Source organism: Mirounga leonina, unplaced genomic scaffold, assembly GCF_011800145.1.
Source record: "Mirounga leonina isolate KUSES-001 unplaced genomic scaffold, KU_Mleo_1.0 Mir_93, whole genome shotgun sequence".
NCBI lineage: Eukaryota > Metazoa > Chordata > Mammalia > Carnivora > Phocidae > Mirounga > Mirounga leonina.
In genome coordinates, this window is record NW_023270854.1 from 32,806,337 (window position 1) to 32,878,425 (window position 72,089).

Here is a 72,089-nt window from a genome sequence, read left to right on the forward strand (position 1 = left end):
TCTGAAATCCATCTTTAGCACGTTAAGTCTGTGGCTTTGGGCAACTTATTTAGATGTCTGATCCTTAATTTTTTCATCGTAAAACTGTAATCTTTATTATCCAGAGTTGTTGAGCAGATTTTTTAACATGACATAAGCAAAGGACCTAGCAAGGTCAAATTACACTGCTTTCCATTAATCCCTTGAGAAAAAAGCATGCTATACTTGCTTACCCCAAACGAGATCATTTGTCTGTTATTTTGATCATGTCATCATCCTCATCATCATATTTCCTTTACTGAGTGTGAGTTTTTGCCATACGATGACATGTGCATGTGTCTGTATTTATATATATGTATATATACATATATATATGTGTGTATTTATATATAGTTAATCTCCTGTAGGCTATGGGTGTATGTCAAGTTAATAAATGTAGCATATAAATACATAAATTTAGAAGTGATTCATTAACTTTAAATGAATAATATTTACTTTAACTCTCTGAATGAATATTGTTCTCATTTTACAGCTGAGGAAACCAAATCTGAGTGAAATTAGGAAAATTGAGTACAGTCAAGTGACTAGACAATACCTAAGCTGAATTCTAACCAGCCTGTTTTCACTCCGGTGTTTACCTGCTGCCTTCTAATTAAAGGCACCACTTGCAGCAGAAAGTCTACAAGGAGGAGAGACCAAGGATTATGAGCCAGTCAGATCATTTGACTTATATTAGCTGCTAATTTCACTTGGAAGTAAGAACTGGGTTCTCATTCTGCAGCCAATGGGCCGGACAAACTTGGACATGTAATTTCTCAGTTTTCCAATCTCTAAAATGTGGGAGTATAAGAGATCATCTTAAAAACCTTTCCAATTATATAAAACATTGATAATTAGTTAATATATACTTGAAAATATACTAGAAATTGAAGGTACAATTTAGGATCATGAATTGCACTCAAAATTTTACATGCAGGAATATTTTGTTTCTCTTCTTATTTATGCAAATAAGAACATATTCCAAAACATTATATTATCTCAAGATGCTTTCCATATAATAAAAGCGCTTGATATATGTGTACAGACCCTTGTAGTAAGCAACTGTTCTCCATCGAAATGTTGTGTGTGAATATTCTTGATCACTCAGTGAGGAAAATGGGCAAGTTCAATATCCCCTTTGAAAATGAGAATGTTTATTCTTTGAGGGTTTGAATGAGCTCATGTTTGTGAATGTGTATGTCTTCAGTACAGTAGTGGGTTGAATAGTGTCCCAGCAAAATTTATATCCACTTGCAAGTTCATGACGTGACCTTATTCAGAAATAGTCTTTACAGACGTATAATTAGTTTAGTTAAGAAGAGGTTATACTGGGTAAGGGTGGGCTCTTAAATGTACTAACTACTGCCTTATGGGAAGAGGGAAAAAGACACAGACACGGCTGGGTAGTGGTAGAGATGGCAGTAAGAAGTGGGCGTGGGGGGTGGAGGGCGGTGGCTTTATAGCATTCTGGTGGCAAGTCCTGGGGGTGAGTAAGCTGCAATGAGAGAAGGCTGGATTTAAAGAGAGGCATGCTTAAAGTCGAGATTTTGGAGGGGTGAACTTATTGGTGAGGGTTTTGACAATGGGATTAGGTGACTGAGGTGAGGTGGAAGAAAAGGTCATTTGAAGTACAGAGGAAAAACAAAAGGAGAAGCCCAACACTTTACGGGTGTTTCTAAGACAGTCCTTGAATGTGCCTGGGTGTGTCATCTCCCACTCATCCTGGAAGGATAGATGCTGTGTCCCAGCCACCTTCATATTACTAGAGCTTGTCAGAATCCTGGTACTGAAGAACTCAGGAAGAGCTTGCTGCAGGACTGAATTATTGGAATTATTAGATTACCTATTATCTATGTCTAATTAAACTGACTTCCAAAGGAGTTTCTACTCCAAGAAATTAGTGCTATGCCAGTGTGTTAACATTCATGACATAACCGGAAGAAGACAAGAACAATATACCACACACACACACACACACACTTAACCAGTGATTCTGTGTTTTGGAAAAGCACAGTATAATGACACATAAACGACCCAAAGTGAATGCAAGCAGGGGGAGATGTAGTGTGTCGGTGTGTGACCCAACGCATAGGGATTCTGCTGTAGGCCAGAGCTCTCGTGGCAGAAAGAGAGGCTGAAAGCCACTTTCTCCATGAGTACTATGTTTATGTATTATTCACAGTAGCAAATAATTGCAAAATGTCAACATTTCATTTTCCTCTTAAGGGCTTCTTTTGATTAGTGACCTAATTAACCATTAAGAAGAAAAGGTTTTTTAAGTGTAAATATGAAAAGAGGGAGTGTTTCCTAGCAGCAATTTGTGATCTTAAAATGTCACAGGCAAGCACATCACGGAGGTGCTACCAGCCAGCACTTTTCAAGATATGACTGTGTCAGGAGCGTGTGGCGTGGATGTGTTTGGTTTTTTCTTTTTTTTTTGTCTTTATTCTGAAACAAGCAATGCAAATATAGACATGGTTGCCCGAGAGATTTCCTTCCCTTTTTGAAAACCCTTCAACGTATTCTCTGACAGCCTCAGAAAGGTGGTTTTTAATCTATTTAATTTGAGGCTGTATTCTCCACAGATAGTGACACATTTTGTCTTTCACTTCATGAGTATATATGAAAAAAAACTGCCACACACACACACAGCACACTCACACTTACCTATATATACAAGAAATGCACAGTACATATGCACACATACAACAAACACAATATAACACACACAAGGATGCACACTATCCGTGACACGTATGACCATACACATAACACACACACACAATGCACAGATTTGTATGCTCTCACATGCATAACATGCATACTTCCACATATTCATACAAACATAGGACCCACATGCATATAATCACATGGCATATTTATATGTGAATGTTAAAAAGGCATCTCCTTAAGACCTTATTTCACATGTCAAGGTGTGACATCTCCTGGGAGATCTCAGCTGGAAACATTTCTGAAACAGCCCTTTCTCACAGCTGATGGTAACCTGACCTTTCCTTCCAGCTACCCACAGGGACCAAGGATGAGCAAGATTCATAAAATGGGAAAACACAAACAAACAACATCTATAACCGTGTAACTTTCTTTTAAAAAGGTCCAAGTCAGTTTTAAGTGTAGTCTACCTGATTTTTACCCCAAAATAAAATCCTGAAGTTATGTTATTAGAAACAAAAATATAAGAACTTCTTTTTGGAGGGTGATGATCAAAATCAGAGTCTAGAAAATATGCCATATTATCCAAATTAATATAGATTAAATTATTTTATAAATTTGTATTACAGCAGAAAATGCATGACATTTTAACCATACTGAAGCCCCATCAATCTATTCTCCCAGTGTTTTATGCACACACACACACACACTCACACACAGTCTTTGTAAATAAACCTTTCAAGGCAAGTGAGGTTTTTTTTTTCCTTTTTCTTTTCCCTTCTGAACCACCAAGCATAAATAGCACGTGCTAATAATTTTTGGTGAATAAATGAATCTATCTTTAAGAATAAGAATTCAGGGCGCCTGGGTGGCTCAGTTGGTTGAGCGACTGCCTTCGGCTCAGGTCATGATCCTGGAGTCCCAGGATCGAGTCCCGCATCGGGCTCCCTGCTCGGCAGGGAGTCTGCTTCTCCCTCTGACCCTCTTCCCTCTCGTGCTCTCTGTCTCTCATTCTCTCTCTCTCAAATAAATAAATAAAACCTTAAAAAAAAAAAAAGAATAAGAATTCAGAGTGAATTAAAGCATTGAATAGTATGTATAATGTATGATTCATTTAGCAACTGCTGAGATCCTCCTACACGCCAGGCACTGCACAAGACCTTATTAGGTAGCAAACATGAGAAAATCCTTGCTTTCCAGGAGCCCCCAGACTAAAGTGAGAGCCGCAAGTTTCAGTAATTTGAGGTCAGTGCTATGATGAGAGAAGGCACAGGGAAGTACTAGAAAACAAAGGAAAACAAGGGGAACCCCACCAAACTCTTCTGCCTCAGGCCCCTCCTCACTCCCTGAACCCGTTATTTCTAGAAACAGGCACTCGAAGGCCTATGAACAGAGACAAAGACAATCACACGGATGGCAAGTAACTGGAAATACGTACTGTGATGTCACAACGCCGGTAGCGCATTGTAAACACGTGGCTGCTAATTTCCACAGGAAATGCAAACTGCTTATGAAGGCTTTTCAAATCTCAGTTTGGACATTATCACAATCTTCCGGTTGAATTCTGAAAAGCCAGCTTGACTATGTTAGGATGAAAAAAGCTCCCCTATTTCTATTTCCTATTTGTGGCCCTACCTTAGACCTCCAGCTTTTAAGGGTTCCAGATGCTGAAAGCCTTTTGCACGTCTATATGGATAGGTGTCTGCATAGGCCTCTGCATATGTACACGTATGTTTGTATGTATGTGTAGGTGAGTATATATATACACATATGTATGTGTGTGGGCATATCCTCCAGCTCTTTGTTCATGATCAATTAGCTCCCGCATGCACCGCTGGTTGTCTGAGAAGTCACTGAATTCCAGAAGTCACTGAATTTGCTCTGGTTCAAACACTGGCACTTGCAAAGGTCAAATAAAGTAGCCTCTGCCATGCCTTCTCTGTGGGAAAGATGATCTCTAGAAACATCAGGAGAAGGTATCTATATGAAGTTGAGGACACCCGCATCCAAAGAGAGTGAGGCCATGCATTCTAGGTCTGAGCAGGCAACCAGTCCCCATTATTGTGAAAAAAACCATTCTGTCCCATACTTTTAGCAATTGATCAATTTTATCTGGTCTGTGCCATTTCTTTACATTTGGCTTAAACCTAGATATGACCCCTTAGCCCATGGACTCTCTAACCCTGCAGATGAGGGTAGTATTGTCAAATACTCTACTAATGAGGGGGAGACCACATGCTTGACCACATGCTTGACATGTTTCTCATGATAGCTCCTTCCTCGAGGGCTGGAAAAATATTGTTAGAAAATTTAGGCATGTGTTTGAGTGACAATAGTGACAAGAGGAAAGCCTCAGCAGGTGGTCCAGCAAGACAATTTATGCAAGCATCTCCTTGCGGGCAGCATCAGTTGAACTACCTGACATGTTCAGTTCTGACTGTGGCCTGGAAGGTGTTTTTTCCCCTCTGAATTTTAGGTAAGAGACAATGGGCCAGTGAAGATGCACAAAAGTTACTCTTCCCCCTACTCTTTGTATGTAGTCTTTGAGAATGGAGAATGGACACTTATCCAGTCTAATCATCTCATTTCATATCTGTATTCTCTCAGAAAGGTTTGGTAATCCATGATTCTAACATGACATTACTAGTAGTACTATTGGTAGGAGGAGTACAGGAGAAGTAGAACACATGACGTTAAGGATTCAGGGAAAACATCAGTGAGGGAAAAAAAAGGACAACAAAGCCAAGAAAAAAATGTCAGATGTACATATTAGAAATTCTCTGGATTCCGTCTGTTAAAGAAAAAGGAAGCTTATCTTTAATCATTTCTAAAAGGGAAAAATCAAAAGAAACAAGGTTTTTGACCCAATAGCCTCCTATCTCCCCCATCCATGGGGCTCTATTAGAAGTCTGTGACAGCCCCTGTGTGGAGAAGATAATGTCACTATCCAGCAAGGACCAGCAAAGGGCTGAATTTTCACACATGCTTCAGACTCCTGTAACCAGACAATGGCTAAGCAGGCTGTGCAGAAGGAAGATTGGCAAATCACGAAAGCAGAGACTGGTTTTCTCCTTTATTGCCTAAAAGCAGATGAAATTATCCTTACGTAACTAGCAGCCAGTAATCCTGTACCAATTGCCTGAGCCTCAGTCAGTCTTTCCTCATGGCTATGGTTATCTTTTCATCTGATTTCAAATCTAAATCTCTTTTGGTTACTGAGCAAAGCCAGGTGACTCCTCAAAGCCCCTGCCTGTAGCAAGTGAGGAAATATGCCCTCACTAAAGGCCCTTTTCATTCTATCGGCAGTGGCTAAAGTATTTCTTATTCTTTTCTTAAGATTTATCCATTTATTTTAGAGAGAGAGAGAGAGAGAGCAGGGAGGGGCCAGAGGGACAGGGAGAGAGAGAGAATCTCCAGCAGACTCCCTGCTGAGCACGGAGCCAGACTCGGGGCTCAATCTCATGACCCCGAGACCATGACCTGAGCCGAAATCAAGAGTCAGGCGCTCAGCTGACTGAGCCACCCAGGGGCCCCAGTATCTCTTGTTTTTATATTCTATTAGTTACTGCAGAAGGTATGGCAGTTCCTAGGTTAGTCTCTGCAAAATTCATCTCCTCAAAGATCTTGAAGTACAAATCATTATACTTGACAATTTAGCTCACCAATTGTTAATTTAAAATTGATGGAAGTGAGATATTTAAAACTGTGGTTCCTGTGGACACAGATTCCCATAGCAAACTTATTCTTGGAGTAAAATGTCTATCTTTCTGGAATGATTCTGCTTGTATTCTATTTGAAGACAGAGGGGAAAATGTTGATTCTTAATCAAGTCTTCTCCTTTCCTAGAAGTTTATCCTAGAGGTCAAAGGAGCTCAAAGACTGAAACACGGAATTTCATTTTGTAAGGGGTGCAACTCTGTGCTGGTTTGGGCAACGCAGCCAGTGCCTTTTCTGCTTTAGCTACAGAATTTACTCCTCATCTGTCTACTGCTCTTCAGCTCTACTGATGCTCATTTTATTTATTTTTTTAAGGTTTGTATTTATTTGACGAGAGAGAGAGAGAGAGCACAAGTAGGCAGAGTGCCAGGCAGAGGGAGAGGGAGAAGCAGGCCTCCCGCCGAGCAGGGAGCCCGATGCGGGGCTCGATCCCAGGACCCTGGGATCATGACCTGAGCTGAAGGCAGCCGCTCAACTGACTGAGCCACCCAGGTGCCCCTTCTGATGCTCATTTTAGGTGCCATCACCTTTTGCTGGACATCATCAAGACACTTCCTGCTCTTACTCTTGCCAACTTCAATCCTTTCTCCACAGCAGCAGTTACTTTGAATTATGTCATGTTCATGCCTGGGCCTCACCAGTGATTTCTTATTTCCAGCTCTGTGTCCCATGTACTAGTGGCCTCCTAGGCCTCATGATGAACAACTCCCTGCCTTTTCTCTTATATTCTACTCTCCCTGGCTTTGTTAGCATTTTTTTTTTTTTTCCAACAGAACACTTTAGTTCTATTTTTGGGCCTTGCACTTAACTATTCCCTCTGCCTGAACTTAACCTTTCTGGCTCCTCAGTACCTCGGTATTCGTTCAAACGCTCTCTCTTCAGGGAAGCCATCTCTGATGCACCATTTAGGTGTCATGACCTGTGACATAAATCTATGTACTGTCTTTATAGCACTCAGTGCTGCTTGGAATTATGAGCACACAGACAATGATGGTTACCCAGTGTTATTGTCTCTGTGAATACTTAGTGAAATCTGGTGTGAACTTCTATCATGGAATTATAACTTTATTAGTATAACAATTAATCTTTGATATGCTGTCTACATCTAAAGTTGTTCCAATCACATAATCCCATGGTTGAACATTGAGTTACTTGGAAAGATTTTAAGATACAATGTTTTCTAGTAAAAAATTCTAGTATGCTGTCAAACCATATGGCCTGCACTAGGCAAAGAATAACATGATTGTGAGCATAGAATGGACCAGGTTCCTAGCAATATGCCATAAAAACTTGCCACTCCACTGATATGTGACCTTTATAGCTTGTAGCTTTTAAAATCACATTCCTACCCAGTGCTGCATGTCACTCTCATTAAAATAACAACCCTATACACTGCTGGGTGGCGTTAGTATCTTTTACAAGAAAAGCACATGATTTCATTTCATGCAAATAACTCAACTGTTTTCTTTCTATAAGTCACCATATGAGCTGGAAGAAAACCAGCACAACTTAATTCAGAGGAACATAAGCCAACACCTTCATAAGGAAGATAAAAGTGAGGGAGATAGAAGCAAGCGAATCTTACCTGTAGAGTAGCATGTAAAAAATGCACAATTGGGTACCAGAAGCCATGTGTGATAGATGGATGGAAATCCCAATCTGTGTATGGCTGAAAATTCAAACATCCTCAGACTGGATAGGTTTATTCTGCTGCTTTATTAAACTCAGACTCACAGCCCTGGGTCATTTGTATTTGCATTAATGACTTTAAATTAATGCAATAGCTTCATTACTGCATATAGACATTATTGGATTATCCAATTCACAAATAAGTGTTCTGTTTTTAATAATGATAATAAAACCATTTGAATTTGAAGATGTTGGAGTCAAGCTAACAAGTTCAAAAACTATTAGGAAGTCTTATGAATGGGATAAAAGGAAACATTTTATTTATAAATAGTTGACAGAGAACTCCATTGTGTAATCTCCCGTTCATAAAAATGCAAAGACAGGAAGGTAGTTGCGTATTTCAATCTTCTAACTTCTTTGGAAATAAGTACTAGATAGCATGATCAAAAACCTAACTCTGTTGATTTGGGTTCAAATTCAGATGCTATCTTCTTTTCCAAGTGGAGAAAACATGGACAATGTCCTCCAATACAAATAGAAGATTTCTAATGGAGAGATTCCCTAATATTCCTGTAGCAAGCATATGTTGTGGAAGTCAGCCACACAATTTAGCACTTGATTAAAATTGTGCAAAGAAGTATCCTTTGTCAGAGCATAGTTTGATAGATGAAATTAAAATATGAATAGAAGTGTATGTCGTAAGAAAGACCTTAGGATCCATATAGTGCAATTTCCCAACTAACATGGAGTCCTTGTACGGCACAGATAAATATGGTCATTTAGTTCAGCTATCATATTTCTAGTTAGGGCATCACCATCTTCTCCCACTTTATGTAGCTCTGAGTAATAAGAGCTCTTTGCATTGAGAACAGAAGTCCAATAGAGCCCTGCAGCACACTCCTTTACTCTCTCTGAGAGTATTCACCATATATCTTCCTCTTCCACATACAACCCTCAAAATATTTTGAGACACCTGTTTTCTATTAACACCTCACCCATTCCTCAGAAGACAGAGTTTCTAGTTGCTTAATTATAAAACCAGTTTCTAGTTCAATGTCTTGCCTGGATTCATTTTTGATGGATTTGGTTTGATGGAAATGTGATATCTGGAATTAAGTGCAGTTCTTTAACCATGGTCTATTACTCTTTTGATTTCAAGGTGCCATAATTCTATTAATGTAACTCAAATTTTGTTAGTCTTTATATAGCCACATACCTCATCATTGGCTCATATTATCTTGCAGTCAAAATGTCTCTTATTTTTCTAACTATCTCATCTAAATCTTGCAAATCGCATCACCAGAATGTGGTGATTTTACTTGATGTAAAGTCCAAAGGAACCAAAATGTGTTTTGTTTATCCATGCTGCCTGGTAGAGCTTCCCCTCATTTTCCAGACTTTACATTCATTGGTCATTTGGTTCCCTGATTGTATTTATGTGATTTACTCTCTTTTATGTACTTAAAATGTTTCCTCTATCTCTCTCAGTCTTACCAAACTTTCAAGGCTCATTTCATGTGTTTCTGTAATGTCATATTTCCTAATCAGTCCATCCCACAGCTTCCTTATTCTTTCCTCTGAATTATCATAGCAAAAACAGTCAATTCCCTTTGAAATTAATCACACGGAATTCTGCACTACAATGGAGCTTTTCACAAATACGTACCTTGGCAAGCCAACTAGAACATACAATGTTCGAAGGAAGGGATCTTCTATTTGATTTTTCCTTAGCATGCTTTAATGATGAATCAAGTAAACAAAAGCCACTCGATGAATGCTTGATAAATAGTAAGTAAAATGAAAAAGATTTGTCTATCACTGGGCCTAGGAAAAAAACTAGACTTGGGTCTTCACCTTGAAGGGCCTTGTCATAGATGTGGGAAGCTTCTCCTTTCAGGTTGATTTGATCTTTGCCTTGAGTGCTGGACTGCAGAAGCATTACACAGGAAGAGAGTGGTTCTAATCATTATTTCTGGATTATCTACTCTGCTGATTTTCAAAAATACAATAGTACTTGTTAGGCACTGTTTAGACCTTTTCCCTTGTTATCTATATGCCATTTTAACAGGTTTTGATGTAGGAAGACGTTTGCATAATATATTTCTGGCTGGATTCTAGGTATTATCCTCTTTTTCAAGAAGGTTCTGAATCTCCACACAATGTGGAATGATCTGTTCAAAGAAGCACAAAGAAATAATTAAATCTTAGTATGTGTTTTGTAGACCCAGGTTTTAATTTCTAAACCGTGAGAGAATCAGAGGTGACACCAACATAGTGTTTGTACTCCTTACTAAGTATTGGTTGAGTGGCTTAGTCTTGATGGCTGTAAGTGTGGGTTTACAAACTACTCCCTATGCTATTCATGGCCAATTCATTAAATTCTTCTTGACATTACCATAGATAATACTGGTAACTCTTAGAACTGTTTGGAGGGACTCAGATATTGTATTGATCAGACTTGCATGTGTAATTCCAATTAGGAGGGTGGCGGTCTGTTTCTGGGCACACATTTCTAGTAACTTTTCTCTAAACTACATCATCATCTGTTCTTTTAAAGTAGGTAAGGGCCTGTATTAAAATAAGCTACACTTCCAAAAATCCTAAGAGGGAGCTATATACTGGTTCTGGATTGGCTGTGACTTTACTTAGATTACACCTGTTGGGTGGTAGAAAGAATAGAAAACATTCTCTGGTCTCTTTTATTTATATATTAGTTTGGGGTGATAATGTTTTATTTTGATTTATTTTGAGCTCCAGCACTCCAACTAATTAAGACCAAAATAGCCAAACATTGTTATTGGCTCTGCATTTGAGAACAGTTTCTTGAAAACCTGGCTTGGATCCAAGGCAGGTCTCCCTCTCCCTGGGGTGGGGTTTTAGCGCCACAGTTTTCTACTGCAACTCTGATGCAAACCGATAAATCTCAGCAAGTTCATAAGGTTTCACATTCTATTAGAGAAAGACAAAGGAACAACAGAATTAGAGACAAATGATGTGACCAAGTGTCAAGAGAAAGTTTCATTAAAAACTGAAGACAAACCTGTGAAACATTCACCTGAAAAATGTTTGCATCTTCATAGAAAAGGGTCCATTCTGGATTCAGTGACTGATTGTGGGGGGTCACAGTGACACAGTGAAATGGCATCCTTTGTTCACCAAAGCTGCTACCCAAACAACCTGAATTTTAAATCTCTTTCTTTTTGAAATAATTTTTCTTCTCTCTTTCTCTGAACAGTCATGGAGAGGCTTAATTAATGAATTAGTATTTGCAGAAATCTTTGATATTCCAAGATGAAAGGTTTTGCATAAGGGTAAAGCATCGGCACCAGCAGTAAAATGTCCTCTTGATGACAGAATGCATGAAGTGTTAAACTGGAATACATTTGACAACTGCAATTAAAGAGGTTTGATCCTGTTTTCCTCCTCTGTTTTTATCATGTGCATTATTCCAGGGGATATGAGGCTAATAGGAAAGGTAAATTCTCATTGGCCAGAAATTGTTGATATATATACACACATACACATTCCCCAGTGGTTAAGGCAGGTGGAAAGTTTATGGGCAGCCTCTTTCTGGGGCAATAAAAGCTTCTTTTATTTCAAATTCTCTTTCTACACCAGTTGCTATTATTCTGAAAAGCTCCTGGCATTTGGAAGGCAATAAGCAGGGCATAAAATCCATTCTTTCCTGAACAGGTCCCATTCCTAGGACTGCTTTTAAACTAACTAGTTTACAGCAAAGAAACAGACAGCTGGGTCTCTTGCAAAGGCTCTCAGGAAAAGCAGGGACCAGAGACCTGCTAAGTACCTGAGTGCAGTACACGGTCTGTAGGTAAGTTACCGACTGGATCTATAACTATTTTCTTACACAACTGAAATTCCTTGGATCTAAGATATAATTAAGTTGACAGAAATGATGTCCGTTGTGGATAGAGGAAATGACTTTTAAGCTTGCATTTTCTGCAGAATACCTCTTTCTTGGTTTAGACTCACTGAAAGTCTTTTGAGAAAATCCCCTCTCAAATTGGGGTAGGGATGCGTAGGAATGTAGAGTTGGGGTAGATATCTACTGCCTTCCCAGGACAATAAGTTTGGTGACATACCTGACAAAATGAAGGTCTACATTGCATCCTTGTAGTTTAAAAATCAAACCAAAGGATACCTCACTGTATGTCCGAATTGCCCATGTTGGGCACCAGCACTGGCTCAGCCGGCAGCCAGTTTTCTCCCTTCTCCCTTAGGGGGAATGGTCATCCTTCTCTAAGGGAGGCTGGCCTAGTCAAGATGACCTCGTTGATTTGAGCCTGACAGGAAATGAAATTCTAGGCACAGGAGCTACGTGTGGGCATCAGTTGCTGGGATTCTGGAGAGGATTTTATGAATGTTAATAATAAGCCCCTGATAGATCTAGTCTTGTTGTAGCAAGACCAGTTTCCAGAACCACAGTGAAAAATATCTGAGAATAAAGGCAACTCCTAGGTCAGAAATAACTTGGAAACGGGGCCTGAATTTGGACCAATTGCCTTAAGTTGTATCTTAAATTGGGTCCTGTTCATGCCTTCCGAATGATAACAGTGCAAAACTACCTATTGAACACAGTGGCAGAATTCTAAGCACCTGACAAATAAAAGGTGTAAAGCTTCTCAATTAGTAAATACTTCAATAGAAAAAAATATAAAACATTTGTGAAGTGAGTCGCTCCACGAGGAGGATTTTCACCCTCGCTCTCTTCTATAGGCTTTTGTGCAATAATAGCATAACAATTAACAAATAACATTTGTGGGGCGCCTGGGTGGCTCAGTTGGTTAAGCGACTGCCTTCGGCTCAGGTCATGATCCTGGAGTCCCTGGATAGAGTCCCGCATCGGGCTCCCTGCTCAGCAGGGAGTCTGCTTCTCCCTCTGACCCTCCCCCCTCTCATGCTCTCTCTCTATCTCATTCTCTCTCAAATGAATAAATAAAATCTTTAAAAAAAAACAAATAGCATTTGTGCAATAATAACATTTACCTGTCACTACTTGGTGTGCAAGTATGATTGGGCAGCTTCCAGCTCCATTTTTCTGGGCTAAGGAACAGAGAACCACGTTCCAGAGAGCTAGAGGGGAAGCTGCTAAAGAAGCTCAGAAGAGGGGATTAAATGCAAGTAGTATTTGTATTTTCAAGAGGGTTTTACTTCACCTTTCAAAAGGGCGTTAATAAAGGAATTTTCAGGAGATAAAATTGATAGAGCCACTTGGGGAGCAGGACATGTGGCTAAGAACATGGCTGAAGTATCATGGACCAAGGGAGAAGAAGGCTCTCTCACCGGGAGTTGATGACTGGCCTAAAACCGTGGTTTCCTGATGCTTTTTGCTGCCATCTGTAATCTGAAAATGTAATGTGGGTTGATTTTCTTTCTGTTAACTTAAATTGCTTCCTGCGATGTTGCTTTGGATAACTGCAAGTATGGCTATGCTACAGATAATTTCTGCATAAATGAATTGGCTGTTTACTAGCTTTAAAATACATATCCAAATCCCTCACAAGCTTTTCTCAAACCCACAAAACAAATGGGGTCTCTATGGGCAAAGGCATAGAGAGACAGGCAATTCCATTACGAGCACTGAGTAGACACTATCTATGGCTGTGTGGCCCACAGCTGACATTGTTCAACTCAAGAAACTTTAATTTGGGGCTGTACTTCAAGGTAATGAATTATCTAGGAAGGTTTGCAGTTAACCCTCTACTGTTGTTAAATGGAAATAGGTAAGAGCTGGATGTCCTACTATGATAACCTGTTGATGGGGGAAGAGAATCCTGGAATTCCTCCAAGTCCTACATTTTGGGCTTCCACTTTCCCCCTTCACCATTTCTAGAAATGGAACTGTCCATAGGTGAAAGTAAAAGTGTAGTTTGTTTGAAGGTCCTTGGGTGCATGGTTGGGTTTGAGGGGAGGGAAGACGCGGTTTGGGAAATAGCACTTGCCTCCCCCAGTCACAGCCGCACTAATGTCATTTGGCCAGACAAGAATAAACCAAGGAATGTTTGCTACCTGTGAGACACGTGTAAAGCAAAATTGTGCAAAATTTATTATGCTTGGCAATTTCACAGATTTTGGAGAGTGTTTATGTATTTTAGATGAAACCTCTGGTCAAGCGCATTATCCACTTACTAGTTTATTAACACATCAAAATCCTGAAGCTGGCAAATCTGTCTTTCCAGTCCACTGGCCAAGGGGTGCCCTTTTTTTTTTTTTTTTTTAGCTCTCAGCTCTTTTCCCTCCCTATTTCAGACATTTGTGTGACATTTTACTCTCTCCAGCCATGTCCCTCCCTTTGCCATCATTTTTCTAATTCCTTATTCACTTTCAGTTTTCTGAAGCTGATAGAAGATCAAGCAGCGCCTCTGTCCTGGAGAGTTCACGTTGTAAGGGAGGGGATGTTTAGGTTTAGGAATCAGGAGAGTAACTTAGGAGAGGTATTTTCAATATTCCTGAAACCACATTCAAGAGTGGTAAATAAACTTTGCATAAAATGTGCTTTTTTAGTTCAGGGCATGTTTATCTGCTTTGGGTTCATAGCTTTTATGTCCTGTCTCATTATCAATGCATTCTGACAATGTTCAGCCAAGAAAGTAAATTTGCCTCACAGTATGACGATGGGAAAATATGAGCCCTCAAGATAATTGTTTCAAGAATTAGCAACCTCCTGCCAAACTCCTCAAGACTTCTATCAAATGTTTTAATTTGAAATTTTATGATGATCTGCATATTTTGGGTCCAGACTATAGACAGAACCTGGAGACTCTATGTGGCTACAGTCTATATTCACAGTGAAGTCACCTACTTGTCTCCTCTTAGGCATGCATGGCTAACTCAACCATCAGCTTTTGTTTTCCCCAAGTACAATAATTACCAACTCACTGAATCCTCTGCTTCTTAACAAATTTCAGATTCTTATTATAAGCCTATAATCTCATAGCGAAATCTGTGCTTCAAACATTAGTAATTATCAGAGGTTTTAGTTAATGTCTTTATAATAGTTAAATAAACAAACGTTCGCATAACTACAATGGACATCGCAAAACTAATTTGTCATTGTAAATTTTGCAGTCTGCAATATAACATAGGTTGTTTCATATTTGGAAACCAGAGTTTCCATATTTCTGAATCAATCTCTCTCTCTCATTTATAAAAGTGATACACAACAAAATTTAAATAATTACCATAAACTTACTCTTATTTTTTATTTTCTGGAAATCGCTCTTCATTAAAACTTGGCTTTAAGTAGCGTAATAAACTTAAATGAAGAAGCCTTCTGACAAGACCAAATGAAGTCAATTAAATTTTAACTTCTATAACAGACCTCAACATTTGAGCTTGGAATTTCTTGACATGAAGCCAAGGTTCCTTCTGGTTTTAACAGAATTGGTCTCCTTATAACTATTTTAATAAAGATATTTTTAAAAAATCTTACAACAGGCCATCAGCCAAAATGATATCCCTCATTATCAGCAATCACTATGTATTTTAGGATGAGATCTATGACTCATGTATGTGCGTGAACAGGCGTACCTTTTATCTTACTATTCCTATTTTATTTAGTATCTTATGGGAACTAGAAATAATGGTTATATTCCTTACAATATTTATAATTGTCATCTCTCTAGAACTAATCATTTTCAAAGCAGCTGATAATGAATATGCCCCTATTGCACTCTGGAGGAATATAAGGCGCACCAAAGTGTCTGTTTTATAGTTATTTAAACCTGGATACAGGACAGGTTATTTACTCAAGATCACTGCAAAATGTTAGGGACTTCACACACTATCAGATGCAGAGGAGGCCAGGGTAAACAGGGGTTCATGCAGCACAGTCCATCATGCTAGGGTAGTATTTTGCATTTATCTCCAACATATTAGAGATATATTCACCAAGTAGAAACCCTGAGGCAGAAGCTGGGGAAACAAAAATATGTATTTTATTCCTCAATAAAGATTGTTGATACTGGCATATAAAAATAAACAAAAAACAACCAAATGAACAAATACAGGGGAATGTGATCAAAACCTGCAGTGGCTGCTCCCTGAAAAATCACAGAATGCTTCATTAAGAATGTAATTCTTGTGTTTAGTGCTCCACCACGGCATGGGGCTGATAATTGGGGAGTGAGGGAAAGTGAATCTGGGCAGAGCCCAGAGCATGCCTGGAGGCACAGAGGAGCAAAGGAGAAAGGGATCCACAGGACTGTGGAAGGGTAGAGCAGTTAGAGATGAGTGTAAGGTTTATTTTAGTGGAACAGGGATAACATGACCAATTGCAAAGAGAGGATCTCATGGGTAGGTACTGGGAAATGATGAGACTGGATGCAAGAGATAGTATGGTCCTGTGTTAGAAGAGTGTGTGGGGGTGGACAGGAAGAGGTGGTTTTGACAGGATTAACAGGGACTTAAAGATTGAGAGGAGAGTTTAGGTGACCTAATTCAATGTCCACACCAAGAAACTTTTGATAATGCATGGAGGGTGTGCCCCCTGTGATTATGCCAGTATGATAGTCATCAACCAGGACTGGCCTGGGCCACCAAGGACGTATGCTCACCCTGAGGATAGGGTCACACTTGTCCATCCTTGCTGGAGGCAGAATCTAGACACTAGAAGAAAGCATCCTTGGCAGCACTGTTCAGGAAAACAAGAAATACAACAACTTAGGACACTAATACTCACAGAAACGTTTGCATTTTAAAAGACTCTATTGGAAGAACTGTAATGCTTCAACTCCAAATAATCACTTTCTCATGTTTGCCTGGGCTCCACCCCAGATTCATTAAATTAGAACTCTTAGGGGTAGAGCTTGCGCATTAATATTTTTAAAAATATCCACAGATGTTTCTGCTGTAGAACCAGCATTAGAAACCATTGAATTAGAATACAGCCTTCTTGGGAGAATGGTTCACGTCCTAAATTTCTTTGTATCTGTTCAAGTTCTTAACACATCACTTTATACTTAGTAGATTCTCAACATGTATTCAGTCACTTTTGGGTAAGCAAGGGACTCAGTCCCTTTGGAGGAATAAGTGAGACTCATTTGTAATTGGCATATTAATTGTGTGTATGCAAATGCATGGTGCTAGGATATTTGAAAGAAAATTCTTTTAAGTGGTTAAACAGACCTTTATATAATCTTGTTTACACGATTAATTTATTTAGCAAACTCTTTTTCATAGATAGCACGAGGGCAAACTTCAGTCCCACCACCTTCTGAATTATCACAGTGTCCATATTTGTGGGGGTCCAAGTTAATGAGTTTTTACAGAGTAGATTGTTGAGCTGTCAAGCCAGCAACACTGACAGTATAGTAGTAAGGCAGGGCTTTTTAATCTCAGAGAATAAATGAAGTTTTCCTAGATGGTAGCTGATCTACAAGATATTTGTATTTCATACTGCTAATAAATGTTCATTAAAACATGTTTCATTATTAATTATACAGACTAGCATTCAGAGCTCCAGTAAATTGTATCCCTATTATAATAAACGTATTTAATTACAGAAGTTCAGTAGTAAAGCTTATTTTTGTAAAGCCATTTTATTAGGTGTGTCATATGGTTTAAAAACCACAGAAGCAGACCTCACAACACACAAAGATTGTTTAAACATGTCAGAGTGGAGATTACTATATTATTAGGTGATAACTGATCTCAAATTTACAATTACCACTTTTATTTTACTATATCTGACATTAGTCTTAGAGCATGATGAACTGGCCACTGGTATTGAGTACATGATGGGCATCATCCATTTTGGATCTCTTGTGCCAATACATCCTCTGTGGTTATCTGTGGTTTTATCTTGGCCACACATTATTAAGGAGTGGTAAGTCATCCCTGCCCAGAATGGGAATTACACTGGGGTGTCTGGGTGCTTCTACAATGTTCTGAGAAATGGACTCTTGAAGTGGAAACTATTGTACATCTGATAAACTTGAGGTTTACTTAGACATTACAATTTCATGCTGGGGGAATGTCACCCGTGTTGAGCTAGAAGAAAATGAACCCCCACAAGGTTAAATGAGTGGCCCTCAATTACACAGCAAAATTAGGCAAGCAGATGAGGACAAAAGAAGCAGAGAGAAGCAGCAGTATGTACTGTGGTCAGGACATAGGAGAGCCAAGGAATTAAATTTTGCCTCTGCAACTTATAATCCTGTGCCAGTGGTCAAACTATTCCACCTCTGGATCCAGTTTTCTTCTACGTTAAGTAGACACGTCCTATCTGCCTCGCTGGCATGGTGTCAGCAAAAGATTCACCACAGAGTCTGGCACCCAGGAAACCTCAAAATGTGTTAATTCCCTCGTTTGCCCCTAGAAACTGCATTTTTCACCTTGTGATCCCTTCTGCTTTCCACTGGCTCTCAGCTGTTGCTTCTTGTTCTCACTGAGGTTGCATTCTGGGTTTATTAATTGTTCCTGCATGATATTCTTAAGAGCGAGTCCTGCTGACAGTGTTTTGTGATATTGGGAAGAGCTGCCTGGAGAGAGGAGAATCCCCCACCTCTGAGGAGGTTCTCAGCATGACCTGAATCCACATCAGAGAATATTTAGAATAGAGGCTCATAAATAAACAAAAACTGAACTTAGATGATTTCTAACTTCCCTTCATAATTGAGATTCTATGGTAACATTTCCTTGGCATCTAGAGTTAAGAGGGAACATTTGAGAAAATTTGGTCTGACCAACTAACTTACACAGAAGGATGCCTCCTTTGGTTCATAGTTCTTGGGCCTATCCTCATGCCGGATACACAGGCCCTACAATTGAACAAAATCTCCTCATTGTAGAACTGAGGGGCCTTAGAGACCTGCAGAAGTGGAATGACTCTCCCAGGTTCCTACAAACTTACTGGCAGGACATGGAATCAATCATTGCTGCATGCTTATTTTTGGGGGCAAGCAAGAGGTTGGATTATCTATTGGTCCTAGAGGAGCATATTTAATATTTCATTGCTATTTTTTAAGCCTGGTCTTATCCTGGGAAGCGACACCTTTCTTCCTTTTTTTTTTTTTTAGGTCGAGTTTTTCACACTTGGTTTCAGTTTGTGGAGAAATTAAAATGTGGTTTCTCTCTCTCTGAGCATGATATAAGCAAGGAACATAAAAACAGAGTGTCTTCTTTTAATAAAGCTACCTCAGCCTTGCCAGAATGCTATCTTGAGCTTCTATACTATAAATGAAGGTGTATTTTCCCATAAACTTTGATTCCCCCCCCACCCCCGCTTTTTTTTTCTGGTTTGGCTGCAGGGAGGAGGCATTTCCATTCCTAAGCTGTGGCTGTGAGTGGCTTGCTTCAGACACAGTAGAGATAATTAGCAGGGATAAGTATCCAACAAGAGGATTAGGCATTCATATGAGTAAGAATAACATCTGCAGTGACATGATAAAAATGGTACAGACCATTAAATCGCGTACATCAGGGCATAAACTGATCACCAGCTGAGGTCAGAAAGAAATCTCCCCTCCTGGTATCATATTGTACAATTAAGCAAATTTGGGGGTTTTATGCTGTATTTTAGATCATTCGTTATCATCTAGCCTCAAGAACAAGGCTAGATGGTCCTTGATCGTGTTCTTTTCAGCATTTCCGGTGACCTGAAACACTCAAGGTTTACACTAAAATCCATGCTGTCCTTACTACCACAGACATCCCCAACATGTGCCCCCAAGGGCTTCATGCTTCTGTCACTCCAGTGAATAGCGATGTGGTGCTTCCCTCTCTCTTGTGCTTGTCCTCTTTATGGTCAATAACATTCATTAAGGAGATGGATGGTCGAAATTTGATGTGTAAGCTTGTGATTAGAGTTGGTGTAAGTTTCAAAACTGAACTCAAATTTGCCTTTAATCCTTCCTTCGTTCATAAGGTCTGCAATACAATTAATAAAATATGAGTATATTAATCATTTAATGATGACCCACTCCATCGCACACATTGTTCTGAGCGCTAAGAATTTAGCAGTGGATAAAAGAAATAAATTGTTTGCCTCGAAGAGAAGACAGACAATTACAGGACAAAAGAAAGACAGACACTTAGAAAACATGAACAACACTAGAGTCAACTAGACCTAACAGATTCCCACAGAATACCTCGCCCAACAACAGCAGAATGTATTCTTCTCAAGTGCACACATAACATCTAGAAGACAAGCCCAGAGAGCAAACCTCAATATATTTAAAAGGATAGAATTAATACAAAGTTGGTCCTCTGACCACAGTGGAATAAAGCTAGAAATTAATAACAGAAAGAAATTTGGGAAGCTCGCAAATATGTAGGAATTAAACAACACATTCCTAAATGACTGATAGCCAAAGGAAAAACCAAATACACTTGAAAATATTTTTAAATGAATGAAAATGAAGACACAAAATACCAAAACTTATGGGATACAGCTAAAGCAGCTCACACAAGAAAATTTGTAGCTGCCTATGTTAAAAAAGAAGGAAGACCTCAAATAAATAACCTATCTTTCTACCTTAAGACTCTGGAAAAATTAGAGTAAAATAAACCTAGAGTAAGCAAATGGAAGAAAATAGTAATAAGAGTGGGTATTAATGAAATAGGGAATACAAATCAACAGAAGAAAGTCAACTAAACCAAAAGCTGGTTCTTTGAAAAGATTCACAAAATTGGCAAACCTTTAACTGATTGATCAAACAAAAATGATACTCAAGTTATTAGAATCAGAAATGAAAAGGGACACATTACTACTAGCCTTACGGAAATAAAAAGTGTTATAAAGGAACGTAAACAATTATATGCCAATAAATTAGGCAACATAGTTGAAATGGACAAATTCCTGCAAAGACACAAACTACTGAAACTGACTCAAGGAGAAATAAACAATTTGGACAGACCAATAACAAGTAAAGAGATGAATTAGACTACCCACAAAGGAAAGCTCTGGCCCCAGGTGACTTCACAGATGAATTCTTCCTAACATTTAAGAAGAATTAATTAATAATAGTTCCACAAAAATTTCCAAAAAAATAGGAAAAGCATTTCCCAATCACCTTCTATGAAGACAGCTTAAACCTGATACAAAACAAAGACATAACAAACAAAAAATAACAGTACAATATCTTAGAATGTGGACTGCAAAATCTTTAACAAAATACTAGCAAACTGATACCAGCAACACTTCAAAACAATTATACACCATGTCCAACTGGGATTTATCCCAGGAATGCAAGGTCGGTTTAACATCAGAAAACCCATTAATGTAATACATCATATCAATAAAATAATTTTAAAAACCATGATTTTCTTCCGGAAGTGGGAGTATCATTGACAAAATTCAATGACCTTTTATGATAAAAATATGCCACAAACTAAGAAAAAAAGGGAACATCCTCGAACTGATAAAGGGACCTTAAAAAAAAAATCCAGCTAACATCATACTCAATGAGAGAGAGAGAAAGAGATGGAGAGAGGCAGGGAGGGGTAAAGGGAGAAGGAGAGAGATAATTTTTTTTTTAAAGATTTTATTTATTTATTTGACAGAGAGAATGAGATAGAGAGAGAGAGCATGAGAGGGAGGAGGGTCAAAGGGAGAAGCAGACTCCCTGCCGAGCAGGGAGCCCGATGCGGGACTCGATCCCGGGACTCCAGGATCATGACCTGAGCCGAAGGCAGTTGCTTAACCAACTGAGCCACCCAGGCGCCCGGAGAGAGAGAATTTTAAGCAGGCTCCATGCCCTGCATGGACCCCCACATGGGGCTCAATCTCACAACCTTGAGATCATGACCTGAGCCCAAATCAAGAGTCAGATGCTTAACCGACTGAGCCACCCAGGCACCCCTGAATGCTTTCTTCTTAAGATTGGAAACATAACAAGGATATTTGCTCTTGCCACTTCTATTCAACATCATGTTAGAGGTTCTCACTATGGCAATTGCATGAGAAATGTAAGTAAAAATCATCCAGATTATCAAGGAAAAAGTATTGAAGACCTAAATGCAAGAGCCAAACTATAAAATTCTCAGAAGATAACATACCAAAATAGGCAATTCTATCTAGAAAAAGTAGATTAGTGGTTGCTTGGGCTGGAGAGGGGAGAATGGGGGAATGGGAGGGAGATAGCTAAAGGTACAGGGTTTCTTTTGGACACGATGAAAATGTTCTAAAATTAACTGTGGTGATGGTTGTACATATTCATGAATATACTAAAAACTATTGAATTATACACTTTAAATGGATAAATTGAATAGTATATAAAATATATCTCAATGAAATTCTTCTGATTTTAAAAGCAACACATTAATAAAGAACGTATCAGATGGGGTTGAGTTTTTAAAAGAGTTGGTGATGGAGATGGGCTGCCATTGTAGATATGGGACACAGGGATGACTTGCTCTTGTCAGCTTACAATGGATGAAGCCCTATTTTTAACATATGGTATCACTGTACTCTTACAATGCAGGAAGATCTCTTCTCATTCCTGTTGACAGATATAGTAAGTGGCTCCTTTGAAGGATCCATAGAGGTGAGAGAAAAAGAGAATTAGATACTATCCTAATAATTAAAGATTATCTGTAATGTTCAGTATAATAAAAATAGAACTCTGATTTATATTGTCAGTTCACTTCCTCCATTTCTTTCTTGCAGTCTTTCTTCTCCTTTTGCTTATCCATTCCTCCTTTGTATACTCCTCCTCTACTCTTTTTCTCTTTATCCGCTTCTTTCCCATGATCTTTTACCCCTCTTTCTCTTCTATTTCACTTATTGTCTTTATTTTCAGAGTCAAAAAGAAGTGAACATCAAAATAGGACATGCACCCAGGTTCTGTAAGCCAACAGTCCCCTAATTAACTGACTTGTGTATACTTTTTCCAGAAAAAGCAATTTAGTGACTTGAATTATCTAGATAGGTTCTTACCTGCTTCCTCATTATACAAAATACATTCATAGTCACAACCCAGGATTTCCTAATTCAGCACAATTGACATTTTATGCTGGATGATTTTGTGTTGAACGGGGCTGTCCTGTGCATTCTAGGATGTTAAAGAGCATTCCTGTCTTCTGTGCACTAGATGCCAGCATCATGTCCATCTCCAGGCTTAACAATCAATGATATGTTCAGATATTGCCAAATATCTCCAGAAGGCAAAATCATTTCTTGTTGAGAACCATTGTAAATTAGGCCTGTGAAGAAAACTCTTTTCTTGATTGGTTCACATTCCTTCTTTGGTATGTCCTTTCTCTCTCCTAAAAGAAAAGTAGGTTTTGGAAGGGATATACTTAAAGCTGAGAGAGGACCAGGAAGGTGGTTTAGTTTTCATTTTATACTTTTTACAGAGTACAGATTCAATGACCCACTGAACAGGAATGGAAATTTTCACTTCAACAATTTAATCATATCCCATATGTGTTATTTATGTTCTGTCATCTCTGGCTTCCTGCAAATTCAACAAGATGCATTTTTTCCCCTTTACTTCTTAGCCCCAACGTATATTGTTGAAAGATCAACACATTAAGTGCTTTCCTGTTTGATTATAGAGATAGCTGACATTCAACATTTGAAAGAATTAACACAAATCTGAACAGAGTCTAGCAATAAGCAATTTTGCTTGTATGTCTACTAGACCAGGAGCAGTGGCTTATCTAAACATAAATTGGGATGTAGCTCACAGTCTCTCCAGGATTTTATTCATTGTCTAGCTATCAGTAGCATCTGTTTTTCCATCCCCTCTATCCCAATCATCAGGGCAATAAACACTTATTGTGTACCTATTGTGTACAAGGCACTACACTGGGCACCAAAAATGTTAATAAGAGATGGTAAAGGATAGATTAAGAACAAGCACAAGACAGTAGGAGAATACAGAGCACAGGCATGCCCTACCCTAGTCTAAAGATTGGAAGAGAGCTCAAAGATCAGCGGTCACCTGCACTTCATCATTTTTGGATCAAGTCTTTTAAACAATCCCTGAGCATTGTTGATGAAGATGAGGCTGCAAAGCAACCATTTATTTGGGGTCTTACAGACTGCAATCCAGGAGACACAGAGTCAACCAAAATCAAAAGCATACTGCAAACTGCAAGCAAAGAGTGCAGGCTTATCTGAGGTTGTTTGTGTAAGTCGTTTTGGAAGAATTATGATTGGTGCTGGCAGAGTTAAACTGACTATCTGATACAGGATTGGCTGTTTAGCTAACAGGTGTTACATTAGCTCTATTTCTACACATAGATTGTACTTCAAAGATCAGGTCAAGTCTCTAAATGTGGAGTGTTCAAATTCGAACACAAGACCCCAGTTACCACCCAACAGCAAATGACCCCATGCTCCTTAACATAGCAAGAAAACTAAAGCATCCTTGCAGAGGTTGGAACCCACCTCCATAAAGTCAGTGTGACAACTTGGCCACCCACCAACAGAATATAAACCAGAACTTCCAGAGAGTCAAATCACTGGTCCTTTTAGAAGCCCCACAGATGTTCAGCCAAATCCTCCCTGAGATGGGCTAAAGTCCAACCCTGAACATCAGCAGGCATTTGTGTAAGGACTAGCTATCCCTGAGTGCAATTGGTGCAGCTAGGTAAGCAAAATATGCCCTTTGGGGTTGGAGTAGGAAAAGATCAAATGAGTAATATTTCAAACATTTTTTCTTTTGAATTAAAATGCACAGTTTAAGCCATATTTCAATTATCAGCTTGACATTACTCTTTAAGCAAATGACTAGAGTTAACAAGAGAGCTACTACATTTTGAATACATTGATTTTCTGCTTGGTCTAAACTCTAAATAGCCGATTAGAAAGCTGTGAATCAGACAGACTCAGTGTACCTAATATATCCTGCAATATATTACAAACTGGAAACATTCGGATCTTTGAAGGTGAAATGAATTAAAAGCACATGATTGTTACAACTTCAATATATAAATAGTAACGACATACTAGCTCTTATCTGGCAATTTAAAAAATAGTCCACATTTTGTTATGCACGTCAACCTAATGCATAAAACTACTGAGCTTAAAGGTATAAAGAAACACAGATTTATTTTTCAAAAATGACTGTGAAATGAAATGAATACTTAATTGAACAGTTTCCAGTTACAGAATATGCTGATGTTGTCCTCCATTATTTTCATAAACAGCAGGATATTTCCGCCGCTGTGTCTCTTACTTCTATCTTGGTGTGACACTCTGGTTGTCCACATTTAGCCTGGGCCCCCATTTTATCAATCACAGGAATATCTCATCAGCTTAAATAGTATTCTTTGAATTAAGAATTAGTTGTCTTTGCTCAGCTCTACTCCCAGCACTCACAATGTGACCTTGGGAAAATGGCTTCACCTCTAAGTATCCCGAGTTTCTCTATCTATAAAATTATATTAATGAAATGATAGCATGTACCATGTCATTGAGAAGGGTAAAAGGTGATTATAACAGCACAAGCTTGTTGTTGCAATTATAATGTCAGGGAAAGAATCCATGTAATGTTTCTAAGCCCTCCTTCTTACAAACACTAAAAAAGTATATTTCACTATATTTGGGGTTCTGAAATTTAAACATTATAATAGAATTGAGAAAGTGGAAGGAGACTTTATCTATTTGATATGATTATTTAGCATATAAATTGCATTTATTGATGCAAAGCACCTCCCAGTAATTTTTCCAAGCTGTTTTCCTCATACAAATCCAGGTATCAGATGGTCTTTGAGCTAAGAAAACTCAAGCATGGACGATTTTAAGCCTGGCACAGTGGATAGCAGCATACAAACATGGAAGCCAATCTAGAAGGAGTATTTGCACCTTCAGCTGCCCTGGAGAGAAAGACAATGTAAGTCTTGTGTAGACTCTGACTTTACCCTTACCTCTACCTTTACCTTTACTGACTTTTACCCTGCTCCTGGCAAACCTTCCACTGCCTGTCAAATTTAATAGCGTTATGCCACTGTCTTATTTCCAGAAGAGCCAGGGGAGTTTTTTCTCCCATCCAATTTCCCAGGCAGGCCCAAGTTCTCCTAATGTATTGTCCCCTCTCCATACTACAATACAACTCAGGGCTCCAGCTCCAGGAATCCGAAACCATGTTGAGGTTTTATTGATTAAAAACAAAACAAAACAGTGATACATGACCCTTCTCATGGTTCATTTGCAATAGATCTTTTTGAAATAGATCAACTTTTAAACCAGATTTCAGAATCGGGGGGGTGGGGTGGGTGGGGAAGAGTGGCGCACTGGATAATTCCCTGTCACTTAAAATCATTCTACCTATGCAGTCATGAAGTGAGGTCAGCTACAATATTGCATCACTGGGAAAATGAGATGGAAGCTTAGCCCAGTCCACTTGGCCAGGCTCCACATCAGGAATTAGTCATGTTTTGCTTGGTTGTGTTATATTTAAACTTTCTTTTGTTTCAAAGATAGAGAAAGTTTGGAGAATACAGCAATGAAAGCAACCAAATGAAGGAAAATATTTTCTTTGGGGGTATCGTATAATCAGGTTTTTCAGTCTGTAAAAATCAAAGCTGAATAGACTCAAAGTCTACAAGTCTATAAAATTGAAAAGAATAGAGAGAGGATTGAGATAGACTTATTCATCAAATTCCAGAACAAAGGGCCCCCTTTGAAGCTTGAAAAAGGAGGATTTAGGATAAATGGAAAGAACTATTTTTTAACACAGTGGGGGATAAACTTACGGAATTCATTATCCCAACTACTGCTATTCATTAAAAATATAAATAGATACAGAGACAAAGATTCGTTTCTGAATAAAGATCAGTAATGGGTTACTAAGGAATGTTCAGGTTTAGTTCAATGGTTGGGAACTTTTGCATTATTGTCATCCATACCTGGTTTTAAGTTCTAGCACAGCCCTTACTGGAGAGATGATTTAACCTTCAAAGCCCCAGTTTGCATTGTGCCATAGAGATAATAATTGTATTTACGTTTTAGGGTTGTTGGAGTGATGAAATGAGGTGAAACATGCTAACCTCAAGGTAGTATGTGATGATAATGAAGATAGAGGAAATGAAGAAGACGAAGTTGAAGAAGACAAAACAGAGGAGGAAGAAGTAGGAAGAGAAGGAGGAGGAAGGAGGAGGGGAGAGGGAGAAAGAGGTGAAGAAAAAGAAGAACGGTGATAAAATCTTTCCAGGATGATGTATTGCCAATCTCAGCTAAATACCCTAGTCAGGATATTTCTGACATTTGCAGGACAGTCCCACCCAACACTGAGTTACATTATTCAGAATGCAAATAGGGCCCCATTTCTTAAATGAAACACAGATTTAGACCATAGATCTGCATCGAGGAGAACTATTCCAGACTTAATCCTCTTAATTATAAATTACTAAGCTCTATTGACATATATGCACAAACAAATGCATACATGTATATGCAGACACATGTGGACACACAAACACAATTCAACTCTGATCCAATGAGTCTATAATTTAGTAAGAAATATATAGTTTTCTAAGTTGTTTTGACCAAAAAACTGATTGAGTAATTTTTGTTTATAAATATATAGTGTATACTAAGCCCAGAAATGTTTTCCTCTTTGAATTGTGTTTTTACCCTCCTCCTGAAAATCCAGAAAACAATGAGTGGGAAGAAAGTAATTCCATATCAAACACTGGAAAATACATCTCTGTGCACACCCAACTTATATCTGCACCCCCATGTTTACTATAGCATTGCTCTCAATAGCAAAGATAAAGTGACCTAAGTATCATTCAATAGGAGAATAAAGAAAATGTGGTATGTGCAATATTATTCAGCCACGGGAAAAAGAAAATCTTGCCACTTGCAACAACTTGGATGAGCATTAAGGGCATTATGCTAAGTGAAATAAGTGAGACAGCGAAAGACAAATACTGTATGATATCAGTTATATGTGGAATCTAAAAAAGGCTGAACCTAGAGAAACAGAGAGTAGAATGATGGTTTCCAGGGGCTGGGGTGTGGGGGAAATGGAGAGATATTGGGTATACACTGCTAGTTATAAGATTAATAAGTATAGCATGGTGATTACTAATAACACTGATTCATATATTTGAAAGTTGCTAAGATAATAGATCTTAAATGTTCTCACCACACACACACACAAAAAGGAAATGCTAGTTATGTGATGGGATGGAGGTGTTAGTTAAGACTATAGTGGTAATCATTTTGCAAATATATAAATGCATGAAATCAACACATTGTACACTTTAAACTAACACAATGTTATATGTCAATTCTATCTCAGTAAAGCTAGGGAGGAAAAAGGGAATTTGAGCCAAATACTTTCCTTCACTCCCTTCAGCCCTTCCTAGGAATGGTCTGAAATGAAGTATATACTATCTCTGAAGGCTCCTCGCTGATCATGTTTTGCTATCCACAGATTTTTTTTTCTTTTCAATTTTATAAGTTCTTATTTTTTTCCTCATCTAGCACACAGCTCTTCTCTTCTGAAAATATTTTTCTTTTCTCTTCTACCCACTACAAAACCAACTCTAAACTCCACCATTCTTTCCTAACATTCATTAAAAAGACTCACATGAGAAGGCCACCCCTATGCATGTGTATGTGCTTACACACACACACACACACACACACAGTCTCTCTTCTCCGAAACACACATCTCTAACTCAATGTTGTGGTGCCTTCACACTTCAGGCAGAGGTCCTGACACTCAGTCTGCATAGCTCTTATCTGTCCTACACAGGAGGAGGCAAAGGAGTCTGGGGGCAATGAAGAGAGAAAATTTGTTGCAGTTCAAAGCAAGTCGTGTGGTTTTTTTTTTTTTCTTTCTCTCTCTCTCTTTTTTTTCTCCTTCCAAGATAAATAGAAGTAGAAAGGACAAGCAGTTTTGATTAGCATTTAAAATGTTGTCAATTTTTAATGAAAGCGTAACCTCAAACCATCAACTTCACATAAACTAGAGACAAGGTTGCAAACCGAATGCTAATATATTTGGCACACTTTCTCACACTTGTCCTTCCGTGAACTTTTCTTGTTGCTAATTTGTTATGTCAGCCCATATTAGTAGGTTTCAAAAGTCCAACTGGCAAGTGTGGTGACCCAAAGAGAACCAGTCTTCGGAAGATCTTTAAAATCGCACAGGAATTGGGCAGTTTATTAGTTGTGTACCTATAGTCCTATAGACATGACTCTACTCGCTTGGAGGAGTTGCCAAGTTTCAGGAGTAATCTTCAGAGTCTTTCCAAATCTGTTTCTGAATGTGACATTTTTATTCAGGAAAGAAATGCTTGCCAGTCACTCAATAACATTCATTGCATGCAAATGATATATTTGTTCTACCCTTTACTGATAAAGCCCCAAATAGCAAAAGGCACGCAGGATACAATGATTTCCCTCAAGGAACTTACATTTTTAATAGCAAAACAAGAAAACAAATCTGAAAAGGACATAAAAACACTGAGAAAAATATGCAAATAAGTATGAAAAAAATCACAAGCATACTTCTGAGGGGAATTAATAATGGCATTTGTTAAGGTCCATATATAACGGAATGCATATTGGAATGGCTCCCTCACAACGACCAGGGGCTTCATGAGCTAGTACACACAGCCTATGTTCTCCCACCATTAATTTACTTAGAGAAAGTCTGGTAATAAAACACATATATCAGGTTATCTCTGATAGCAGCACAAAATGGAGAGGGGAAACAATGAGCCACATTACACACAAAAAAACCAAGAGACATTTGACCTTTGAGAGCTTTGCTTGGACCTTATTTAAAAGTCAAGAAGGCAGCCAAACTCGTTTCCACTTCGGAAGGATTAAAAAAATATTTATTATTTAGGTCAACTCAGGTTTACTGTTCGCTCTCTCCCTCTATGTCATTTTGTCTCTCTCTCTCTCTTTGAATTCACACTTTGTACAAACTGGAGTGCTGTCGTAGAGTCCATGCGTAGCATGCAGTATGTGAGTTCTATAAAATAGGTAGATTTAATCAGAAATGTCGTCAAACATAAGATGTTACTCATTCCAGTATTTTCCTAGGGAAGGTCACATTTCCAGGTTTTCACTGGGAATGGGGATTGAGGAATACTACTTTCCTCAGGCACATGGCATGATACTTTCTCTTGTTGATTGTAAGCGGACCTACAGATATTAGTTGATCTGATGTAATATATGCTCATTTGCTTTGTGTTTGTGCATTTTAACAGGGATATGTGGTTCTTTCTGGGCAAATAGGCACATATTCACTCCCTTCGGTGCAATTCTTTTCAAATACTTCTACCATCTTTTGGGGCCTCTTTTAGACTCTGGAGAAAGTTTTTCCATTATTGTCACAGGAGAGTTTTCTATTTGTGACTCATGTTAAAAGCAAAACATCTTGTCAAAAATAGAACTTAATGAGCTCTGCGTTTTATTATGAATTGAAATATGCAAATCAGTAGAAAGAAAATCAAAGGTGGAGGCTCTTAACATTATAATGTGCCCCTAGGACACTTTAAAAATAACAGTCTCTTAAAAGTATACAGTCATGAAGGCAATGTAGATAAGCTTACAATAAAAATAAGCATATTTATATTGTCATTTCCTGGCTTCCATATTTAACTCTAAAGCGTTAATGTTGTATTAAGTGTCTAGGTTGATTTAGGCAGAAACACACACGCACGCACACACCACACACACACATCTTTATTAAAAAGAGGAATTGCACAAGAAGATTTGATGGAAGAATTAAAACTAAAGGTCATGAAATTTGATCATCTCCATATTTAAGGTTACTCTAAGTACTCTGCAAATAACAAGGTGCTTTAATGCCGTGCCTGCACTTTCGTCTCATTTAATATGAAACCCGTGAAAGATTGTTCCTGAAGTCATTATCTTCAACTGTTGAGAGCATAGATCATGACTAAGTGACTGAAGTGCCATGGGAACTCTCAATGGGATCCTGTTCAGGATCTGATATATGTCTTTTGGTATCCATCAAACTCAAATGATGTGCAAAAGAAAAGAAAGGCAGAACTTTCATTTTTTTTAGTTTCTGTCTTGCTTGTGAAATGCAGGACCAAGGTAAGTTGAGAAACTGATGCCCGAGAAAATTAAAATATAATTTTAAAAAGTCACGTGAGAGGGGCACCTGGGTGGCTCAGTTGGTTAAGCGACTGCCTTCGGCTCAGGTCATGATCCTGGAGTCCCGGGATCGAGTCCCACATCGGGCTCCCTGCTCAGCGGGGAGTCTGCTTCTCCCTCTGACCCTCCTCCCTCTCATGCTCTCTGTCTCTCATTGTCTCTCTCGAAAATAAATAAAATCTTAAAAAAAAAAAAAGTCACGTGAGAGAATTTTTCAATATTCGCGTGAGAAAATTACATCTGGCTTCTTCAAGAAGATGCACACTGCACAATTTTGAAAGAGTAAAGTTTTTGCGAATCACACCTTACTTGTTTCCTTCCTCTCTGCAAAAGTTGGTTAATCCATTTAACAAGTATGTTCTTAATACCTGACATTCATATACACACGGACATAGGGGAGTCTGTCATAAAATACTTTTGACTTTAAGAAAAGAGGTAGCTGACTTGAGTGATCAGGGATGGCATCATGGATGAGGAGGCATTTCAAAGTAAAAGAATCACATCAGTAAATCCACAAAAGGGGAGATGAGGAGGCTTGGTTCTAATACGCAGAGATTATCATCTAGGAGAAAACGGTGCACTTCTGAAAAAAGCTGGGCAACTTTAGCTTGATGAAGATGTAACAACACGGACTCAGGGCATTGGGAAGCCCAGTGAATGTTTTGAGGAAGGTACTGACACCAACCAAAATAGTTCGGAAGAACGATTGTACGGGAAGCAAAATATATGATAAATTGGAATGGGGAGAGAAAGGGAGTAAGGAAGTTCAATAAAATAATGTAATGTCTGTGGTGGCAGGTTTCAAAAAGACAAAAAGGAGAGCATAAAAAAAAACATTAAAGGAAGACTCCCTAGACAAGTGAGGGAAGTTATAGGCAGAAGGGAAATGTCTCAGTCAGTGTTATTGCAGGTTCAAATATGGGTAATCATGAGAATGATGGATACTTATTTATGTCTCTGAAGAGAAGCAGGAGTCTTTGAGTTAAATTTCAGGCATTTTCAGTTTGCTTTAAGCGTACCATCTGAGTGGAACAGCTACTTGGAAAGTAAAGTTTGGATGTTAAAGATTTCCACTGGAGATTTAGAATACGGGTCTCTAATAAAGAAGGCAATGGGGTCGAGAAGATACTGTTATTAGACAGAGAGCCAGTTCCGAACTCAGCTTCATCTGCTTGCCCCTCAAAAATCAATACTCGAGAGACTAGTGAGGGTGGGAAAGGAAAGTTGCTTTATTCAGGAAGCCAGCAACCTGGGAAGATGGTGGACTAACATTTCGAAGACCATCTTCCCTGTCGAGGTGAAGCTGGAGGGTTTGAGAGGGGAAACAGAGGGAAAAGACGGGGGCTATATGCAGGAGAAGCTGGTGCTCAGGCTGTTAGTTGTAGGTCAATAGGAGCCCGACCAGACTTGCTGGCATCAGGCAACAGCTGTTTTTGAATGTGGTCAGGCCTTATCTTCTGGGAAAGTTTGGTCCTTCACTCCTCAAGGCCAGTGGTCTGCAAATCTTAAGGGAAGTGGGTTAGTTCTGCTATAGACCAAGGGAGTTAGGTCAGCAAGCAAGGAGTTAGGTCAGCAAGCTTGAAGCAAGTTAACCCTTAAGACCAGTTGGAGTGCTGTTACAAGATTGCCACAAAAGGAGAAAAACAAAAGAGCTGAGCAAGCAGGGTGTGGTAGGGTGAACAATGCGCCCAAAGATAACCATGCCCTGGTCCTTGGAATCCATGAAGGTTACTTTCTCTGGCAAAGAGATCTGTAGATTGGATTACGTTTAGGCTCTTGAGAAGGGGAGATTATCCTGGTGGGCTGTAAATGTAATCACAAGCATCCTTGTAAGAGGGAGGCAGAAGGTGATTTGCCTGCAGAAGAAGGGAAGCTACATGACAAAGAAAGCAAAGATTGGAGTGATTACAGCCACAGGCCAGGGAATGCTGACGGCCTCTAGAACACGGAAGAATCAAAGAATAGATTTGCTCCCAGAGCCTCCAGAAAGAACCAGCCCTGCCCATACCTCGAATTTAGCCCAATAAAAACTGATTTCAGGCTTTTGGCCTCCAGAACTATAAGAGAGTAAATTCCTATTGTTTTAAACCAAGTGTGTTGTAAATATCTACAGCAGCAATAGGAACCTAGTACTGAGAGCATATATAAAATATACCGTAGGAGGAGAAGAAAGAGTTAAGAGGCAAATCCAGAGTGCCCAACGAGTCACAGAAATTAGGGAAGGACATAGTTTCAAAAGAATGCCCAGTATTGAAAGGTACACAGAAATTCTGTATCTCTCAGATTAGAAGTTTGAGATGCGGAAGGGTGAAGGAAATCACAGAGAAGGATTTTAAACTGTCTTGGTTTCCTTATGCAGATTCGCACAGGCTTGAGCTTTGCAATATATGGTCCCAAGGCTAGCTCTCCTCTGTTTTCTAATGTTGAAGAGGAAATATTTTTCTGTGTGTCTCATTGGGCTTTAAGCTTTTTGTATACACATTGGAGGCAGCATATAATACGTGGTGCTCTTGCAGGGAGACTTCCATATGAGCTCCTAGAAGTTGGTGAGCTAGCAGGCTGAATTACTTGTGTAAACTACTAGTTTCGGAGTCTCTTTCTCTGAAGTTCTAAGAAGTTAGAAATGCAAACATTTTTATACCTAACTGAATAATAATTTCTTTCCAAGCCTCTATATTTCATAAAATGGAGGTTTAGATGCATATGCGTGTGTCTGTGCGTGTCCGTGTGTGTGGTTCAGTAATGATATGACAATAGATGGATTTACATAAACTCTGGTTCATACATCTGTGTATGAAATTGTCTTGGTTCCCTACCCGATCTGACCTTGGGACTAAAGAATGTTTACGTCGGTGATGAGTCTATCAGTTCTTGATGAATCACAATGCTTGCTTATGTTTAATCATTGCTGATAGTAACAGCTGACAGCAAGACCTGAGAATAGAAAGGGGAAAAACCTAAAGCAACTGAATTCTATTTAACAGAAGAGAAAAAAAAAATTTTTTTTCACAAATGACTCTTTTTGCATATGGATGGAGTGAACTGAAGGTTATTCTGTATATTTATATAAAGCATATGAAATTACAGAGGATGCATTTATTTCCTTTTGAAAATGAAGCCTGAAAATGTTTCCTGATAAGCCCTTTAATTTAAGATACCAGAATGGATTATCCTTTGACTTTTTAGCATGAGAATTGCTTGTCCTAGCATTCGCAAGGAGTGAGAGACTCTCATAGGTCAAAAAAATGATTTTGATCTGGTAGAAGATAGAGGAAAGAGGAAAGTGATGTCATTAATGGTCTTAACAATTGAGGGTGGGCAGGAACAAGCAGATTTGGGCTAAGCAGCATGCACTTCCCTCAACATACCAGCCACTGGCCAAAGGGGCATGTGCTGAGCTCTGCCAGACCAACACTTAGATTCCATGACAAGAGAAACCTTCCATTTCTGTGTATACAACCAGGAAATGGTTTTCTTTGCCAACACAAAGGAGAGCAAAGGAACACTTCATCACCAGCCTGAACACACATTTTCTTCTCCATAAATGTCTTTAAGGTGCTACAGATTTGTCTGCAAACCAGTCCAAAGGGTCACAGTTGATGTTTTCAAAGGAACACAACTGTGTTGATGCACTAGCTTTTGTGTAACCATGGCAACAACAAGCTTCTTCTCTAGTGTCTTAATTTGGGAAAGAGCAGGAAATCTGGCATGGGACTTGATAGGGACTCTTGTTTCAAGCTAGGAAGGGAAGAAGAAGCTATGGGTATGGAATTTGTCCTTTTCATACTACACATTACAAGGGTGGACCCTGGGCAGTTTCTGCATTTTTCTCCAGTCTTTGTCATCCACTGCACTCAGAACCACAGATTCAGTTCTAAGTGGTGCTTGAAAATAATTCTAAGTCATGTTTCAATGGCCTCCTGTGCTTCTACACTGGCTTAAATCCGTTGGAACTTGTAATTACACGTCCAGGCCCAGGCACAAAAGCCAAAGTCCCAGACGAAGCTGTTAGGCCAATGTCTCACTCCTTTGCACTTTCCATCTCTGCAATGTCCCTCTTCCTCAAGTAAACATGTCCCAATTCTCCTTTGTGACAACCAGACTTAGGTTCTGATTCCCTGGGAAACCTGAGCACTTGTAAATCCCATGTCATTAACAGCTCACTCTATTTTGTCCTCAGCTATAGGACTGGTTTTAGTTCTATTCCACACCTGCTTAGCCCTGCCCTCTTCTTAAACTACCCTTTCCAACTAAGAATTGAGCATATCCCTCTCCAGCACCCACAGAGAAATACCTGGCAAGGCATGAGTGTAGCTAGATGATGACTCTCTTCCTATCTCCTGAATATTGGCTGTTGTGTGGTTTTGCTGTGCTGAGTGTGTGTTCTGGAAACAAGTTCTGAGAGTTTTACCTGCTGCAGGTACAGCTGGGAATAAAGCTGTCCTTGCCTGGAAGCCAGGTCAGGCTGGCTTAATGGGCTTTCTGACGATCTCAGTTTCCTCTTGTCTCCTCAGACCATTGGAGCTGAGGCGCCATAATGCCTTTTTCCTCAGAGAAGGCCGAAAGTAAATCAAAGCTCAAAATTGCTTTTGTTTAATTTTGTGCCTAAACTATGAACCCCCCACTGTTGGCACCAAAGTGGGAGGCCATAGTCTGTGGTGTGTCTACGCTGCTCCTCCTTGGGCTCCACAGTAGGTCTCTTCTGAGACAGGTGCCAGGGGAAGCAAAGAAAAATGGTGGCTCTGTAGGCCATGGATCGCCCAGGAGGTAGGAAGAGGCTGCTCACTTTTTTCTTCTCATTTGTATCACAATAACTTTGGCTGGCTTGGGAGGGAGGAACCAAGAAGCTAAAGACACCATGAGCCTTGAGAACCATGGTTGGAGCTGGTGCCGTACTCAGCTGTGGGTGAAGAAGACAAAGGCACCACTGGACTAGATGTCCGCTCCAGCAAAGCAGCTGCCCCTTTAGGGGCTGAGATAAGCGGCTTCTGAGGGAGTTCAGCCCTAAATGCAATTAATCCATATGGACTCATCTGAAATATTTCTGCATCATACCAACGTTCTCTTGGTAACCATTTTATCTGAAGTGGAATATTTCCAAGAGCTGATTATAAACATGTGAAAGAAGTCTTAGTTGCTATTTTTTCAAACTTCAATCAGTTCACAGGGATGATTATATTCAACTATTGAGGGAAGGGTTGACGTAATCTATCCAAACGTGCTCCTGAGTCATCGCTGAAAATGTTTGTATCCACGGTCTGCTGTATCTCGCCTTGCCGCTTCTTTCCCTTTTAATTAGCAATCTTCCCCTCTTGTGTGTGTGTGTGGTTTTTTTCTTTCCTACCCATTTAAGGTTTCTAGCCTAGAAAAGATTCCTACAAACAGTAACCACTATTTGAATGGTGAAATCAACAGCACAGCAAACATGGTCCTTAATGAGGTGAGACCTGTTGCCTCAGTCTCATGAGAAATATTCGCTCACATACATATTTTTAAATGCTAAGAAAGATGGTGTGAAAAAGGCATATTGACTCCACCTTTTACAGACTGGAAAGATTCTTGCAATTCTGTGCCAACAGATTTTTTTTTTCTGCAAGAATCACTTTTATAGCTATTATCTCTTTCTAGTACTTAAATGTTCTTTCTCCTTTATTTAGACTCTTTGCCATGCAAATATTATTTAAGCCTTACTCAGCTTATGTGGTGATTTTAAAACATTTTAATGTTCTATCTGACATTCCCACTGGTCCCATTTCTTGTGCTGAAATGTATTAATTCCCATATCAATATATATGTATATACATTCTTGCCAGTCAAGGGTATAAAAAGATACTTTCCGTGCATAATTAGAGAAGTTATTATAGGTAGAAGATGGAGAGAGAGAAAGGAGGGAGATAAAAAGAGCAAAGGAGAAAATGAGAAGAATATAAAGCAAAAGAAAATGGAAGTAAGAGAGAATTTCAAAATATGGAAAGAATAAGAGAGACGGAAGGAAGTCCTAAGTTAAAGATGGAAAAAGAACGAAGCAAAGTCAGTGACAGGGAAAAATAAACAGCAAAATCGAATCATAAATAAATTATTAGAGAAAAGAGGGAAAGAATCAGATTAGGGACTGATGGCAAATCACAAATGAAAACAGAAAAGAAAGTAGCTGTTGGTAACGGGTCATTTCAATTTAACTGAAATGCTCTGATTTCCTATACTATTCGAACATTTTTTTCCTGGTTTTATCAAAAATGTTATTCCCCAAGTATTATTCTTATTAATGTTCTCTTCATTTCTGCAGGAGGCATAAAAATAACTGATGAGTGTGGTAACATAAGCCGTGTGGTTAGTGAGGCAGGGGTGATAATTAGAACATGCTGTACTACGCAGTAAACAAAGCTATTATGAGCGAGACAGTTCTTTATAGAGTGTTTAAAAAGAGGATGGAAATAATACACTTTCCCTTGACTGGCTTAAAAGCTCAGCTTGGTTTTACCCTGAGAAATTAAAAAAAAAAAAATTTTTTTTAAATAAACCCCAAGAAACGGTTGGCATTAATCGGCCAGTCGACTTACAACCTCGTTAAATGCAACTACGAATATTATTGATAGATGTTTTGTTTCGTATTAATTTTTTTCTTAGACAATACCTTTCCTGTCCAAAACTTCTAGTTTTTGAACAATCTCCAAAATATCATAAAGCTAAGTTACTGAATGAAAATTCTTCATGATGTTTGAACCCATGTTTTAAGAGGTTTTTTTCTCTTCTTTCTTTTTCTTTCTTTCTTTCTTTTTTCTTTATTTCTTCCTTCCTTCCTTCCTTCCTTCCTTTCTTTTTTTCTTCCTTCCTTCTTTCTTTTTACTAACTTTCAGTAATTCTGATTTAGAGTTCTCAGAATGTGAAGCACAATTTGTAACCTCTGATCTTACCTTGGACCTCTCTTGTCACACTTCCACTTACCTGAATCAAATAATTCTGATTCTGGAACTAAAACTATCTATTCTCCAGTAAGTATGATATTTCTTCTTCAGCCATGAGGGATATGTTCCAAGATCCCCAGTAGATGCCTGAAACCATATATAGTACTGAATCCTATATATACTATGTATTTTCCTATATATACATACTTATGATAAAGTTTAACTTATAAATGATTCACAGTAAGAGATTAACAACAATCATAAAATAGAACAACTATAACAATATACTATAATTAAAATTATGTGGATGTGATCTCTCTCTCTCAAAATCTCTTACTGTACTGTACTCATCCTTCTTGTGATGATGTGAGATGATACAATGCCTAGTGATGGGATGAAATGAGGTGAATAACATAGGCATTGTGACCTGGCCTTAGGTTGCTACTGCCTTTCTGATGATATGTCCGGAGGAGGATCGTCTGCTTCCAGACTGCGGTTGACCGCTGATAACTAAGCGTGGAAAGTAAAACCGCAAATAAGGGGTACTGTGTTAAGTCCAGTATGTCTATCTTTGGAAGGACTTTTTTCCAAGCTATATCAAATTTTTGAAATACCATACAGTGTGTTTCCTCTCTTCATACCCCCAAAACCTTAGTTATACTAAAAAGTCTATGTTATACTTTTGACTCCTTATCTAGATAGATTGACCATGTGCCCCCATTTTTTTTTTCAGAATACAAGTTCTTTCAGCTATTGTGAAACACTGCAGTATTATTTGATCTTCAGAAATTAGAAAAGGATTATTTATTAAAGAACCCTAATCTGAAATTGTGCACACTGCTCAAATTTCTCAAATTCCTTTTCTTGTAAACATTGCTTAATTACTTATTTGGGTTAGTCACTATGGTCTGAGGATAAGGGATGCGTGCACATCTCTTTTATGACCACAGACTCTGGAGAAAAACAGTTAAAACTGTAATTACTGATAAGACAAACTATAAACAAAGTAGGGAAATGCTTTGGTAACACAGGTAACACAGGCAAAGTTAGGAATGGCCTCGTAAGAGAAGGTACACTTCACCTGGTATGTGAAAATGGGGAGACAGATGTGGAAAGGGGAGACAAACCTGAAGTGACTTTTGGATGAAGAAATTAACGTAACTGCCTTCAAATGCAGACCTTTAATTAAGGCTGACTCTAGCAATAAAGAGTAGAGAAATTCTGCCTGACTTTAAGTATGCATGTGTCCAACACTGCAGTTGGTTCTAGGGATAGGAAGAAAAGTAAATCATGGTCTTTGCCTCTACAGAGCTGATAGTCTATCAGGAGTGGTGGAGATGGGTTTGTAAGCAACTGAGTTCACTGGAAATTACTGGGCTACAGTAGAAGGATGCAGAGAGGAACATGGGCCCAGAGGATGGGGAATAGATCACTAAGGATGTGGAGTCTGGGCCATATTCACCCAGCCCAATGGTCTCTCATCTCCCTGCTTCTGCTCTTGACCTCACAGTCTATTCTCCACATGGCAGCCAAACTGATCCCTTTGAAAACGTAATGCTAATAATACCATCCATCTGCTCTGGATTCTGTAGCGGCTTCTATCCTACTTTGAACACAACCCACAGGCCGTACCCTGGTATTCATACCCCTGCCACTGGTCTCTGACAACTGTCCAACCTTATCTCCCTCTTGTCCCTTTTTCACTAAGGGTCTTCCTGCTACTCCTCTAACTCACCCAGCTTCTCCATGCCCTTGAGACCTTGCTCCCCATTCCTACTGCAACACTCACTCTCCTCTTCCTTTCTTTAGGAGTCTGTTCAAGTATCTCCTGCTCAGAGGGGACTTCCCTGACCATACTCCCTCTATCTCCCCTTTTCTATCTATAAAATTGCTCTTCTCCATATCATGTATCACCTCCTGATGTTATATTATGTATTAATGTCCTTGCTTTGTTTGTTTTCACACAAAGAATGTAAGCTCAGTGAGGGCAGAGTGTTTGTCAGTCTTATTCAATGAAATATCCCCAGTATCTAGAAAAATGTCTGTCAAAAAAAAAATACTTTTGATAATTTTTTTAAATAAATAAGTAAAAGAATGGAAAGGAGAGTCCTAAGAGAAATTTTAGTTGTTGATTTAAAGTAATGAGAAACCAAAATTTTCACTCAATCTGAATCACTTACCAAAAATTAAAGCTTTCCTCCATTAGCCTCGTGAGGTAGGATTTTTGAAGATATTTAAGCAAAGTCTGGGTGCTCATGTGTTAAGAGGAATTCCTCCTACAGAAAAAAATCCATGCAATTAGACGCAGGGTCGGATTAAATGAGCTCAAAGTCCTTCCAACACTAATGGTTCATGATTCTGTAGACAAAAGTACCTAATCACAGGAGGCCTATGGTCTAATGCAGGGTTTTTAAAACTGTTTCAGAAAGTAATAGTTTCTTGGGATCTGAACCTTTGTGATAAATAAAAAGTTGTGATTCAAATACATTTGAGAAATTTGAATGAAATAAATCGAAAGAAGCTTCTTGAAGGAATGAACTTAACTATGAGAATAGGTATTGTTAATCTTCAAAGCAAGAATATTGTTTGCAGTGTTAACCAGATTTATTTGAATGTGAATATATTTGGTTGTAGAGCAACTTCCTACTTCGGGAAACATTTTTTCTGACAAAACCAGTAAGTTGATAGGACTTAGCAAATGTGCAAAGTGCTTGAAAGTTTTGCACACCTCTTTCTGCTGAGTCCCTTTCCACCCCACAGGCCCTCCCATCTAAAGTAACTCAGAATTTCAAACTTCTCTGAACTTCACCTGTCACGGAAAACAATCAAACATTTTTCAGTGTTTTCATTTTTAAAAATAATCTAAAATACATTTTGGAGATTATTCCATATAAATGGTTTAAATGGCAACAAAAACAACTCATTTTCCTGTAGCTTTTAAAAAATAAAGTTCTGAGTGATGTAATCTTTAACATAGATATAAACAGCACACATGATAATCTTGACTTTGCCAAGGAGAAAATTAAGACTGGGAGAGATAAAATGGCTTGTTCTTGTCCCAGAACTACAAAAGATGGAACCGGGACCTAGACATAAGTATCTTTACCATCCTGTGCAACACCATGACCTCCTAATGCCACACCATCCAACATTGTGGTACCCGAGTACGGGGTGGCATCTGCTCATTGAGGATGCTCACACTGTCTCAGGGTGCTTTAAATAAGAGTGCATCACAATGCATTTTTTTTTAAAGATTGTATTTATTCATTTGAGAGAGAGAATGGGAGAGAGAGCACGAGAGGGGGGAGGGTCAGAGGGAGAAGCAGACTCCCCGCTGAGCAGGGAGCCCAATGCGGGACTCGATCCTGGGACTCCAGGATCATGACCTGAGCCGAAGGCAGTCGCTTAACCAACTGAGCCACCCAGGCGCCCACATGCATCTTTTAATAGCAGGTACAACTAAACTAAACTTGTCCCCCTGCCTCAACCCCAGAAGATTATGGGTGTAAGACAGTGAGAAGGTGGGCTCAGCTCAGGAACAGAGAGAGGTAGTTCCGACTGATGGGAGAGATCACCATTCCACTTGCTTTCGTTCCCTTGCACTGAGTCCACTATGCTTCTCCTCCATCGCTGTCAACAATGTCTGAAATAGAAGAATTGTTTTCAGTAGTAAAGGCACAATGAAACTTGAATTTGGGAGGCTTGCCAAACATCTCCTCTTCCTGAGCCTCCACTGAGGTTTTTTGTTTTGTTTTGTTTTGTTTTTGCTACCAGCCATAGAGAAGGTCAGGAGAGAAAGGCATGATGATAAACTCACTTGTAAAATTGTTCTAACAAAGCATCTGTGAGCTACTGCTTGATCACAATGACAGACATCAATCAGAATAATAACTTCAAATATGAGATTTTCAATTAGTGAGTGAACATAAATAAACGTGTCTGGAAAATCAGCATAAGAGATTTTAGACAGAGACAGCCCGTACATAACAAGAGAGAGGCGGGCATCAGGGAAAAGGTTTACCTTTCAGTAAATGCAAAACAGCCCCCCAGAATCCAGGGTCAAAGAGGACCTAGAGGAATTGGCTTGCACATAAACAAAGACCTATGCACAATTATCCTTGAGTGATGCCTCTGAGCTCATGTATCCCTTGTTACAATTCTGTAAAGAACACCGGCTTCCATTTTGAAAGGGGGCAGAATGGACCTTCCTGTGCCGCTTACCAGGGCTTTCCAGATCTCCCCAACCAGATGTAGCAGATTAGACAAACTCTCCAGATAGAAAGTGTAGCACACTTGAGGTGACACTCTTTAGGGATGGGTAAAGGGAAAGAAGAATGTTATAAAGGTCAGAGGATTTTTCAAAATGTTGAATTTGGCCTTTCAGCAAACTAAATAATCCAAAGTTTTGTCCATGGTGTCTGTCAGCAGAGTAAAAAGTGATTAACATAACCAAGACCTATTGAGCGCAACAGGCTTACTTCTCAAGCATAAACAAGGAGAGACAGAAGGAGATGCTTGGTTGGCGGTATGCCTCACAGACTATACAACTATTTGTAATTATAACACCAACAATGACAACAAAATAAAACATTCAAAACTGTCTGTATATTCCACCTTTCATCAGAGAGCCACAAAGGTCTTTTCAAACAATAACTCATTAGTCTTTACAATACCCCTGTGAAAGAGTTGAGGATATACATGTTATTAGCACTTTGCACTTCCATTGTACTTTCCCTCTAAGGAGATAGAAGTGGGGTGGATTGAGATTGTAAAGTAGAAACCACTTCAAATTGATGGATGGATTTAGAGGAGGGCTTTGTCATGGCTGTGAATGTGCTCTTTCAGCAGGAAAAAATTATATAGTACTATGAAAGGAAAGAAGGGGAAAGGAAATGACTAGGCATCTGCCTTAATGATCCTTTGAAGGCTCTTTTTTCTCATATCTCTGCTCCCACTTCCTCTGAGTTTAGCCACGGAACACTTAGCCCCATTGAGGGGAGTTTCAGTCCACTGTTCCATCTTAAAGAAATAGAAATCTGACATTAGGCACTCTTGTCCCATAACAAATCCAGTGCCCCTTTGTATTTCTCTAGTTTCTGTTCGCAAGAGCCCTATCGCAGTTCCAGAATCTTCTGCATTGCTCCAGTTACTCTGGATGCCCATGCTCCAGGGCTGACTTTCTTAGCTGGTAAAGTCAAATAAGGACCTGGAAGAGTTCAACTGTAACCATTGTAGACCTTCCATTTTCAATCTAATAAAGATGCCCTTGTCTTAAACAATTGTGCATTGCTAGATGCGAATTAAAGAGTCCTTTTGGACATGCAACTTCCCCAGGGAGTTTCTTAGTTCTTATGATCTCAGTTCCTTAATAAAAGGGAATGAGAACTGTTCAAAATGATTCAGGTGAATCTTCAGTGTGACTAGATGGTTGTATCTAATAACAACTCTTTAAATTTTATGATTTGGGGATGCAATGGAAGATATATAAAATAATGGCCACAAAGCAGATGTATAATATATGTACAGTAACCAATGAATATAATAAAAAAATCATTAATAAACAATGATCTAAGCTAATATCATAGACTAATCAGAAAAAGAATTCTTGAAATGTGCTAGCAAATTCCCATGCATCATGGGAGAGTCTTTTCTTTTGTGTTGCTGTTTCTGACTTGAGAAGTAGGGTCATTCTTTTATACTCTACAGATTTATGATTCTTTTTTTATTATGTATCATGAAAATTTTAAAACATGGAAAACTGTGTTCTATTACTCAGATTTGTCAAAAGTGAAATTGTTTTGAGGACTATAATGCTGCAAATTCAATTGAAATGACCTTTACCACTCCCTAACCCATTTTGCTCTTTCCTTTCCCTGGGGTAAACAATATTTTTTAATCTGATGAGCATCTTCATATTTGTATTATTATACTTTATTACATATGCTTATATCCACATGCAAAATATAGGATTGTGTTGTATTTAAAAATTTATGCAATAGGCATTACACCATAGAAATGATTTTTTTTAGCTGGCATTTTAGTCACCTATAATCCTTTTAAGATAATTTTTTTAAATTTTATTAATTTATTTGAGAGAGAGAGACAGAGATAGCAAAAGAGAGCACGAGCGGGGAGGAGACGGAGAAGCAGGCTTCCAGCTGAGCAGGGAGCCCGATGCAGGGCTTGATCCCAGGACCTCGGGATCATGACCCGGGCCGAAGGCAGACGGTTAACCAACTGAGCCACCCAGGCACCCCTTTTAAGATAATTTTGATGGTGTAGATATTTTGCTATATTTGTTTTAGATTTCTCTCTCTTTATTTAATGCAAGGATTCATGACCTTCTAATCCTTTCCCTTCCTCCCTCCCTCAATATAATGACTATCCTGAGGTTGGTATGTGTCATTTCCATGGATGTTTTTATAATTTTATTATTTATGTGTTTCTCCACAGACAATAATATAATTTTTGCATATTTACAAAATGTTGTCAAGTTGACCATGTTCCTTTTTTCAACAGTTTATTATGAAAAATTTCAAACATACAGCAGAGTGGAAGAATTTTTCAGTCAAATACCTAGATTTCATCATTAACATTTTACTACACTTGCTTTATCATATGTTTCTCCATGTATTCATCTCTCTATCCACCCATTAATCCATATTAATTTTTAAATTCATTTCATAATAAATCACAGAAATCCTTTACATGTTCTTTGCAATTGCATTTTCACTCAAGATTGTATTTAGTTGATTCTTTTTAACTGTTGGAAAGTACTCCATTGTAAGATTAACAATAGCTTGTCCATTTTCCATAAATGATTGGGAATTGGGTGGATTACAATTTTGTACATACTGCTAAATGGCTCTCCAAGATAGCTTTACCAATATATACTCCAATATTGCCAATGTAAGAGTTCCCATTTACTGACATCCATTCAAACACTTGCAATTACCAGGTTTTTAAATGTTATCAATATGATGGCTGTCAAATACTGCATTTTTTTTAAAGATTTTATTTATTTATTTGAGAGAGAGAATGAGAGAGAGAGAGAGAGCACGAGAGGGGGGAGGGTCAGAGGGAGAAGCAGACTCCCCGCTGAGCAGGGAGCCCGATGCGGGACTCGATCCTGGGACTCCAGGATCATGACCTGAGCCGAAGGCAGTCGCTTAGCCAACTGAGCCACCCAGGCGCCCAAATACTGCATTGTTTTAATAGACATTTTCTTGATAAGTAGTGAGGTTCAGCAGGTTTCCATATTAGACATTTGTTTTTGCTCTTTGCGGAACTGTTTAGATACTTTCCCATTTTTTCACTGCACAATTTTTCTTTCTTTTTTTCTGATTGACTTGCAGGTATAAATTATACATTGTGCATAGTAACCTATTGTCATGTATATATTCATTGTCAATATTTTTCCTAATAATGTGGCTTTTCTTTTTATTTCTTTGAAATACCTTTTACCATATGAAGCTTTAATTTTATATAGTTACAGTTGTATTGTGTATCTTAAGAAATTCTTGACATTTTTAGTATAATAAAGGTATTTTCCTATATTTTCTTCTAAAAGTTCCCAAGTTCAGCTTTTTGCATCTAGGCTCTTTTTCAAATGAAACTAATCTCTGTCTTCTTTATAACTTAGAGATCTATATTATCTATCTTATTTTCCTTGTGAACAGCTATTTTTCAAGCAATGTTTGTTATAGTGTCCCCCACTGGTTTTTAATACCTCTTTTGTCACTCATCAAGTTTTCACATATGAGTAGGTCTAATTTGGGTTTTCCATTTTGTTCCAGTGGAGTAATATGTCTGCGCTGCTCCACCAGCATGGGATTTTAATAAATCCTGGTGAATAATAACACATGTCTGTAATTCTGCCTCCCTCTCTACCTTTCTTTTAGAGTGTTCTTTGCCCTTTAGCCCTCCAGATGGTTCATGGGTCAAGTTCTTTGAAACACTGTTACCATTGTTTGTAACTGTATTGAATATATATGAAATTCTAGTTAAAAATCGTCATGTTTATGCAATTTTCATACATCTCTACTTATATGTCTTATTGTATGTTCTTCACAGTTGTTTGTAACTTTTCCTTTAAATTCTTAGGTCTTTTGTCACCTCTTTTGTCAGATTTATACCTAAATGCCTTTTCAGTTTTGTTGCCATTTTTAATGGTATCTTTGTTATTAATTTTAGATTTATTACTGCTAGTGTGGAAGGTTGTAAAGAAGTGCTAGATTTTGGAAGGTAGAACTGGTACATAGCAATGTTGCTGAACTCTCATTAATTCTAGCAGACTGTTTGTAGACTCTCTTGCACTTCACAGATAATAAAGCTTTACCATTAAATTTTAAGTCATCTGCTGTGCCATATCATCAGATATCTTTCATCAGGTTAAGGACATGCTCTTCCATTCTTATTTTGGTATAATTTTTTGTTTATTATCCATAAGTACTTTATTGTATTCAATTCTTTTTCTACATCTACTTAACTGTTCATCATATCATTGTCCTTCAATCTGTTGAAGAGAACAGTAGATTTTCTGACATTAAACCATCCTTGCATTACAGTATAAACCCCAGTCCATTTTTTTGTGGTGCTAAATATGGTTTCAAAGATTTTGTTTTAAATCTTACATTTCTGTTCATAAGTGATATTGGCCAATCATTCCATTTTCTTACATTGTTTTCACTCAGTTTAATAAAAGTTATCCTAACATTATAAAATAAATTTGGTATTTTTCCTACCTTCTCGAAGACAGGGTTTACACATTCCTCTAATCTATCTAGGAATGATGTAGTTAAAATTGGGCAGAGAGAAGAGGAGAAGAGAGTTGTTGACTATTATTTCAGTTTCTGCAATACATAGTTCCTGTTTACTTTTTCTCTTTGATTTATTTTTGCCGTTTACATATTTCTGTCAGATTGTTCATTTACTTTTTATCAAATTGTTCACAGTGTTAACCTCAGGTATTTTAAACATTATTTCTGCAGTTATATCTCTTTTTTTTCAGAGTATTGTTTAGCTGAGCTACTGTTATTTCTTAAACAGTCTCACCAGAGTTTTTCAAACTTTTTCTGTTAATCTGTTTTAGAAACTTTTAATTTTATTAATTATTACATTTTTGTGTTGGTTCATTTGCTAGTCACTTCTAAATATTATTTTATTTCTATTTTACCTTTTACTCAAGGACTAATGTAAGTATATACACTTCAAAAAAAATCCAAACTCCCCTTATTATTTAATTTTACTTTGTTGATGCATTTATTGAAATGCTGTTAGAAAATATGGCTGATATGACATTGATTCTTTAAAATATGTGGAGACTACTTTTTTCACTAGAACATAGGTTTTTAAAAATAGCTGTCCCATGTATATTTGAAAACAGCCTATTTTTAAGTGTAGTATTTTATACATAGTTATAAAAGAAGTAAAAATAGACATAGACCTAAGTAGATATCTCCAAACTTCTTAATATATTTTTCCCAATCATTTAGATGTTGACATTTTCTGTCTGCGTGGTCTGATATGTATTAAAATCTTCAGTATGACTTATCTTTTGATTTTCCTAATTATGTTAGATTTTGCTTTATATCTTTTAACATAATTATTTTAGGAATATACATGCTTATGATTATTAGGGTTGTTCCTAACTATACACTTCTATATTACTATATACCATATTACTATATTACTTCTTTTCATTAGATACTGTTTGCTGTATGACATAATGTTGTACGAGTTTAGTATTACTATATCATAAAGCATTCCTTTGTTTATTTTTGTCTTCCATATTATCTTTCTTTCTCTTTCATTTTTTTTAAGATTTTATTTATTTATTTGACAGATAGAGATATAGCGAGAGAGGGAACACAAGCAGAGGGAGGTGAAGAGGGAGAAGCAGGCTTCCCGCCAAGCAGGGAGCCCAATGTGGGGCTCAATCCCATGAGCCTGGGATCATGACCTGAGCCGAAGGCAGACGCTTAACAACTGAGCCACCCAGGCACCCCTCTTTCTCTCATTTTCTTAATCATTCTGTGTCACTTTGAATGTGTCTTTTACAAGTAGCGTAACAGATTTTAAAAATCTATATTACATTTTCTGATATTAATAAGAAAGCTTAATCTGTTTTAATTATTACATTTGTTGATATATTTGATCTTAATTCTACCGTACATAGTGTTTTCTGTTTATGTTCCTTTGTCACCTTTTTATTCTCCTCCCAGTTTTTGTTTGATTATCAGAATTTTCTTTATGTTGTTTTTCTTTCCTCTTCTGGTTTGGAAGTGCCACATTTTATTTTTGCTCTTTCAACTGTTTAATCATATATCTCTGCATATATATCATAATCCCTTAATAAAATATAAATTATTCATTGGTTTCTCTTTCAGAATATGACAAGGAAAATTTTTATTTAAATTACAGACTGAAAATCACCTCCCAAACATTCTTATTATTTATTATTTAGAATTTTAGTGTTGCTTTTAAAAGACACAAAGTAGTCATTACTTATCTTTTACATCATAATTAAATGACTTACTAATATATCTTATCCGTTTCAATATTTGTCATTTTTCTCGGATCCTACTTCAACCCTTGCTAAAGTTCATTCTCTACTTGAGTTTCCATGAGGACCTGTGAGTAGTTAACTCAGCATTTATGTGAGAGAAAATATAGCGATTTTGTTCACTCTTCCATTATGCTGGGCATAAAATTCTAGACTGATGAGTTATTTACCAATTAATTTGACATTATGACCTGCATTCTTTAGTGACATCTCCCAGGGGTGATGACAAGTTCTTCTTTCAGTCCCATTGCTATCTCTTTGTAATATATCTTTTGCCCCCCAGTTGTTCTAAACTTTAATAAATTTGTCATTTTTACTATTATCTGTCCAGGGGTGGATTCTTTTTTGTATATCCCATATATAAAACCTGGAGAGTGATAAGATAGTTTTGTGGAAAAGGGAAGGAGGAGTCCAGAAAACATTCTTTGGAGTACATTGAAAATATCAACCTGCATAATTATAATTAATCCTATAAGTTAGGTAGTAATGTTATGACATCACAGATGAGAAAGTGGAGACAAGACTGTCCCCCCAAGAAGTTTATTTAAACTTCCAATTTTTTAAACTTGAACTTGAGAGTTTTCAATTAAAAAAAAATTTAGCCACTGTACTTTTTTTTTTTTTAAAGATTTTTTTTTTATTTATTTGAGAGAGAGAGTGAGAGAGAGAGAGAGAGCACAAGAGGGGGGAGCGGGAGAGGGAGAAGCAGACTCCTTGCCGAGCAGGGAGCCCGATGCGGGACTCGATCCCGGGACTCCAGGATCATGACCCGAGCCAAAGGCAGTCGCTTAACCGACTGAGCCACCCAGGCGCCCTAGCCACTGTACTTTGAATATTGCTTGCTCTCAATCTCTTTAGTCTTATCTTTGAGAACCCTTGTTATAAGTAACTGCGTTCCAAGGCCATCCCCTGCAATAAACACTTGGTATTAAAGGGATAGAAATGAGGTAGGCATGGACTCACTTGCCATCTGGACTGGAGTCTGTTTTTCTCTATTATATTGTTTCCCTCAAACCCTAGTTAGTACAATAAGGTTTATATGAAATGTGACCCTCATCCTTTATTTCATGTTTCCAATTGCTATATCCAAGTGTGTACTTGAAAGAATACACACGCTGGGTTTGATTCTGATTCTTTTATCTGATGCATTGGAATACTGTGATCTGCAACAAGATCCTGCAACAAGGGCTCTGATGAGTATAGTACAATGAATTAACCTGCCTCCATTTCATGGTTTGTCTCTATTTCCTCATCTATAATGTGGATTTAACATTAGTACCTAACAAATAGGAGTCTTGGTGATATTAAATAGGTTGGTATTTTCAATGTGTTTAAAGGAACGTTTACTGGAACTATCCTCCCCCTCCCCACTCATCTCCATCCTATCACTTTCTAAGTCTTATTAACATTATTTCCCAAATATCTCAGATCACCCCCTTGCTATCTACCCTGCTGCTGCCTTAGCTCATCTGGACTATTGTAATAATTTCCTAAATAACCTGTGTGCCTGCAGCTTCATTTGACTCTAATCCATCCTCCACAGTGCCACCAAAATGCCTTTCTAAGGTGTGAATCTATTCACATCACTGTTACTCAAATTCTAGTGGCTTTTAATTATTTTCATGCACCTTAACATGACCTTCTTCAGCCTCTGGCCCCAACTTGTTTCTTCAGGCTTCTCTCAGTCCATGATTTTCCACTCACCTCTCCTTTTGGTTCTCCTGATCTGTATTTGTTCCCTAATTGTCATGCTCTTTCTCCCTCTCTGATATTGTGCCCACGTTGCTGCCATTTACAACCCTGCCCAACTCTGACCACTTGGCTGGTCTTCACTCATCTCCCCAAAACAGCATATCCTCCTCCTAGAATGTTTCTTAATCCTAGTCCACAGGCTGAGGTCTAGGCTTTTTGTCTGTCGGTAAATACACATACCTCAGCACTTACGCCTCCATATTGTGATGGCTTATTTTGTTATCTCTTTCACTTATTCTAAAGTGAGCTCCTTGAGGGTAGGAGCCATGTGCTGTTCATCTCTGTATCAGAAAAATAACCACCTGGTTATTTTTGAGTGAGAAGTCCCAACAAATATTTCCTAAACTCAAGAATAAATGATTTGCTTATTGAATTTCAGTAAATGATTTACACTGAAGTTTGTGAAATAAAGATGATTACTATTAATGAATTAGAGTCTTAAAGACTTATTTTTTCTTTTTTTATTAATCTTTTAATTTAAATTCAATTAATTAACACATAGTATATTATTAGTTTCAGAGGTAGAATTCAGTGATTCATCAGTCTTATATAATACCCAGTGCTCATTGTATCACGTGCCCTCCTTAATGTCCATCACCCAGTTACCCCTCTCCTCCCTCCCTTCCAGCAACCCTCAGTTTGTTTCCTATGATTAAGAGTCTTTTATGGTTTGTCTCCCTCTCTGATTTTTGTCTTGTTTTATTTTTTCCTCTCTTCCCCTATGATCCTCTGTTTTATTTCTTCAATTCCACATATGAGTGAGATCATATGATAATTGTCTTTCTCTGATTGACTTCTTTTGCTTAGCATAATACCCTCCAGTTTCATTCACATCATTGCAAATGGCAAGATTTCTTTTTTTTTTAATGCCTGAGTAGTATTCCATTATATATATATATATATACACACACACACACACACACACATACCATATCTTCTTTATCCATTCATCTGTCAATGGACTTCTCAACTCTTTCCACAGTTTGGCTATTGTGGATGTTGCTGCTATAAATACTGGAATGCAGGTGCCCCTTTGGATCACTACATTTGTATCTTTAGAGTAAATACCTAGTAGTGCAATTGCTGGGTCATAGGGTAGCTCTATTTTCAACTTTTTGAGGAACCTCCGTACTATTTTCCAGAGTGGCTGCTCCAGCTTGCATTCCCACCAACAGTGTAGGAGGGTTCCCCTTTCTCCACATCCTCGCCAACATCTGTTCTTTCCTGGCTTGTTAATCTTAGCCATTCTGACTGGTGTGAGGGGGTATCTCATTGTGGTTTTGATTTGTATTTCGCTGATGCTGAGGGATGTTGAGCATTTTTTCATGTGTCTGTTGGTCTTTTGTATGTCTTCTTTGGAAAAATGTTCATGTCAAAGACTTATTTTTAATATTACCATGTAATTTAAAAGGTAAGGAGTGAGGGGCACTTGGGTGGCTTAGTTGATTAGATGTTAAACTCTTGATTTCAGCTCAGGTCATGATTTCAGTTTCGTGAGTTCAAGCCCTGCCTTGGGCTCTGTGCTGACCGTGGAGCTTGCTTAAGATTCTCTCTCTCCAGGGGCACCTGGGTGGCTCAGTTGGTTAAGCGTCTACCTTTGGCTCAGGTCATGATCCCAGGGTCCTGGGATCGAGCCCTATGTCGTCAGGCTCCCTGCTCAGCGGAGAGTCTGCTTCCCCCTCTACCTCTGCCCCTCGCTTGTGCTCTCTCTCTCTCAAATAAATGAATAAAAATCTTTAAAAAAAAATTCTCTCTCTCCCTCTCCCTTTGTCCCTCCCCCCACCCATCCCCCGCTCACATGTGTGAGCTTACTCTCTCTCTCAAAAAAAAAAAAGAAAGAAAGAAAGAAGGAAAGAAAGAAAAAAGAGAACTATTAAAAAGTAAGGAGTAAGTACCTACCTGATGGACAGCAATTTGTTATCAACTATGGGCCATATAACGAAGGTAATTTTGGTCCACGTGATGCTCACAGAGATATTAAAAGAAACAGTTTGTTTTCATATAGTATAACACAGAGTATTATTTTGAGCCTTAAAATCAACAACGGTTTTGTGAAATTGTGATTCTAGAACTTTAAAGACATTTTAATCTATCTACTCCCTTGAAGCAAATGCCTAATAAAATATCATGGCCACTACCCTGCCTGCCCACCCATCTCTGTCATTTGTACCTTCATGCCCTCTGTGCAGGAGGGTCACCCTTGGCCCTTTGGCTCATGTGTGCGATTTCTATTAATTTCAGAAAACGGCCACCACCAAAGCAATAAGAGTGAATTTAATTTAAAAAGTGCAATCATGTTCTGCCTTGTGCAGAACTGGACTTGGAATTATTTGTGACTGTGATTTAGCATTATTTCTGGGGGGAGAGTCACCCTGTTTAATACTAATAGTCTTCCCAGGAAGTTTCATTAGAGTGAACTGCAATTTTTATTGCTCAGGATTTAACAAACTCCAATCTAAAGTCTCACTAGAGACCTCGCGCCTCTTCCCCCCTCATGAGCGCCTTTCTCCTGAAATTTCTCTGCTCAACACTCCTGACAACAACCTGTCTGCAGATGCACCAACAGCTGCTCCTGCTGAAAAATGGGCTTGTCTCTCTCACGGGGGCTATGATTTCTGGCATATGCATGCCTCCTACTGTCTCTTTGGTTTTAAAGCAATTTTCAGCACACCTGCTTGCTTGAACTTTACTGACAAGCCCTCTTAAGAGTTCACTGAAGAAAAAAATACTCGTTTCCTAGGTACTTCCCTGTAATTCTAAATTTCACTTTAAATCTCCCAGTAAAGTGTTTACCCTTGTGGATGGAGAGACAATCTGTGTTGAGATAGTCCTGCTGCCTCGGGCAGGATCTCATCAGCTCTCATATCACAGCAGATAGAGAAAGGGATGATCCATTAAGGCAATAAGGCCAACTTGTTCCTACCACCAAAATTGTTCCTTAGAATGCATTTGCTCCTGCCATGTCCAGTCTGGGCTTAACCATCACCTAAGAGATTATATCTCACTCAAAAAATTCTCCAATTGGATGGTTCTACTCTTTTGGCTTCGATTCTACCAGCTTTTCAACTTGAGCCAATCTCATAGAAATACTGCTCAGTTCATTTTTACTCTACTTTCTAGCCTTACCTTAAAGAAGTTCTCCATAAAGTTGTATTTTTGATTATGTCTCAGGAGCATTTATGTGCCTACTGTCCTCGCCATTTAGTCTATCCATGGGTCATGAAAAAGTGGATACCTAATCTGATGATACACAACTACCCAACAATTTAAAAACCCTCTTTTTCTTCCTTTAGTTCCCCGGCCTGGTCCTATGGTAATTGTCCCAATGCTCCAATATCGTCATCCTATGGCATGCTTGGTGTCAGAAACCACTTCTGATTATTGCTCCTGTGGAACTGGCAGATGCTCTCGACTGTGACCAAGGTCACTCGATCGACCCATCTCAAGCACTGTGAGACCAGTGAATTGGGAGTAAATGAAAGTCTCTAAAGCAGGCTCAAGTCAGCTAAACATTCACCAAAATAATGAGAAAGAATGGTCTCAATTTGATGGGAGGTAATTAACATTAATATCATGAAAGTAGTATGAGTATAGACTGAAGACATCTCAAAGCTAAGACCAGTAAGCATCCTAAAAGTAGGTGATGGATGGATATGGATGGACCTCTTGGACTTAGAATGCAGTCACAATGTCCTGAACAAAGTAACATAAAGACACAGGAGAAGAAGCAAGAAAGTCCACATGGGAACCAAAGTCAGTGCTGTTAATCCTTTGCATGCGGAATTTGGTCAATGATATACATAGGCAATAATCATTCATTGCCTAAATAAATGTGAAGAACTCCTTTTTGTTTGCTTCATATCAATTCTTTCTTCTAGTGAAATTCTCTGCTTCAAAACATTAAGAAATTGCTTTTCCTAGGGTGAGCAGAGTGGGAAGTTGAAATATTAGCCATGCGACTACTATGTATTTTATTTACTTAAATAAATAAGGTCTTCACTACACATTGATGCAATGAATGTTATTATCCCCATTTCGTGTCTGATTAGGCTTGGAATCAATGACAACACAGCTAGTCAGTGTAGGGTCAGGATGTGAACCCAGTTGATTCTGATTCTAAAGCCAATGTTTTTTTCATTATGTTCTACTGCTTTCAAGGCTTCCATCTCCAGCTAAAACACAAAATATCTAGTTACCAAAATCACATTGATTCTGGTGCCATTTCTTACTTTCTCTTCATCTCATTTTACTGTTTCTAAGCCTGTACAAGAAGGCAGCTCCCACGGGGATGGGAAGACCATGGCTCTGGGAGGAGCCTAGCTACATTGACACTCCAGCTCCACTTCACACTAGCTCTATGAACCTGCACAGGCAGATTAGCTTCTCTGAAACTCAGGTTTCTCATCTGTAATGTGGGAATACAAGTTCTTAACATTGAGCTGCTGGGAGGATCAAATACCTGGAAAACAATACATGTGCAGCAAATATTAATTCCCTCTCTTTCACTGTCAATTTGTCAGCTCCAGATTGGATACAATCTTCCTGCTTTGACCTTCCCTCTCTCTTTTTACAAAATTCAATTCCATTCACTTAGCATCTGAACATAATTGACACTTAATGAATATATGTTGAATGAATGAAAGATCTCTTCCAGACTCAGATCAAAAGTCCTCAGGACTCAGAAGCCCCAACCTCATCCTTGTTAAGACTGCCTTAAATCCCCATAGCATTGGTTTATGCACCTTCATTCGTGTTAGCATGTTGTCTTGTAATTATTGGTTCTTGGGCTTTCTCGCTAAATGGTAAGTTTTTTAAGACCACGGATGATGTTTTACTTTTCCTTGTAAACTTAGTATTTAACATGTGTCTTGGAATATTTATTTGACAAATTATTGTTTGAAAGATTTAACCTGAATCATTAATATAAGTAGTTAACACTGATTAATCTTGTCTGTAATATCTATCAAAGTATTTGAATACAATAGGGAGGTTAAAGAAATTCCACTTATAACATAGCCAGAATATAAGTATATTTAGATTTACATCAAAGTTCTGCTCCATATTTATGCCACATTTAAATATGGGGATGGAGGGACACCTGGGTGGCTCAGTTGGTTAAGCATCTGCCTTCGGCTTAGGTCATGATCCCAGGCTCTTGGGATCAAGCCCTGATTGGGCTCCCTGCTCAGTGGGGAGCCTGCTTCTCCCTATCCCTCTGCCGCTGCCCCTGCTTGTGCTCTCTTGCATTCTGTCATAAATAAATAAAATATATAAAAAAAAGATGGGGGTGGAAAAATGTTCAGTGATGATTATCTACAGAATTCTATGGTAGGTTGCTATATGAAAACAAAGAAATTCAGGGGTGCCTGGGTGGCTCATTCAGTTAAGCGTCTGACTCTTGATCTCCACTCAGGTCTTGATCTCAGGGTCGTGAGTTCAAGCCCCATGTTGGGCTCCATGCTAGGTGTGAAGCCAACTTAAAAAAAAATCTTGAACAAAGAAGCAAACACAATTTTACACCCTTCCTCCCCGCCATGGTTAACAGTCTGCATTCACGCTCTCACACTGGATTTAGTTCCATGGCGGTGGCTGTGAGGTCGCTGATTTGTTAGGTGAGCCCCGAAAGTATATGCCTCTGTGTGTGTCTTCTCAGGAATCTCCAGAAAAGGGCAAATTCTAGTTACCACCATTGCATCCTGGAAGACACAAGCTAACTTTTGAATAGGGATAGGGCTCAATTACCTGCTTTAAAATAGGGACTGCCAGTCTTATTTAATTGTTTCACAGAATTCTTTGAGTGATAAAAGCATTCTATAAATAGGAAAGGTTCATTGCAATCTTACGGGTTTTGACCTCAACTCAAGCCTCTCCCCCCTTTCCAAATCACCAGAACACAGTTTCGCTTCATTCATAAAAAGTATGAAAGGGACCTTTTAAGGCTGTTGCCCTTTTCACTTTCCCAACTTGATCCCATCATTCTGCCCTTTGTGGTTCAGAGCAGCTTCCTCATTCATCCACCCTTGGCTCTAAGCTGGCTGTCCACTAACCATACCCTCAGATGCTACTTGATAATTAATAATATCTTCACTGGTTTTCACAGGCTTGTTTTCAGCTTTCAGTTAATTATGAAAACTCCTCGAGTAGAATTTTGCATTGTAAACATAGCTCTGCCACTCTCAAATCCCCCCTTAGGAATGTAGGTGATGACTATGCTTATTCAGAAACCCAGCCCTGCTGAAAGAATATCCTGCCTCTGAGAGGACAGAGCTTCTCTTTGGGTCGAGCCAGAGGGCGGGATCCAGCAGAAGTCAAGGCTGACTTTGATTTCCCTTGGAAACGTTAGTCAGAAGGGGGAGGCTGCCCCATTAAGAGAGCTAGCAAGCCATTTGGTTTTTCGAGGGTGACTCACCCCTAGGAAAATCCAAGACTTTGCCGGAGCTCTGCTATATTCTCGATTTCTCCCTTTTTATGGCAAACATAAAGTGGTTAGAACTCCCACACACTCTTCCTTCAGCCCCTCTGAAAATTGTTCAGCCCTGTTTAGGGCTTCACCAGTGATAAAAAGCTTTTTCTGCATATTCCCAGACAGCGAATGGCATAGAACGCTCCTAATGTGACTGCCCGGTGCATTGACATTCATATTTAGTAGGCAACGGCCAGTCGTTTCTGAGAGAGGGAGTCCGGTTTGTTCTGTAATGCCCTGAGACAGTCCTGTATCTCTTGCTGCGGCTCCTGACAGATCTTATAAAAGATCGTAAATTACTATCTGTTGAAATATATGAATTTAATGGATTCCATTAATGCACACCTGCACAGAAGAGATTTCAGGAGCCCAAAGATATGATCAGTCAAACAGCTTTAATAGTTATTAATTACAGAAGCAGACTATTTATCCCCTGCTTACACAGAAATCTGCAAGTAGTGTAATACTCACACTTCAAGGCTTTCTGGATGGAAGAAGGAAATGGGCTTTGGTTGAAAGGATCAAACACTTATTTTAGCTAATGCATTTCCATGCTGGGATTTTCTTATTTATTTATGGGAGAAAGGTCACTACTTTTGTATGTGGATTTTAAGTAATTTAATGTCATGAAGAGTGTTTTTTTTTTTTTTTTTTAAGAATCATAAAAAATGCTTTGACCAGCATTTAATATAGGCCACTTCCTTTTACATCCAAGTGCATGAAAATCAAAATGTTTAGATAAAAACCTAACCTAACCATTTAGGAAAGTCCAAGTCAAATTCTCATATGCAGTCTTGGTGATACTGGGCTTGAAGTGGTTGGGCAGAGGGGTATGCATGAGGTTTTCATAAACAGCTTTGACCCAGTTATCCATGCACTTGGGATAAGGATCTCACAATCTTTACCTGATACGAATCATAGTGATGACACAAGTTAATTTTTGCCACATACTTGATGTCTCACAGCAATTCTGTGAGGCAGTTTCTTTTGTTCTCTCTACTTTATAGATAAAGAAATTAGGGCACAGGAAGGTAAAGGGTCTTTCCTTTGATCCCACACTTAGGGCTTGAATATGAGCTTCCTGTTGTCTCACTCTCTGTGCCCTTAAGCGCTAGGCAATGTTGCCTCCCACCCGTTAGAAAAGACTGTCGTGTGTGACCTTACTTCTGTTCTGATAATGATGACTATGCAAATTTTGTAACACCAGCTAGATAGACACACATGCGCTATTGGAGGGTAGGCCCTTATTCAATACAGAACGAGTCTCTATGTCTGCAAAATCTGATGATGGAATCAAGTGGGACAAGAACCGTATCTAATGACTGAATTAACTGAGATACTCTTCTCCAATTACACAACAGGAAATGTGTCTGTAGTCTGGGAGACTGAGGTTTGTCCTCAACACTCAACAACAGGGTCAGAGGTGGATCACTGTGGTGTGTACTGCCGATTGCTGTGTCCCATATCTGGATATTTAACTATGACTGTGCTTCCACCTAGAGCTTTTGAATTTATTTTAAAATCGTTTTTTTAAAGATTTACTTATTTATTTATTATTTACATGGGGGGAGTGGCAGAGGCAGAGGCAGAGAGAGAATCCTCAAGTGGACTCCCTGAGATCATGACCTGAGCTGAAACCAAGAGTCGGCCTCCTAACTGACTGAGCCACCCAGGCACCCCTATTTTAAAATTATTTTTAATATGATTTATCCTCCTGGATGAGCTATGTTCTGTAAACAGCAAACTCTGTATCCTAGGTATTGTTCCATTTCCCAGAGGGCCTAGCACAGTGATATAAATATGGGTAATATTCTATAAATACTTATACAAGCAACACTAGAGACTGATTTGGTACATAGGTCTTTGTTTTCCATCTCTCTGAATAGCTTCCTTATTATTAAAAGTCTTATTGTAGTGCTACTTCTTCTATGAAACTTTTAAAGATAACAGTAGCTCATCCTAGCCCCCTTTTTTGGAAACACACACATTTATACTGTTGATTGCCCTTCTTGGGGATGGGTCCACAAACTGGCAAACATTTATTAAGCACTTACTAGATGCCCAGCACTGCTCTAAATACTTTCAATGTATCTGCACATCTGATAATCACAACAATCCTCTAAAGAGGTATTATTATTATTATACCTATTTTACAGATGGGTTAATTGAGGCACAGAGAAATAAAATAAGTTATCTCAAGGTGTAAAGTTAGACATGGCAGAGCCAGGAACCATACTTGAGATTTTTAATACAGACCCTGAGCCCTTAACTATTGTTATATTACCTCCAGAAGCCACATGACTTCTGAAGGCTCACAATGGAATGGGGAGGTTAGCTGGAGGTGAGAACACTGGGAAAAGATGCCACCTTGAAGAAGTCCAGCAGTGAAGAAGATAGAATGGTGGGGGTAGCTGAAAGTTTGTTTCGTTTTTAAGATGAGCAGTCCTGAAGCATCTTTCAATGCTGATAGGTTAGGAGCAGGGCCGAGGCTGGGGATGTAGGAAAGAGTGGGAATAACCCAGCAGAGTGCGGTCCCTCACCCGGCTCACCCTGTCTCAGCCCAGGAGGCCATCCTCACTTACGTGGACCACGGCAAGAGTCTCCTCACTGGTGTCCTACTGCCTACTCCCACTTCTCATTTCACCAACCAGCACAGTTCCTTTCTAAAATGAGAAGCTGCTTGTGTCACTCCCTGGCTTAACGTCTCCACCAGTGTTCTCATTTCTCACACTATAAAGTCTAACCTCCTCCATCTGACTCCATACATCCTCCATGATCCACCCTTGCACACTCTGTCTTCACAGTTCACGCAGGAAGCTGAACGTCCCCTCCTCTGACCTGTTCTGCACTGAGCTACTTTTAGTTCCCCATTGTCTTTGGCTAAGGGAGCTATTCTCCCTGTTGTCTGCCTATAAAATCACTCATATTTTAAGAACCACATCAAACACCACCTCCTTCATAAAGTCTTTTCTTTCTCCCCAGGCAGAATTAAACATTCCTTTTGTGTCTCCCTGTGTATGCTGCATATACTTCTATCATAACAACTGTAATGTTTTATTGCTCTGATTCGTTTGCGTGACTGACTTTCCCTACTAGACGGAAAGGTGCTTGAGAACAAGGACAACTCGTTTAGCCTCAATATTCTCAGTGTAACCAGCACATAGTAGGTGCCCAGAAATTAGTTGTGAGTGAATTAACAAATGAATGAGTATTCAAAAAAGAAAAATATCGTGTTGAATGATGTGGGGAGAGGAAAATATGAAGACATTTTTTCCCTCCTCTAAAGAGCTGAAATAATGTACCTGGTTTATAAACAAATCATTCTTCTTTCAAGAACATCCCGGTAACTGTCTCAATAAGTGAAGGACATATATTAGAAAGGTATTACACTTGCTGTTGACATTTCATTTCCTGTCTTTTTTTATGTGCTCATGCAGCTGCAATAACCTTGCTCTTACAATCCCAGTGATTGGGAAAACCATTTCTATGCATAAAGTTCCTGCGTGAACAAGTGTGAGATAGAGTAGGTGGCTGTAGGTGATGTAGTTGATGGCCATCAGGGTGAGTCCCCCAGCCTCACCACTCTTGGCTATGGATGCCCATAGAAATCACCGAAGGAGTTTCAAACTGTACCACGCAGTATTCCATTTCTAGGAATAGCATATTCTTTGCATAATTATGGTGGTGCATTTTATTTATTTATTTATTTTTATTCTTATGTTAATCCCCATACATTACATCATTAGTTTTAGATGTAGTGTTCCATGATTCATTGTTTGTGCACAACACCCAGTGCTCCATGCAGAATGTGCCCTCCTCAATACCCACCACCAGGCTAACCCATCCTCCCACCCCCCTCCCCTCTAGAACCCTGTTTGTTTTTCAGAGTCCATTGTCTCTCATGGTTCGTCTACCCCTCCGATTTCCCCCGCTTCATTCTTCCCCTCCTGCTACCTTCTTCTTCTTCTTCTTCTTTTTTTTTCTTAACATATATTGCATTATTTGTTTCAGAGGTACAGATCTGAGATTCAACAGTCTTGCACAATTCACAGCGCTTATAAGGTGGTGCATTTTGACATCCTTTAATTTGACCAGCAATTTAATCCTCCAGTGGAGGAGGCCAAAATTGTATGACTAGCCATTTCATGGCTGTGAAAGCCAAAAAGGTGGTTAATGATGGAGCCAAAACAAGCATCTCACCATTCTGGCTTCCCATTCTGTTTTCTTCACTATGCAATACGACTTTCCAAATGGGAGCTGTATTGGGAGGGAACACCACTGGCTAAATTATTTAGATAGTAAATATCTCTTGGCTTAACATGATAAAGAAAGATGTGCTTTTTTTTCCTCAAGTGCTCATACCTGAATTATATGAGGATAGAATATTTCTGTATGACTGGCTACCATAAAAATTGTCATTATTTTCACCATTGACATCACTGTCATCATCAACTTTGCTGGCAATTTTATGCTATTTCATAATTCCAGCAAAACTTTCACTTATAACATGTTCACAAAGCCCTGTGTGATAAATACTGCAGTTATGGTACCCATTTTATACATGAAGAACTCCAGTCTCAGATTTGTTAATATCTTCAGCTGGTGAGTGTAATGGCTTGGAATGGATCTCAGATATTGTAACCTAAACTGCATGCTCACTGAATATACGTCTTTCTGGCATCCTCTCCATGGCATAAAGAGATCTCCTTAATGCTTAAATCATGGAACTCCAGCAATATCCTTTTGTTGAGCACCTATTACAGGCAAATGTATATGCTAGACACTGTAAGAAATCTCAAGACAAAGAGGACATAATTCTTGTACCAAAGACACTATGTGTTAGGGGAAAACTAAAAATGGAGCAAAAAGAAAGATCTTCAAAATTAAAAATAAGGGCAATTATAGCAGGAAAAAGATAAATCCTACTGAGATGTGTATAGCACGGACTGTGGAAGTTAAAAGGAAGTAGCAGTCCATTGTTTCTTGGAGTCATGGATCTTTGGGAATAGATGAGATTGTACAACATTGATTAAGTTCCTCAAGGGTTTCAGATCTTCCTATGGCTCCCCACTGTCTATATTATAAAATCCCTGAAACTGGAGGCTTCCACCTCCTGGCTTCTCTACTGTCCCCAATTCCTCTCACACTGTGAGAAGCTCTAGCTGTCCAGCATTTCTTACTTCCCTAATCAGGACACATAGAGCACATATTTTTCATATTCAGTGCCATTGCATACTCTATTTCCTTTGCCTATAATGGTCCGTTCTTGACCTTGTCTTTCTTAGAAGTCCCAGCCTGAGTGTGACCTTCTCAAAGATAACTTCCAGCGAGCCCCAGGAGAATTAACGTTTCTCTCTTTACGTGCCACTCTACATCATCTCTCCCTCCAACACAGAATTTTTGGTCATCTATTTGTTTCCTCTCCTAGAATACGAGTTATTCGAGCTATTTGAAGTCAAGGACTAAAACCTCCTTGATCTTTATAAACACATCACTGAACCCAGTGCTGGTCATATGTATGTTGAATGAATAATGAATAGATCCTGTCAATAGTAGAGGGCAACTCTTTCATTAAACCAACACATAGTTTCAAATATAGAAATTTCTTTTACATTGGCCCTGAGAGGCAGTGATTTCTCCTTTACTTTAATCCCTGCCGATATACGAGCTGCTAGTTCTCCAAAGCAAACAATAAGCCCACAGTGTTCTGCAGTTTCTCCACTACAATCGTATCCACGACACCCTCTAAAATAACTAAAAACAGTAATCATGCTCTTCCTAAGCTCTTCCTCGTCTAGAATAAACGGCCATTTTTGACTCAATTATTTCAGATATGACATGGCTATACACGTTTTGGCTCCTCACTCTCTGGTCTAGGTGCACTTTGTCAGTGTTCCGTTTCAAATGGATTTCCTGGGGTCTGCTTGTAACTCTCCTGAACATTTCGTAGAAACAAGGAGAAAAAAGTCAGAATTGGCCTGGAGCTCAGAGCTGCCTTAACATTGGGAAAGGCTCAGAGGAGTGTTCTAAAAGTGAGAAGGGTAGATTATTATATTGCATTATTAATATGCAATGGATATGCATTTATTCATGTATGGTTGGCTCTACCTTTTCAACATTAAATTACTTTCTACCTTATGAAAACTTAGTTCCAAATGCTTTTCTGAAGTGCAAATTGTCCAGGGAGAAAAGATGGTTCTGTTAGGTTGGTATTCGAGACCAGCCCTAGGAAAAATAGCAAAGCAGATGAAGATTTTTCTTGGTATCTTTCCATCCTAAATTAAAAAGAAAAGAACAAAAAAGAAAGAAAACTCATTACTTTGCTGAGGGATCGGGGCCTCATTTTACTTCTGTTGCGCATTGTTCCTATGGCACTCTATATGCAACCCAACTATTACACATGCACCCCATGCTTCATTCTGGGGGAAGGATGGGATAGGCATATGCTGCAGTAACAAATGACTCCAGATCTCTGTGACTTAACACATGACAATTTATTTCTTGCTCATGCAAATCTGACATAAGCCCAACAGCACCACAAGGCAGCTCTCTTCCAAGTGGTAACTTAGCAACCCAGGCCACTTCCATCTTTTTTTCTCTGCCATCCCAACACACAGGCTCTGCAGCCACACCAAAGGGGAAGAGAGGCTGCAGGGTTGCCTACCCACAATTAAATTCTTTTGCCTGGAAGGGAGATTTATCACTTTTCACTCACAGTCCCTTAACTAGAACCAGTACCCTGGCTGCATCTAGTCATAAGGAGGCAAGGAAGTGTCAGAGAATTCACAAATATTTGGTAAGAAGTAACTACCCATGCCTCACTCTTGAGCTCTAGCCCTGCCAACACAGAGCTGCACAGGATGAAACACTAAAACAAATCCTATAAATCAAATGAAAACATGAATCAAATTGAAACTTTACTTACTCAAAACCAGACTTACAGAGCCTCCATTGTCTGAAACACTGAGAGGTGTTCCTGTGGAGGGAAGAGAAGTACCAAAGTGGTTTCTGGCATGCCACTCTCTCCTGCATTACCCTGGCCAAAGCAAGGCACCTGACTTGGTCCAGATTCATAGGGGGCAGGGAGGGCAGTCCTTCCCTTTTTGGGAAGGAGGAGTAGAGCATTTGAGAACAGCTCTAGGACTACACTGCCATACCCTGTGATGGAGAGGGTAAGGATAAAATGTCTGCACTTTTGGAGGGTTACTAGAGAAGGTAATTGAGTGGCCCATGGACATTAGTCTTCTATTTGTTGGCAGCGTGGTGTCCTAGCAAGCACTGTGGGTCAGGTATATTCTATTTCTGCTAACTTTACCCAAGTCACTTATCTTTTTTCTAGACAAATCATTTAGAATCTGGGTCTCGTTTTCCTGTCCTATTAAAAGATGGAACAAACCTAGATAATCACTAAAGATCTTGTCATCTTTAAAATTCTGAAATTCCGTGGTTTTGTATTTTCTTACCATTTAGTTATCAATTTAGCTTTTCTTTTCCTTCCTTCCTTCCCTACTTCTTTTTATTCTAAAAACACATCCTGAATCCTACCACATATTGGCCTCTGAGTGAGATACACTGAAAGATTGAAAGATGCTCAAGCTTTATGATGCTTACTGCTCAAAAAAAAGAAACTGGATATGCACATGAATAATCCTAGTGCTTATCCCAAAACAGAGCACAAAGTATAAGCATACCACTCACTGGGGCTTCTGAGAGTAACAAATCTGCACTTAGACAATCAGGAAAGAATCCATGGTGAATGCCAATATTTGAAAACAAGGTGAAGGTTCTCTTGATGGGGAGACCCCCAAAAGCAGAACAAGAAAGAATCTCCATCAGAGGGCACCAAGAAATGGACCAAAACTTGCTTTAGAGGGATGCCAGGCAGTCAAACTGAGAGGCTGGGTGGACTCAGAGTGTGGGGAACCTGAGAATGTTATCAGGAAGTGGACTGGGGACCCCCACCAGTTTTATAAAGGAAATACCATGATGAGAGATGTGGAACCACTGATGTAAATATTTAACAAAAGAAAATAATAAAAATGTTAAGAATGGAATGAAGAAGGGAAAATTGGGGTCATTTAGAGCAGAAATATATATATATATATATTTTTAAAGATTTTATTTATTTATTCATGAGAGACAGAGACAGAGAGAGAGAGGCAGAGGGAGAAGCAGGCTCCCAAGGAGCAGGAAGCCCGATGCGGGACTCGATCCCAGGACCCTGAGATCATGACCTGAGCCGAAGGCAGACGCTTAACCATCTGAGCCACCCAGGCGCCCCAGAAATATATTTTAAGGGACTTACAGGGCATCACACACTGCCTCACGTGTGTGTGTGTGTGTGTGTGTGTGTGTGTAGGTAATCCCTTAAGGTGCTATGACGGTTACTTTTGCATGTCAACATGGCTAGGCTATGATGTCCCGCCAGTTCATCAAACAGGGGTCTCGCTATTGCTGTGAAGGTATTTTGTAGATGTGATGAGCATTTACATCAGTTGACTTTAAGTATAGGTAATGACCCTCAATAAAGTGTGTGGGCCTCATCCAGTTAGTTGGATGCCTTCATAGTAAAGCACTGAGGTCTCCCAGAGAGGGAGGAATTCTGCCTCAAGATTATAAAATAGAAATGCTGCTGAATTCCCAGCCTGTTGGCTTGCCCTACAAACTTCAACTTTGCCGGTCCCCACAATAGCATGAGTTCATTACTTAATATCTCTCCCTCTCTTTCTCTCTCTCTCCTCCTTCACCCTCATCGGTTCTGTTTCTGTTTCTGTTTTTTTCTGGAGAACCTTGACTGAAAGAGGCGGGAAGGGAGACACAAAGTGGGAATCTTGCATCCACTGCCCTGAGGGCAAACCCAATTATGCCCTCACATCCTTTGAGAAAAGTGACAGATAGGATTTAAATTGTTCTTGGTAAGTGACGAGGATCAATTCCAGAAACATCATTTCTCACCAGAATCCCCCCTCTTCTGCACAGCACTCTGCTGCGGCAAATACTTACTTTGCTTTTCTTTCATTGTCTTAAAGTGCTCTGGGAGCCTTTCACTATTTCAGTGTTTGCGTGCTTACATCCTATCCCTCTCACCGAATCGCGGTGTCAGGTACAAAGCTTCCCCCTCCCCAACCCAGTTCTGGAAGACGTGTGTCTGTGGATGGGATTGGAGAAGAACAGTTGAGGTCCTGGACAGACAGCGCCTGGAGCTCTCCCCAAGCGAGGCGTGGGGGGGCTCTGGCAGCTCTGGAGGGGGCTCTGCCTGCCCTTCCTCCTGTCTGTCTGCAGTGGCTCACAGAGAGGAACAGCCATCTGTCTAGGTGTAGCGCAGAACCACTCCGACTATTTCCCATGAGTACCCTCATTTCACTGCGCGCCGCATAAGTGATATGACTGACAACTGAGAAGCTCGCCCAATCCATTTCCACAGACACTTCAATTTGGACCACAGTATAATCATACCCCAGATCAGATTGAACAGTTTCCTCCTGTCTCTCAAGTAGTGAATATTCAGACACAAAAATGATCAATTTAGCATATGTTCTTTGTCTGTCTTTGCCTTTGTTTGCAAACTTCTCGGAGGCAAATGTGTTAAAATTTGTAGGAAAGGGTGCCTAGATTAGGAGATTAGAACGGTCTCTCTTTTTAAAAACAGATTCTTCATTCTACATGTCATACCAAGGCACTGTGAAAAGCAACATAACGAATTAAAAGATTTTTGGTGTTCAAAACCTTATGCAAGTTATCTCTAGGTGTTTTCTTAGGATCTATGTTGTTTGGAGCTGGTCAGGTTCTGCTTCTATCCTGTTCTAAGAATGTAGCGTCTGTGTTACAAAGTATCACAGTACCAGGAGCAGAGAGTGGTCTTACTCAGCTCTGCTGAATGTTCTGTTTTGAGTGGAATGCTGAGAGAAAAGGTTTGAGTGAGGTGTGTCTGGAAACACTCTCCTTTATTGTCTGCCACAGAAGACTTACTTCCAGATTCCTTATCAGGAGCAAGTTTAATCTCCCTGTTTGTCAAAGAGCAACAATAACAATAATATTTTCTGGGTTAAAAAAATGGGAGAAAAGAAGTCATATTTTTTTATGATTAGTTTATGTCTTAGTTAGATCCCCATCCAAGGGTATAAAAGCCCCAAAGTCTGAAGCAGGCTTTTAATAAGACGGTCTTGTTTTTAAGGCATTCCACATACCTAGAGGACAGAGTTAGCATAAAACATCAATACAAGGGAATAGAGGAGTTTTGGAAAAAGTTATCAGAACTGAGTTTGCCCATATGGTAATATGGCTCTTGGCATGGAGGACGTTGACAGTAAATGCTGTGCCATGCTGAATCACTAAGTTTGGCTCTGATCCTGCTAGCATTCCCTCACACTTCCTCTCCATCTCCTCAAATCTTGCCTGTCCTTCAGTGGCCTGCTGATGTCTCCTCTGAGCATTTCAGTGACTAAATCCTTTTAGGGTCATTTATTCATGTAGCAAATATTGTTGAGGGCTTAGTCTTAAATTCTGTCTTTTAGAAATCCAGACTGCCTTCCATTCTAGTGTATAGGTGTTCTCTCATTGTTTCTTGTGTGTCTCCATGGTATACATTCTCCCTGGAGAGAGGGTGTGTTTACCTGCAACTCTGAACCTTTATGGTGAGGATCATTATCCCGGCCTATCGTTTTAATCCTGCCCCAGATCCCAGGGCCACTTGGGCTCTGGGAGAAATTAAAAAGGGGCAAATTTCCACTGGCTTACAAGGAATCAACACTGTTTGGCTCTCAGTATCTTTTCCAGTCAATGACTCATTGAGTATCTACCCTGTTCTAGGCAGAAGGATAGAGCTGGACATACAGAAAATGAAAATACATAGACGTATTTCTTATCCGGAAAAGTCTAAATAGGCAGACAGAGAAGTAAAGGCATAATTTAAGATAATGTGGGAGGTGCTGGGGTAGCAAAGGGGTAGTCTGCAATCTCCATGGCAGTATGAGATTCAGAAATTGAGTCTGCTTGGAAAATATTAATTTTTTTGCTTCTGAGCCTAACATAGTTGGGTCTTCATGTTGTCAGATACCGTTGAAACTCCCTGTCTGACAGTCAAGAGCCATACCAACTCTCTGTCTCTTGTTCCTCTTTTTTGCTTCTTCTTGTTTTATCAGTTTGGATCATAAACTTGGTTTTCTATTAGCTAATGTTTCTTGTACTCAATTTAAATCTTCCCGAGCAGAATGATCTTGTGGCTCACACTCATGTTCCAATGCACCTGTCAATTTCATGGCATATGCCTGCTGGGTCTTTTAATTTTTTAAAATTCATCAGGATTCCAGGGATCATCCTATTGCTGCATGAGCCTGTAGTACGCCTTTGGCACTGCGTGTATTAAATACAATATTTTTTGATATCTATTATTTTACAAAGCAGAAAGATGACCAGAATTTGAATCCTATGCTGCCTATCTCCTTTTGCGATCCATCTTTATATATTAGAAAAGAGGTATAAAAAAGAACACTTAAGGCAATCATATATTATTACTCGCTGGGATATTAGCCTCCAAACCCAAGTTAAACTTTTATCCTCTTGCACCAAATAGGCCCTTGAGGACATCATTTGCTTCTTAACTAAACTAAATGTACGCCTAGGGGGTTACTGAATGCCCCAGTCCAAAGAAACCCCCAATCCTTTGTTCCATATGATACCAAAAGGTTGAGGGTAGCCTAACATAAGAGATACCACAGGATTCACTGTAGCTCACTGATATCATGAGATAAAAGAAAAGGGGAAGAAAAAAACCCACAATGCACAAAGAATGAAATGAAAGGAGAACGTGCTCCTGTCTGATTCTGTTCATATCTTCCCATTAAAATGTTTACTTGAATATGGTTATTTGGGGGCCCTTAAGGATTAATTTGTTAATGCATATCAGATTCTTTCTCCTGCACAAGGAGGCTGCGTGTGTTAAGTAGGTTAGGAGGGAGGTAGATGGAGGGGAAAGGAAGAGAGAGTAAAGACACACTGCGCAAACACATAGAACAGTCCCTTCAAGCTACTCACTTCGTACTGGCATAGCTACTGATGTTTCTCATGCTTAATGTGACACCTCAGTTTCTAGAATAAAACCAAGAATCAGGACAACAGTCAGGACAACCTCTAATAACCAACACATTGTAAATACCTAAAATCTCCTACCCTCACAAGGTCCCTTCATTCAAGACCTATTTAAATCATTTCCTCATAAGTCAGAAAATACTGCCTTGTGTCCATCATTCCATTTTTTTTTTTTTTTTTTTTTTACTTTGGGAAGGTTGTAAATTATTTTAGAAAACTTCAAACCAAAACAGTTAAAAATATTTTAATACTTAAAAGAGTAAATCTTAGTTGCCTGAACAACATACATGACTAAAGTGTTTTTTTAATAGTGGCTTAAACATCTAAAATATTGTTTGTATTGTATACATGTTGTTGCTTTGTTTAATTCTATTATAATAGTAATAAATATCTTTCATAGCATATGTGGAATACTAAAATCTCAGCCACCAGCTCATGGGGAAGAGTGAGACTGAAGCTAAAACCACACAGGTCAGGAGATGCACTAATTGGCATGGCCCAGACATTGAGAGCTTGTATTTAGGCCCAAAACCTGGTTCACTACTTTTTTGGGTAAATTATCTAAGCATGCTTGGTCAGATTTGCTTATGTATAAAAAATGGTAATGATTATAGTATCTAACTCATGGGTTATTATAAAATTAAGTGGAATAATGTACACAAAGTATTTAGAGCAGCGCTTGGCACAGAGTGTACTTAATAAATATTAGCATTTTCATTGGATTAGCTCCTGAGGAGCTAGCAGCATCCATTGCGATGCTCCAAGATGTGTCATTATCTCAGGCTTGATTTAGGCCAATATCCATATCTGAGGGTGTCCAGCCCTGCCTGCTGGGGTACATAGCAGGAGATTCCAGGCAGAGGCCATAATCACAATCAGGAGGATGGCAGCACTGTGGTTCCAGATGGTCCTTTGGCAGAGGGTCACATCCATGGCTAGAAATAGAGGTGATGGGGTCCAAATCCCAGGGGATGGTAATGAAATTTTGAATAGGAATCCAAAGTGAATACAATGGTATTTCGGTGAAGGCTGTGGCTTGGTAAACAAACAGATGTCTCAGGTTCACTCCCCATACACCAAGTACTGGGCCATTGGCAATTGAGGACAATCACACTCCCCGTTGTGTGTTCATGGTGATAATATAATGATCTCGATTGGGGGTGGGGGGACAAGATTGGCTCAAAAATGGATTGGGTTAGAACTGCAGTTTAAAGTATCTGCAAGTGAGTGACTTGGGGAAAAAGCCATTTTAGGACGTACAATGGTATTTCAAACGTTTCATATCTTTCTCAGTTCAAAAATGTCAAGGTTGAGATTCAGAATACTATCCCCAAAGCATGAAATTTATAAGTGATGGAGCCTTGCATAGAACCTTCCTCTTCTCTTTCAGGACAGTCAACTGCTTCTCCTTTTAGTGGTGGTGTTGCCACAACTATGGTTTTATGTGTATTGAATATTCCAGTTGGAATGTAAAGTGGATGATGTATTGAACTACTTGTACCTAGCCAAGATTGCTGCACAATAATGCTCCATCAATGATTATTGATTAATGTATAGATTACTTTAGTATAGTCTAATTACCTCATATAATTGTGTCCACTTGTGCATGTAATAATTATTGCTTGAAGAGAATGGTGATATTTAAAATTTTTAAATGTGAAGATTGGGTTGTAGTTGTAGGGTAATAGAAGCAAAGTATATTTATAATGAAAATACTCTCCAATACTTTTCTTTAAATTCTTTAATTTAGTCCATATTTTATGGGTCTAAATGTGTAAATTATTCTGTATGTCTCATTAAATTCTGATGGCATTATGGAGAAAAAACAGTCATATATTTACCTTTCTAGTGGGGAACATAATAAATTAAATCCCAAAGTAGGTAAAACAGGCACATATTTAAGATTGTTTCAGATAATGTGTGATAGAGCCATTGTAGACGCTTGTAATGGGTGGGGTTTTTGCTGTTGTCTTCTTCTAGTTTAGATAGAAAGAAATAGACTCTATATTGACCTCCCAGAATCACACTGGCGGCATTTTACCTCTGTCAAGGGCAGGTAGTTACTGAATCAGGAAGCCAGAGTCAATACCACTTCTTCCCCATCAACTCTGCTTTGATGCACCCTAGCAAAATGGGTTCTCTGTACACTTACTTTCCTTACATAATTTAATTACAAATCAGTTTTGTAAAGAAGCATCTGATTGGTGTAGAACCTAAAAATATTTTCATTCCAGCTTCATGGAAGCCAGAAAATACAGCCTTAGGTATTTTTTTTTTTTAACTATAATTCTATACTGGAAATTCAGAATTTACACGACTTGGAAACAATCAAACTGTTGAGTGGTATTTTGAACAGTCTCGAATGTTGAACAGCTACTTCAGATGTCAAGGGAATATATAGACATTAGGCATGTTTTATCATTATGTTTTATTTTATGCTCAACAGAACATCCTTTAAAAGTCCATTTCTGTCTTTATCATGCATTGGACTAGATAGACTGTGCGTATCTAAAATCTGCATGGAAATTTTCGATGAAAGAAAACCAGTTATCACAGTGTTCTTTTGTTCCTGACTGTCTCCAACAGTGCCCTGAAAGAACCAGGAATCTGGATGAGACTCATCCACTTCTGAAACCATGTGGGTTCTGATTATGTCACCATTACATAATTCACAAACTCAACTCCAGAATCTTGGTTTTGATTATAGACAAGGTAGTATGGTAAGTTGAAAAGAACATATATATGCCAAGTCTTTTCTTATTTATATTATTTTAGTACTTGAAAATATTTCCATATGTATACACAAAGCCACAGCGAAGCTCTTTAGTAATTTTGTTAACCTATCATTTACAAATTATCCACACAACGTAACACAACACAAATACAATGCAATAAAAAAAACAGCTTTGAAACTTGATGTTAATAAAAAATTAACATCTGTAGCTTGATTAGTCAATTCTTATTTATTGTACCCACATGTCAAATACTATGTTTAGATGGATGCCCATATTTTATGCAAAATTATGTATATCAGTGGCTCTCAGATAGGAGGTCCAGGATGTGGAGGCAGTTTGGGGGATTGTGACGTGACATAATAATAATAATGGGATAAAAGTAAAACAAGGGTGAGGTCAAGGAAATGTAGGCAGTGAAACTAAAACATGAATGATATGCTGATAACAATACTGGTAGTAAACAGGAACAAATCTGGTTCTCCATGTTTTA